General features: G+C 43.4%; 2 protein-coding genes across 2 annotated transcripts; one reads left to right on the forward strand and one right to left on the reverse strand.

Annotated features, from left to right (window-relative positions):
• The first annotated feature begins 13,888 nt into the window (after positions 1 to 13,888).
• On the forward strand, positions 13,889 to 39,560 carry LOC147609435 (uncharacterized). The gene is made up of 3 exons (XM_086787541.1): positions 13,889 to 14,445; positions 37,876 to 37,916; positions 38,014 to 39,560. Exons 1-3 carry the CDS (start codon positions 14,328 to 14,330, stop codon positions 38,995 to 38,997), a joined length of 1,143 nt encoding a protein of 380 aa, XP_086643667.1. The 5' UTR covers positions 13,889 to 14,327; the 3' UTR covers positions 38,998 to 39,560.
• Positions 39,561 to 58,331: 18,771 nt separating this feature from the next.
• Positions 58,332 to 59,453, reverse strand: LOC147609436 (uncharacterized). Its single transcript, XM_086787889.1, has 2 exons — positions 59,299 to 59,453; positions 58,332 to 59,109 (listed from the first exon to the last, which is right to left on the reverse strand). The coding sequence occupies exons 1-2, from the start codon at positions 59,412 to 59,414 to the stop codon at positions 58,590 to 58,592; spliced, it is 636 nt and encodes a 211-aa protein (XP_086644015.1). The 5' UTR covers positions 59,415 to 59,453; the 3' UTR covers positions 58,332 to 58,589.
• Between the last annotated feature and the right edge of the window lie 12,636 nt (positions 59,454 to 72,089).

Genomic DNA, 72,089 nt, shown 5'->3' on the forward strand with positions numbered 1-72,089 from the left:
ATGAGAAAGCATTCTTCTCCCCCTTGTGCCTTGATTAATTGTGACATTACTTAAGCATTCTATTAATCCTTACTAAATTAGTTTAGCTTTGTAAACATAGAGTTTGTCTCTTATTATGATCCACCCTAAGTAGCATATATTTCAATTGAAATTGGTAGCTTAAAGTATGTAAAATCAACCAAAATCAATCAAAAAACACTTAATCACTTGTATAAACGCCAATAATTAGAACTAGAAACCTTAATCACCACAAATTAAGTCCAAGAAACCATAAAAAACTCTAAAAACCAGGCCAAAGCACCTCTTGGGTTAGGAGACATGAGCCCATAGTCCCATAAAAAAAGATGAGTATAGCAGGTGTGAGTCGTGATTTTGCAAACGTGAGTCATGAGACATGAACCTATAGACATGAGCCATGAGTCTAGAGATATGTGAACCTAATATTGTACCAACCTATTAAAACTACCTTGAAGAGGACACACCTACTCATGTAACAACCTATTAAAACTGCTGTGTGAAGAGGACACACCTACTCATGTCCTATAAAGATTTTCCTTTCATAAAATCTATATCGATAACAAATTCCAAGGAAAATTCTTATCTTTTATAATATTAGAGCATTAAGTATAAGTATTACTCACCAACCTTGTCATAAGCTCCGACTCCCACATGCACTACTTGGAACCAGTGCCCAAGTAGGCTTATTTCATAAAAAAGCCTATTTTTTTAAAAAAAATTGTTAGCCCAACTAGATGTGAGTCCATAGTCCTAGACCCAAGACAAAACTTAACATATAGGCAGACTAGCCCTTAGAAAACCCCATATATAAAATTTACGACTAAGCGGACTTCTCTGGGTGTAGCCGTGTATTCCTGCCACATTTGGTGATGCATCATTAGTAAGGAGATAGTGCATATGCCACTCGCGTTGTTAGACTCCTATGTGGATGGGTCAACAAATTGCCACCCTCCTTTGGTGTGCCGTGGGTGGCTAATCTTCCATTCGACAAATCGGTGATCTATGTGTGGATTTATTGGACGCATTTTAGCCATGCCAAAGAGTGTATCCAGATGGTTATGGAAGTCACCTTGGAATGTGAGATCCCGCACAATGGGTGAGTACGTGAATTGTTGCTCTCATGGACAGGCAAGGACACCCCTAGGTCCTTCCCATCATCTTCATTGGATTCTTCATGTGAGTAGTTAGTGATGGTGCTACCTCATTAAGATTTGGCCCCTCATGGAATGATTCGAGAATGGGAGGCTAGTGGATGAGCTAACGAGGTGGTTGAGTTGGGGGAGAAGCTTTAGGCTTTGGGGATGAACTGTGGGGATGAAGTAAGGGATCCCGTAAAGGATGGCGTAGATAGATTTATGGGAAGGTTATAGAAGGGTTATGGGTGGGGGTAGAGCGAGGCTTGTTGGAGCGCGTTGTGGTGGGGTGGCTTTGGTGGAAGTGCTCCTAGTAAGAGTTGGGTTTAGTACCTAGGTTGTTGCTTTGTCGCCCAAATTGTTAGAACAGCGACTTCGTCTTTGGAAGATTACAGCTAGCTCAGAGGATTCTTCAAGGTTGTTCTCTTCATCTTTAGGTTTGTGGGCTGTGGAAAAAGGTAAAGTCCTCTTGTGCCTTGTCACATGGATGGCATGAATTTTGGCATTTCAAGTGCGAGGGCTTGCTTGAGGTAAGTGTAGCCTATTTGATATAACCAAAGGGTGTTGCCCTATGCTATGGGTAGTATTGGCTATTGGGCATGTTACAAAGCTCATGGTAAGTAGAATTCACTACTTGACAAACAAGAATCTTAATGGCTATCATGGCCGAGTGAAGTGAATCTTCATGGATGGGGAAGTTGAGGACCAGTGGTGCCATGAGGTCGAGGAAGTAATCTTCCTCATCAGTAAAGAGTGTAGAATTCATGGAACCATGTGGAAAGATTGGACACAATCAAGGGATTCAATGAAGTATAAGAGTGTGGTGTCCAAGAAGGACATGGTTTGTTCAAAGAAGAAAAAGGTAGCAAGGATTAGTTTCCACGATGTATTGATGTAGGCTGAGATGGTGTGGAAGGTGGGGTTGAGATAGGGTCCAATAAAAAGACATTGAATTGAAGCAAGTGAAGTTATAGGCTACAGTTTATGTATAGTTCATGAGCGTAAGGGTATCTATGGGAAACCGGTTTGGCAAGGTTTCAAGGTCAGTGGCCCATGAGAGAAGCATGCCAAGCCTTCTTTCATTGCCCCATCCAATGGGATATGATTCAAGGGGTAAGGGTTTTCAGCTTATGGATTGCAGCATGTGCTTGGATAATCAGGGCTTCTTTGTGATAGAGGATGTTGGAAGCTATCGACCTGGCCGTGCCACATGGATCAGCATAGTCTCATATGTAATCTGTGTGTCTAGGCATGGTGGTGTAAAAAGGGACACTTGGCCTCTCTTATCCCTCCACATTTTATGTGGTTTTCATGGGATATGAGGTGGATAGGAAGGAGAGGCTTAGCCAGTAGTGGCCTCCATCTACATGGGCCCAATTTAGCCAACATCATATCAGAGGTGGATAGGAAGGAGGGGCTTGGCCAGAAGTGAGGCCTCCACCTACATGGGCCCAATTTAGCCAACATGGTATCAGAGCTAGGGGTACATTCCTTGCAGTAGACTTGGCGGTGCTATTTGACTCTTGTGAGCTATTTAACCTTTGAACTTTTGTCATGGTGCAGATAATGGTGACCAAATGCATGCACGAGCAAGTGGATAAGATTTCTTTCCTACTGGTAGGTGAAATCATTAGGCTAGAAAACGGCTATGTGGGTAAATCCTAAGGGTACCAACTGTGACATTACTGGTTGTGCGAGAAGCCTCTAAGCCCAATCTCGTCAGTGTCTCTAGGCCGTAAAAGACTCATAGGATGGAGACAAATATAAATCAACCATAGCCTGTTCATTATGAACAATCAATCAACTATGTAAAAAAGTTTGAGAAAGGTTCATTTTCATAAAGGGAAGCATGGAGTATAAAAAGGGGTTATTCATATTCAAGCAAGTTTCAATAATACCATTATTACTGTTACAGGTGTTTGAGATAAGTTGTTCTTTGGTGTTCCACTGGTGCTTATGGAAGCTGTCGATCTAGCCATGCCATGTGGATTAGCATAGTCCCATATGTAATGTGTGTGTCTAGGCATGGTAGTGTAAAAAGGGACACGTGACCTCTCTTATCCCTCCACATTTTATGTGGTGTGCATAAGATATATGGTGGATGGGAAGGAGGGGATTGGCCATAGCAGTGGCCTCTGCATGCATGCGCCCAATTCAACCAATAGAGAAGGTCTTGGTAGGCTACTTCCCAAGAAACCCCTTTGGTCATGGCTTGGTTGAACTCCTCCTATGAAAAGATGCAAGGGAGAAGAGAGCTTGAACTCTTGCAAGCACACACACACTCACACAAACCCTAGAAGAGAACACACAAGGTGAGAGGCTAAAAATTCTTCTTCTTCTTCACACAACAAAAGAGGTCTACAAAGAAGATAAAGTGACTAACACACATAATAGAGTATATACAAGTGGTCCATAATGTGAACATGCTAAGTGGAGTGGGTAGGTGTGGACTAGTTGGTGTAGTCCAGCTGTAGAATCTCTGGCAAAGATATGTCGATGATAGCTACCAAACCCATCAGTGATGTAAATGTCAAATGATCATGCAGGTACCTCGTGAGTGTCAGCTCATGTTGAGCTTAACATCTTAACACCCCCCCTCAGCTCATGAACTCCAAGCATATCTTGAAATTTGCAGAGCTTCTCAGCTCCCAAGGCCTTTATGAAGATGTCAGCGACCTGATCCCGTGTGCTGACGTAGGCCAAGCTGATATCGCCTACCAAGATTCTCTCCCTGATGAAGTGGTAATGTACCTCAATGTGTTTTTGTCCGTGCATGGAAAATTGGGTTCCTGGCCAACTCTATACTGCTAAGATTATCACAATATATGACAATCTTTCTCTCCACATGCAACCCCAAATCAGCACAATGCATAACCAAGCTACCTTACACGCTGCCACCACATCTCCTCTGTACTCGACAAGGCAACTGTGGGCTGCTTCTTTCTGCTCCATGTCACAGCAGCACTCCCCAATGAAAACATAAATCCATTGGTAGATCTCTTGTATGAGATGCTACCTGCCCAATCTACATTTGTGTACCCATATAGCCCCAATGGTACACCTGCTGCACATAAAACAATGTATAATCAACAGTGGTCCTCAAATACTGAAGTGTGCATCGCACACTGTCAAGATGTGGTTGCGCGGAACCTGCATAATTTGGCCCTCTAAGCCAACTGTTGTATAACTCAAGTCTGGCATGCTGATCGTGATATAGATGAAACTCCCCACAATCTTCTTGTACATAGTGGGATCCTCCAACACATAACGTGCATCTGTACTAAGCTTGCCATTTTGATCTCATGGCACCGAGATTGACTTACAATCAACCATCCCATACTTGGACAACATGTCCAATACATATTGTCTTTGTGACAGAAATACCAATAAGTGTGCGAATGACCTCAATTCCCAAAAAGTAGTGCAGATCTCCCAAATCCTTCATCTCAAACTTCCTTTTAAGAAGTCTTTTCACATACTCAATCTCTTCCAAGTTGTCACCCCCAACAATAAGATCATCTACATAGATGGTGATGATCACAATATCCTTGTCACTCTTGCGCACATACAAAGAGTTATCTGCATTTGCCATACGAAAACCAATAGTGACAAGATACTCAGGAATCTTGTCATGCCATGCTTGTGGAGCTTCCTTTAGCCCATACAAGGCCTTACGAAGCATACATACATACTCTGGGTGACCTGTATCCTCAAAACCTGGTGGTTGATCCATATACACTTCTTCTTGCAAGTCACCATGCAAGAACACATTTTTTTACATCCATTTGATGTAAAAACCAGTCTTTAGCTGTAGCTACCACAATCACAACTGGTGGCTGATCCATATACACTTCTTCTTGCAAGTCACCATGCAAGAACACATTTTTTTACATCCATTTGATGTAAAAACCAATCTTTAGCTGTAGCCACCTCTCACAGTTACCATCTTTGCAATTGGAATAAATGTCTCCTCATAATCAATCCCATGTGTCTACACATATCCTTTGGCTACCAATCTAGCCAAAGGATATGTGTCTACACATATCCTTTGGCTACCAATCTAGCCTTGTACCTCCTTATACTACCATCATTGTTATGTTTCACCTTATACACTCACTTACAGCCAATAGATTTCTTGCCTTCAGAAAATGGCACCAAATCCCAAGTCTCATTTCCATACAATGCATCCATCTCCTCATCATAGCTTTCTTCCAACACACATTTCCAATTGCCTCATCATCAAAACATGTGGGTTCTACACTGCACAACTTTTTCCATATAAGCATAGTGATGTGCCACATAACCATCATAAGTCAACTTCTGTAGAGGGTTTTTGACTCTTCCAAATCTTCATAACTTTGCATTCATGGCTTCCATAGCCTTCTTCACACCATGTGTCATTGCTGGAATCCCAAGCTCCTCATTAAGGCTTATCTCCGAGCCACTAGACTCTCCATCAACAAGAGAATGCCCTGTAGAAATATCAGGCATATCAAGGGGCTCAACCACTTTCTCTTTGCCTTTATGTGATTTACCAACTACATTTCTAAGACTGGTATTATGACACAGCTTGCCACTCCATGGTCTATCAACAGAACCACTGGGTGAGGACTCTACTAGTCCACTCAATGACTGTGATTATTAACTTGCATTCTGTGCAACCACGTTTCCACTTACATCAACAGAACCACTGGGTGAGGACTCTACTAGTCCACTCAATGACTGTGATTATTAACTTGCATTCTGTGCAACCACGTTTCCACTTACATCAGCCCCAATAGCATCTTTTTCTCAGCAGCACACCAGCTACTCATCTCATCAAATACAACATCCTTGCTTACCCTCAATTCACGTGTAGCAGGATTATAGCATCTATATCCCTTTTGCTCAAGGGATTACCCAATAAACACACATATTCTGTCTTTGGATCTAGCTTGGTACGTAACTCATCTAGCACATGCACATATGCAATATATCCAAAAATTTTCAAGTGAGACAAATCAGGTTTCCTGCCAGTAAACTTCTCCTCTGGTGTTACATCATGTATGGCTGCAGCAGTAGGAGTCATGTTCATGATATAAACTGCTGTAGACACAGCCTCAACCCAATAGCTATGCGACATATTCTTCTCTGTTATCAATGCTTGTGCTATCTCTGCAATGTGCCTGTTTTTTCGCTCAGCAACTCCATTTTGCTGCGGAGTGTATCTACATGTAAAATTGTATTTAAATGCCATTCTTTTGCAAAAGAATTCAGAGAACTCATTGGAGAAGTATTCTCCCCCTCCATCTGACCTTAGGCACTTCACATGCTTTCCTGTCTATTTTCCAGCCATCATTCTGAAATTCTGAAAATGAGTGAACACTTCACTCTTCTTCTTCATGAAATACACCCACACTTTCCTCGTGTGGTCTCATCAATGAATGTTACGCTAGTACCTACAGCCACCCATAGACATAGTCTTTGCCAGACCCTATACATCTAAATGCACAACATTTAGTACATTCCTGCTCACATTTTTGTCATGTGGAAATACATGCTTTGTTTGCTTTCCAAATTGACATGCTTCACAAACTTTCTGCATACCTTCAACCTTAAACTTAGGCAACTCTGTCACAATTTCTTTAGTCTGCATAGACTTCATTCTTTCCACATTTACATGCCCAATTCTCTTATGCCAAATGTCTATATCTGCAACAACTCCTGAACCATTTACAAACATTGCAGCACTCACTTCAGGCATATTTACATTCAATGTAAACATTGTGCCCACTCTATTGCCTTTTGCAACCAACTTGCACTTATATTTAAAGTCTTCTACATAATGGCCATCAAGGTTAAATCGGACCTCCAAACCCTACTCAATCATCTGGCCAACAGAAACCAGATTCTTTGTAATGTTCGAAACATGAAAACATCTTGTCTGCAACACAAATTTACCAAAACAACACTCTTGTTTGACTTGCACAAACTACTGTATTCTCTGTATAGCGGTACTGTAGCGGTACTATACTGCACCCAAACTGTCACAACCAGTGACCTCAATTGGCATACGTACACCGAATGGCAACTTTAAGACCTCTTTGTAGTACACACAATGTCTGCACAACCAATCGCCCTTCCTGCAGTTTAAAAAACAGAGTTCTGCATAGAATTGAAACTTACCCGTAGTGTCCATTCCTGCGAACTGAAAAATAGAGGTCTAGACACGCATGAAACGCGTTTTCGACCCAAAAAATATTGTCCAACAGACAATAGAGTTGCTCTTTAGCTCTGATCCCGCGAAAGAAAGCTCCTCAATCGAAGTTTGTTTGCCGGTGCCTCCCGAAGAGCTCTCGACAAGGGTGTAGTAGCCAACACAAAGGGGGAAGAGTAGATGAAGCTCTTACCCTCGTACCGCTTCTTGTGCTTCTCTTGCTTGCTGCTCACCCCTTAGCATGAACCAGGCTCCAATACCATGAAAAGATGCAAGGGAGAAGAGAGCTTGAGCTCTTGCCCTCGTACCGCTTCTTGTGCTTCTCTTGCTTGCTGCTCACCCCTTAGCATGAACCAGGCTCTAATACCATGAAAAGATGCAGGGGAGAAGAGAGCTTGAGCTCTTGCAAGCACACACACACACACACTCACACACAAACCCTAGAAGAGAACACACAAGGTGAGAGGGCGAAAATTCTTCTTCTTCTTCACACAACAAAAGAGGTCTACAAAGAAGATAAAGTGACTAACACACATAATATAGTATATACAAGCAGTCCATAATGTGAATACGCTAAGTGGAGTGCGTAGGTATGGACTAGTTAGCTGTAGAATCTCTGGCAAAGATATGTCGGTGCCAGCTACCAAACCCACTAGTGATGTAAATGTCAAACGGTCATGCAGGCGCCTCGTGAGTGTCAGATCATGTTAAGCTTGACATCTCAACATCATGGAATTCAGTGAGGGATTTTGTTATCTCATCGATTGTGGCAAGGGCAGCATGACACTCCTTTGCAAATTGGTTAGCCCATTCACCACTTGGGCTTTGGCTTTAGCTTGGTTGAGCTTATCTAGGAGTTGGTCTCTTTGGGCTTCATGTGCCTGGGCTACTATGATCTTGGTGGTCTCTAGTGCTTGGTATTAAAGTCAGAGGGCATCCATGTCTAAGGACTAGCTCCTCTTGGGTGGCTTTGGAGGTCAGGCACAAGCTCATTTTCAAGCCTGTGGATTTCACGTTTTTCCCTCTTGACCTTGGCTTCTAGTTTAACATTCTTTTCATGTGTAGCTTGAAGTAATAATTAGGAGTGGTAAATCTTTCGATGCTCTTCCTTGTTGATATATTCATCTCGACACTTGAGCTTTTGTTGGTTACCAGAGGATGTGGTGCTTTTGGAAGTATCGACCACATGGCCGATAAGCTCAACCCACCGGGGTGAGTGTTGATTTTTGAAGTGCTTAGAAGTCATGGGTTAAGTCCAATGGAATGAGATGCTCCGTGAGAGACCAATCTATAGAATCCTTAAGTGTTTACAAAGGTGATTATAGGATGGTCCCAAGGGCACAAGGCCAACTGAAGCAAATGTGATAAAGATTGGGATAATGTAGGAGTGGGTGACAGATTTAGAGAGGGTGGGGGAGTCTGCTCATGGGGTCACTCTGTGACTCTCTTAATGGGCATCTTTAATTTGAGCTCCATGCACCTCACCTAGATGTGGGTTCGGAGAAGCCCTGTGGCTTAAACATATCACTTGTGGAGCCAAGAGGGGCCTCCTCTTGAAAGGATTAGGGCATAGGGATTCTGGCTATGGGAGGTTGCGGTTAGGTTGGTGCCAATGGCACGTGGGTGGTTGAAGGTTCCTCCATGGTTAACCTTGGAGGATGTCTCCCTTTTGTGCATGTTCGGGGAAGGTTGGGGCTTGGGGTTGTCGATGAGATGGCATTATGTTGTTGTAAGTCGGGCACAAGGGGTGGAACCAATGGCATGATGACAAAGGATTTTTGTGAGCATGTGGAGGCAATCTACCCATATTATGGTAGGACTCAATGTGGTGAGAGGGAGATAGGGCCCCATGGTTATTGTTGTAGAAGGCCATGAGGCCTTCTACCTTGTCAAGGTAAAGGGCTACTTTGGGGAAGTGGAAAACGGCATGACACTCTATTAATGGTAGGCAACCCTAAAGATGTTTCAAAGAGGAGTTTTGACTTGGGTAGAAAGGTGACCCTAAAGATGTTTCTGAGGGGGGTTTTGACTTGAGTGGGAAGGTGACCCAAAAGATGTTTTCGAGGGGGGCTTTGACTTGGGTGTGAATGAGGGTTCCTTGGGCCATGTAGAGAATGTCGGGATCTATGGAGAAAGAATCACCCCTAATGGTGAGTGACATTTTGGTGAATGGATCGAGGAGATCTAATGGCCGTTTTCTAGGATCCCTATGTAGGGTGTTGATGTGGATGTTGCTCCATCATCCATGGAGTGTGCATGAATGTTCTTTGTCCAAGGAATTGAATACTTAGTTTGAGTAAGTGATAATGTGGATGTGGCTCCGTTAGCCATGGTGTGTGCAAGAATTTTCCTTGTCCAAGGGATTGAATACTTAGTTTGAATAAGTGCACGGTCATTGTGTGCTGGGTTTGTGTGATCAAGCTTTGTTGAGTTGATTAGGTTTGAAATGGTGTTTCGACTTGCAACATGGAAGCTCTTAGACTTTCTGGGTGTGCTAGTGGACTTTTTAGGAGGGTACCTCCAAGAAAAAACCTACATGTGTACTAGCTCTACCCTCCATGGGGGAGCGCTCTTCCCACTCAATGGTGGGGAGCTATAATAAGCAATAAAAGGAGGGTACCTCCAAGAAAAAACCTACATGTGTACTAGCTCTACCCTCCATGGGGGAGCGCTCTACCCACTCAATGGTGGGGAGCTATAATAAGCAATAAAAGGAGGGTTGGGAAACGTTTTACCTCACTTATCAGCTCTGAAGGGTTAAGTTACACTTGCTGAAATGCCTCCTGAGTTCCAAATGTGGGTGCACTATCTCGTTATCTATCATGTCCTCACTCTGCTGTCACACTGTAATGCTTCCTTTGCTAAGGAGCTATCTTTGCCTAGATGGAGGCAAGAAAAGAAAAGCCTTCATAGTGGTTCTTTCTCACGATAGGTGGAAATAGAAGAAGCTCATGAGAGGTAGAATCTTACACTAAAACCTATTAAAGCAAGCAAACAATCAAGCATGCAAGAATACAACACAATACAAGCAAAGAAAGAGGGTTGAGGAGAGGGAAAGCTAACAGGGTTGGCCTCACAAGTATGCAAGGAAATGAATGTATATTACTTCATGTCAAAAATAACATATATATAATTGTTTAGCTTTCACACTCAGTAGCCCACACATAACTTAAGAATGGTCCAAGGCCATTAGTTCTAGTCTTAAGCAAGCCTTAAGCAAGTATACACGAAGTTTGTGACTTCCCTATTTCGCATTAAGCTAAGGATAAGGCTACTTCATAAAGTCCAGAGTCTTCTTACAATGAATGCACTTCTTACAAGTAGGTGTGAAGCGCCTTTCAATAGGACGAATAGGTCAAACCATGTTAACTTGCAAATTGGTTAACAAGTGCTCTCACTGTCTATTTTGCCTAGATTATAATGCCATCAACCTCATTAGCGATATGTAGTCATCACATAATCACATTGTAATCACATTGTGTGCCGAGATATTATCTTGTTTTTACAAGTGATTTCGGGTTTTTTCTCAAGCTCTTTCAATCTTGGATTTTTTTTTTGCAAGCTTGCATTATGGATTTGCAATATTCTCTTTACTTAGCTAGGAGCCTTTGCTATTTGTGGGCAAACTAAGCTCTCTATAGTTGCTAATCGTGATTAATTTTTGAGTATCACTTGGGTATGCATAATCAATACATTTGAATACCCTATGCAAGGCCCAATCCTCAAATACTATATCTATATTTATCTATTTTAGTACTAAATTACCCCATGATGAATATTATATATCACCTTAGCCACTAAGGTTTTTATAAATTTTAACCTTGTCCCTTGCTCAACCTTGCATCTATGACTATTGATTGTGATATTAGTTTACTAATTTGTATGGTTTATATTTAACTTTAGTTATTTTCCTATTCGTTGATGCACAATTTGGCATCTTAATGTGCCCACAACTTTAGACTATCTGGTTTATTATTAGTGTTTATGTTTAAAAAAAACCTAATATTTCATATTCTTGAATATACTAAGACATTTGGACTCATAGTGAATATAGTATAATCATTTTCACAAATTTTTCTCATATAAGGATGGGTAGCTCATGGTCATCGAGCGCTCTATAAAGGTGCTATAAAGGCGTAAACCTTGATAACAAGGGGGGATGCGTATTGACACTTGCCTACTACCCCATAAACATTTCCAAGTACTAACTACTTTGTTTTTGGGATGGTGAAAGGCATGAATCCTTGCCCTTTTACTTTGAAGGTTGAACGGTGGCATGTGTTCTTCTACTCCAACATAACTTTGTTTTTGGGATGGTGAAAGGCATGAATCCTTGCCCTTTTACTTTGAAGGTTGAACGGTGGCATGTGTTCTTCTACTCCAACATAACTTTCAAGTACTATCCAAACGCACCTTTCAAATGCTACTCCAATGCAAGCTCCAACATAGTTGACCATATTGTGAAAGGCATGAATCCTTGCCCTTTTACTTTGAAGGTTGAACGGTGGCATGTGTTCTTCTACTCCAACATAACTTTGTTTTTGGGATGGTGAAAGGCATGAATCCTTGCCCTTTTACTTTGAAGGTTGAACGGTGGCATGTGTTCTTCTACTCCAACATAACTTTCAAGTACTATCCAAACACACCTTTCAAATGCTACTCCAATGCAAGCTCCAACATAGTTGACCATATTATGTTAGAAGTATTTTTATTTCTTGAGCTAATTGCCACAAATGCTCAAGTGACCTTGTAAATTAGTCAATAGTGAACCTTTGTTAAAGATTAAAAAACAATTAATATAAATGTATTCCAAAGGCAAGGTCTATTCAAACGGGATGGTAAATCGAAAACACACCCACACACACTCCCTCAACACACTCTTTGCTTCCCCCCCCTCCCTCTCTCTCATACACATAAAAACCACACACACATATCTTTATATACAAAGGTCCTATAAGATCACACACACCCCCTATAAATACACGACTCTCTCTCTCTCTCTCTCTCTCATATAAAATTCCCTCACACACATGCTCGCCCCACATTTTTTTTGAAACCCACAAAATTTATAGAACTCTCACCAACTCTTTTTTTCTAATTATTTTTTCTAAATTCATAAAGAGTTTTATATTTCAATATATCCCAATGTTATCCTTAATTAAATTGTTCTTCTTTTCCAATCATTTCATAAGAATTTATGTTTTAATGTTTTATAATTTTCTTGTGGCTCTATGCTTCTATTGGCCCAATTGTTCTACATTCCTAAATTTATCTTGATTCAATTTGTTGTCATTTGTAAAGTTGTCAATACCGTAATTTAGTGGCCCTTATAGCCTTTTGTAAAGTGGTTATATTTGGTTGATTCAATGCTTGATTTCAATTATAGCCATAAATTCAATCATATCGTATTTTATTGGTCCTTATAGCCATTTTGTAAAGTGGACATATTTGTTGGTTGATTTAATGCTTGATCTAATTAATCCTCCTAATGGTTAATTTGCAATCATTATACCTAACCATTTCACTCGAAATGCTAAGCTTTAGTGACATCAATATCAATTGTAGAGTCTTATTGACACTTGTCTTCCACTACTAATACAATTCTTTGTTTAGTGTTGGATGGTGGCACGTACAGAGAATCCCGTATAAAGAATCCACTTCTAAAGTTTGTGCAATTTCCTTAGAGTCAACACACTCAATATATCTTCTTTATCCATATGCACTATCCCAAAATTTGGTATCTTAATTCATAGCCTTTCTTCCCTTCCTTCTATAGTTTTGTTTTTGGCACTACGCACATTATGTACCCCCCAAAAGTCTTTCTTGGGTAATAGCCAAGAAAGTGGGTAAATGTGGCCCCTCAGTCGGTTGTTTGGTCCCTTCTTATATTACCTAATATGGTTATAAAAAGTCGTTTACAATGGGTCCTTATTTGGTTCTCTACACACAAGTCAGGCCCAAATGGCACCCTTTTGCTAGGTGAGAGAACAAAAGGAGAAATTGATTAACGAAAATTGGATCTGGAGTGTTGGCATGTCTGTTTCTCTCTCTCTCTCTCTCTCTCTCTCTCTCTCTCTCACACACACACACACACACAGGGTCTTTCATTTGTGCATTTGTCTCATAGGTCATTTTGGCCTTCTGTAGACGTTAATCACTTTCATTCTCTCTCTCTCTCTCTCTCTCTCTCTCACACACACACACACCACAAAACTCGCTCACTCTCTCTCTCTCACACACAAAGAGTATTCTTTTTTTTTTTGGGAACAAAAATAGTTATATATTTATAAACAACTGGCCTTTTGCAAAAAGATCTTTTTACAACATCACCAGGCTCTTGAGCGTGTTGGGAAAAAATGCGGTGGTGATGCAAAATTTTTTTTAATAAAAAGCAATATATTTCCGTATAAAGAAAAAGAAAAGGAGAGTATAATTAAATCGCAGGAATATGCTTGGCTCCGAAGGATTGATGACGTGGAGACCGTTAAGGCTGCTGCGTAGCCCTAGTTGGGAAAATAAAGCAAGGAATAAATTCATGCCAGAGGCGCCTTTTCTTTCATCTTCCGCGAGATCATCGCAGGCACTCAGAAAGCTCCCGCTGCACTGGAGCTCCGCTTCCAGTCCCCAGCTGCTCTATTTTCTTCCGAGGAGCGTTTCCTCCTGAGAGATATTCCTGCACAGACCAGCAAAAAGCTTGGTGAAAGATTAGGGTTTTTCCTGCAGCAGTTCCCGGGCCAATTTTGTGGTTAACACAGCCTAGCACGACGGGGTCGGTCTGCTGTGTGGCCTCAAGGCCACGGGGGTCTGCAAGAAACAGTGATGGCTGGTCTATTGGGCCAACTGAACCTTACTGGAGAGTTAATGGAGGGTTCTCTCTCTCACCGCCTGCTAGATGGGAGCAAAAACAGCTGCACAGATCTTCGTTTTCTTCCAGCAGGAGCGGCAACAGTGGCTCTTTCTTGGAGCAGCACCATAGCGACATGCCTGCTGACAGCGTCCCTTCGCACTTGAACAGTCCTTCTGAGAGTTTTCCGGTTCCACAGTGGACCCCACTTTCTCAAGGTGCCAGCATCAACGATTTCGTTGCCGCAGGGTCAGGTAGCATGGCAATCTATCCCATTTTGTTATCAATCCATCATAGATTTCCTAGTTAATGTCATTAAACTATCCTCGCAAGCGATCACATCAGTTCTCTATGCTTTCGTGAGTGGCATGTCATGTATGTTAGCCCTTACTTGATATCGTGGCACGCCATTTTTCCCTGACATAATTATGCATGATGGCATGCCATTTTATTTGATTTAGCTGCCTACCATGGTAAAGGCCATGGCATGCCATAGTTGCCACATCATTACGTACAATGGAACATCATTTAATTTGATGTCATTAGCAAGCTATGCCCTTTTATGTCACTCAACTATCTTGAGTTTCCTCTTTAGAGTGTTGTTACGCTATATTTGCAAGCTACATCCTTGATATCTTTAAGCTCTCCTGGAGAATACGATCCCAAGGTATCTCATACGATGCTAGTATGCCATTTGAAGTGATAGAGCATGCTGTTTTTATGTAATGTCATCATAGACCATAGCAAGGAATTTGCTACTTTTTGTTATTTACTATGGCAAGCGTTTCTGATTGATGTCACAATGTGGCCTTTTTCTTATCTGGGCATTCATCTTCTCCTCCTCACTCTGTAGAAATTTAGAGGACTTGGCCTGCACTGCTATGGTTAATTGGAGAACTGATGAATATTTGGGTTGATTGTGAACTCTCTTGGAGATGGGTAGATGTTTTTGTAAGGTTGATTTTGAAGCTCACTCCACTAACTTGAAGGCACTTCAAACATGCACAAATACGTTTTCTACTTTCTCTATGGGTGGGTTGTCACATGCATTGGTTGGATGGCATACAAGGTTTACCTTGTGCTTTTACAAGCTTTTAAGCCTACAATTACGTACAACTATGCCTCCACTTAGAAGCCTCTTCCCACGTTAGGGATATCTTTGCACTAGGCGTTCCATGTCTGGCCTCCAACGCTAGTTTGCACATGTCTTGGGACGTACCATACTTCCCCCCTTCAGGACCATTGATGTCCTCAGGAGGGGCTTTGAGATTTCATTTTCATGTAGCCTCCCTCTGAGATCTTGCCCTCCACTTAATCAAGTACTCGTCATAAGCATAACATCTTAATGCTTAGGACGATGATCTAGAACCGTTTTAGGTTCTCAGGGAATATACGTGGTTCGCTCTTTCTGAACTAATTCCTGGATAAGGACAATCATATCGGAATCACCTAATTGTGCTAGTTTACTGACATGAAAGACATGATGAATTGTTCTCTCTCGAGGAAGTTCTAGGTGAATCGTCCTTTCGATGCTAAACGAACAACAATACTTGGAAGTAGCTTGTAATGTTTCCCCGTACGCATAATACTGGAACCTTTAGGTATCCGCAAGTATCAAGGACCTTGGGAGATCTTTTTGGTTAGTGTAAGTTTGACCTTGATCCTGAGCCGTCATTACACTCTCCTTGGCAAGGTTCAGCATCTCTTGTATATCCTGCAAGAATTCTCTCGCTTGTCGATCTTGGATTTTACCCACCTATAGCAATCGATGATTGAGGTTGAAAACCGTAGAGAAGCATAAAAGAACCGAAGCTTGTTGTCAAATGCTTATTATTGTTCTACGTGAATTCAACTTTTGGAAGGTATCCACTCCGATTGCCGTTTTGAAACAAAAGACCGTACCATACCCTCTAGCGCCCTGTGTAAGGTGATCAGTTTTATTCACTTGACACTGCTTACACGTCTTTACATAATCCTCCACGGAGGACCGCATCTGTGGCCAATAGAATTATTTCTCGACTAACGCAAGAGTTCAATGAATGCCTGGGTGCTTGCACTTGGAACATCATGATAGTTGAAGAGAATTCTTCTTCGTAGACTATCGACGCCTGGCACACAGAGTGTCATGTCTACACATGGACATGGCAACTTTCCAAGGTTAATCTGTGATTAGGTAACATTAGGTTTGGCTAGTAGTTGATAGAATGCACAGCGAAAGATGGAAAGTGGAAACACAGGGGGGGGAGAGAGAGAGAGAGAGAGAGAGAGAGAGAGAGAGAGGAAACACAGGTATAGACCTGCTCTCAATATCACCAACCAAGAATACAAGTCCCGAGCAAGAGGGGAAGAGGATTTTGTATGTGAGGGACTACAGCAAACAATGCTAAGCAATGAAAAAGAGTTGAGGGTGCCATGTGCACACACATGTACATACTAATCTCAGGGCTAAACTTGGAGGCAACATGATAAAGACTCACTAGAACCAGATTTTGGAGCAAGTGTTACTAGTTTTGGCAGGGATTTGACTAATGGAGGACAACGAGGCTTGTCGGCCAGCACTAGTAGGAGTGTGTCCAGTCGGTTGCAGCAAAGTTCATAATATTTGTCCAGGAAGCTGGCCGACCAGCAGTTGGTCAGTTTATTATGTCATATCCAGCCTATAAATAGTATTGGGTGCTCATCGTTTTTCTCATTCAGGCCAGCAATGGGCTGAGTCATAGAATTAGGCCTAGAATAGGGTTTATACCTTTTCATGGAAGGTAGCCAAGGGATGCAAGGATTTATGTACCTTTTTGTACCATATGATATACTGAATTTCCATCTCTCTCTCTCTCTCTCTCTCTCTCTCTCTCTCTCTCTCTCTCTCTCTACTCTCCCTTCTGTTTGCGTTTTTGCATCAGCATGTTCTAGATGGTGTTTAGGGTTGAAAGAAGCATCTCAGAGCTTCCGCATGTAACAGAGGGTATGCCCGGCTATATATATATATGCCCAGGTGTAGGCAGTCGACCAGCTCACGACTAAGGAAAAAAGTGCCCAAGACTCCATAAAGTGGGGATAAAATATGGGAAAAATATGAGAGGGGTGACCAGCCCCTCTAGCTAACACGGTCAGTCCTAGAGGCTGAAATAGGACACCAAACAGGAAGCCAACAACAAGGAGATGATGTCTAACAGCCCCCCTGAGCATCGGATGCTAAGTGAACTCTAAGAAGCCAGAGACGCCGTTCTCGATCATAGACAATAGACTGCATTAACAGGCACCATGCCATAAGCAATCTCCTCAGCAACTTAGCTCTAAAAGCAACAGAACAAGCTGCCAAGTACACCGCTCCTCTGGAAGAAAACAACCAAGTAGGTTGTGACATGCTGCTCCAAATAATGGTTCCAAACCCAAGTGTAAGAACACCCCTTGAAGTCATATGTGGTGTATCTAGCTTGGAGAAGGTATGAAAAAACCTCAAAACCAACCAAGATTAGATCTTGTAGATAATCAATCTTGGGAGAAGCAGGCTGCTCCTTATTGGAACCCTTCGAGTCTATCTGCTCAAACTTTGTAACGAGAGTTGCGAAATGTTGAAAAGAAGCATTCTTTGGAAAGGTCGGCATTGCAAGATGTAAAGACTCTGGCTAAAGAGGTGATAGTCCAAGTGGTAAAGTGTTTGCCTAGGACCGAAAGGTCTTGGGTTCAAACCTTGCTTTGACCCCTCGGCGGCACCTCTCATCCGCGCTCTCCATAAGCTTCCCTTTCGGCGTCGATCGTGTTCTGGCCGCCTTTCCCAGGAGGACTCCAGTGTAGCCCCTCTGCTCTCTGTGGTCGAGTGTGCTCGTCGCCCTCTTCAGAGGGCCGCGTAGATTATCTTGTAGCTCACGACACCAGCGTGTCTGGGACGTTGAGCGAGTTGTAATGTTAACTATTAGTAGGATCTCTCTCCCGGAAAAAAAAAAAGATGTAAAGACTCTGAAGAAAAGATGGGGTCCATCTGCTCAAAACTCCGTACCATGAGTTGCCCAATGTTGTACATAAGCACACTCCATTGAGGTGGGCATAGCAAGATGAAAGGACTCCACATCTCCCTTTGGAAAAAGATGTCGTTAGACTGCTACAAGCCCAACCCAAATCCAAAAAACTCTGAAAGTACCATTGTGTCTCAAGCACGGTTAGCAAACCGCAAATCCAAAGCATCCCACTGTGTCCAAAGGTGAGGAAGGGCAGCAGGAATATAAATTGCAGTCGTAATAAAGTGTCATGTGCACATTGTGTATCTACCGTGTGCTACATGCACACAAGACTAGCTTCGAGGTTTGGGGAAGCTTGGAGCTAGGCAGGCTGATTGGCGAGCTGAGTTAGGGATAGACTAACGGGCTGGCACCCAAGTATGGACGGGTGGGCGCCCAAGTGTGGACACCCGATGACCGGCCAAGAGCCCATAAAAGGGTGGCCAAGGTTAGTCATTAGTTATATAGAGTCTCGCGTGACTTTGTGAGAGCTCTATGGTCAGGAGCCTGGATCTAGTGCAGACGTGCACCTGCTGTATGCAGCCGAGGCCGGCACTAGTCTCGAGGTCCGCAAGGGTAGCTTCGTGGCGGTATGGGACGTCACGAGGTAGGGATTGGTCGGTACGTCCATCTAGTTAGCTCAGCTCGTGGCTCGAAGGGGACAGCCAAGTCTTGTGGGCTTGCCCACGGCTGTCGTGGTTGGGAGGTGAGTCAGGCGTGCACTCCCTTCTACTCTTCAAGTCCACATAGATTGGTCTAGTCATATTTTTTCTTTTCAACATAAGAACACCCAGTATAGTATCTTAGGTGATTGTATACATCCCTCTCAGGGACCTCTTTTAAATACAGTTGATTTTGAAAATATAATGGATTCTTCTTTGTATACCGCTTTCCATTGTGTATTGATTCCACTTTCTTCATTTCTCATACCTTCTATGGATGTCAATGAATTAAGTGTATTTGAAAGCAAAGAATTACAGAAGATACTTGACTCGTTTCAAGATGTATTTTCTAAGGAACTGTCATCGGACGAACCGTTATCCTCTCCCTAGATCAGATGACCTGATTGACCGGTTAGCAGGAGCGAAATATTTCACGAAGATAGATTTACGTACTGACTACCACCAGATACGTATTCATGAAAGGCATGTCGAAAGAACTGCCTTTCGGACTAGGTATGGCCATTACGAGTTTCTCGTATTACCTTTTGGGTTAACTAATTCTCCAGTCACTTTCCAGCAAATGATGAACGACCTTTTTCGTGAACATTTGGGAAAATTTGTGGTTGTGTTCCTAGATGATCTTTTGATATATAGTCGTACTCTTGAGGATCATGTTAGACACCTCACGATTGTCTTATCTATTTTAAGACAGAATCGACTACATGCTAAGTTCAGTAAATGTGAGTTTTTTATGTGACAGACATCATTTACTTGGGACACAAGATCACTAGAGATGGATTGAGCATTGACTATGACCGAGTTCAGAAGGTTCTGGACTGGCGTATACCACGAACAGTGAAACAACTTCGTTCTTCTCTCGGTTTTGTTGTTTTTCTTCGGAAATCAGTGCGGGAGTACTCTCAGCTCACACTATCGATGACCGACTTGTTGACAGGTCGTGGACGTAAGTCAAATCAGCCTATCACTTGGAATAACGATCTGGATATGGCCTTCAGACTTTTGAAAGATAAAGTCAAGGAAGCACCTATCTTAGCATTACCGGATCCTAGTCGGCTTTATGTTCTTGAAACTGATGCCAGTGACTATGCTATCGGGGCTGCTTTATTTCAAGATGGTAGACCTGCTGCTTTTGAAAGTAAAAAGCTAGACGACACTCAATCTCGTTGGCCAACCCTTGAGAAGGAGCTTTATGCTGTGATTCACGCTCTCAAGGTTTGGAGACATTATTTACAGTGATGCGGATGATTTGAGAGGAAGGAAAGCTCGTTGGGCTGAGTTAATGCAAGATTTTGATATTGAGATTCGTTATCGAAAAGGATCCATGAATAGTGTTGCAGATGCGCTTAGTTGAATTAGAGAGGTGAATACTTTGTCGTTCACCGAGATTTCTACTGACTTATTTCAGTCATTGAGAGGGCTTTGCAAGATTGATAGTTATTTCAGTCCATTTTAGCAGAAGATCCAGGACGGGAGCTCATTGATTGACCAAGACTTGAAGACTTGATGACTGAACAGCCTACCATTCAGGTTGCAGGAGGCCAATGGATGATTCGGAATGGTTTACTTGTAACGCGTGGAAGCTTTGAGAGTCTTCTTTCACCCTAAACACTCCTGGCAACATGTTGATGTAAAAACGCAGATATAGAGAGAGAGTAGAGAGAGAGAGATGCTGGAAAATTCAGTATATTCATATAGTACGAAAAGGTACTTGTCTATAGCCATAGGCTGCCTTGAAGAAAAGGTGATAACACCCAAAATTCTGTCTTCCTATGGGACTCCTAATGACCCAATCCCTAGGGGATTGAATGAAAAGAATGATGAGCCTTGAGTGCCTTTTATAGGCCCTTGGGAAAAGAGAAGTGCTGGCCAACCAGCAGTCGGCCAGCCGACTGGCTAATAAATCCCAACATGCTATTATTTGCAGCCGCCTTGCCATGTCTGGATGCCCCTTCAGTCGCCTTGGTTTCTGGTATAGCCGACCCCTCCTGGAAGCAGCCGACAGTATCCTTTTCATGCAGCCGACAGCATCCTGGTATTCTCCAAGTTTCCTCTAGCCAATCTGCACTATGTGCTCCATAACCTTGGCTCTAATGGTCTTTTTCTGGTTGCCTTCCTCTGGACTAGCCCCGAGAAGGTACATGGCATTGATCATGCACATGACATTACTATTCCGTAATGACAAAATTTGTGTATCACAGATCCCGGACATTAGGTCCAAGATTCTTAAGGAGTGTCACGACGCCCCTTCTGCTGGACACCTTGGGGTACACAGGACACTATCGTTAGTGAAACACACTTTTTATTGGCCAAAGATGAAAGGGTATGTAGAAGATTATGTTCTCAAGTGTCAAATTTGTCAAGCAAATAAAGCTGAACGCTTTAGACAGGTCGGGTTGTTGCATCCTTTGCAAATCCCAAGTAATAAATGGGAAAGTATTTCCATGGATTTTATTACCGGATTGCCACTAAGAATACATGAAGGACACGATTCTATTTGGGTTGTGGTAGATCGCTTGACAAAAATGGCTAGATTTTTACTGACTCGGAAGATTATTACAGCTTCGCAATTAGCACGACAGTTTATCGAGCAATTGTTTAGACTCTACGGGTCACCGCAGGACATAGTCAATGATAGGGACTCTAAGTTTACGAGCAATTGTTTAGACTCTACGGGTTACCGCAGGACATAGTCAATGATAGGGACTCTAAGTTTACGAGTGATTTTTGGAAACTTGTTTTTGAGAAGTTGAAAACAACTTTGAATTTGAGTTCCTCATTATCATCCTCAATCTGATGGCCAGACTGAAAGAGTGAATCAGATTTTGGAGGATATGCTTCGAGCATATGTATCCAAAAGACAGAGTTCATGGGAGGATTATCTTCCTATGTTAAAATTTGTATATAACAGTACTAAGCATACAAGTACAGGCTCTACTCCTTTCATGCTTATGTATGGTTTCAACCTAGATCACCTGTTACAATGGGATTCTCAGGACTTCAGCATGATGCAGCACGTAATTTTTTGCAAGATATGCAAGAAATGTTACAAGTTGCGAAGGAATCTTTTTAGAAGTGCTCAAGACCGAGACAGATTTTATTCTAATAGACATCGTTCACCCAGAGAGTTCTCTGAAGGAACAATGGTGTATTTGCGAGTTTCGAAAGATTCGGAGACTTCTCGGATAGGTCGATCTCCGAAATTATCTCCTAGATAGCGTGGACCATTTTGTATTACACGACGAATTGGTTCAGTTGCATATAAATTGGATTTGTTTTCTCATGTGAAAGTTCATCTTGTATTTCATGTCAGTAGACTTAAGGAAGTACTGGGTGGAACAGACCAGTTAGTTACTCCTCAAGAAATCATAGATGTCGAAGACATGACATTGTTCCACACGAACCTGAAAAGATTCTTGGATTTCATGAAAGAAGATTGCGTAATACGCTTATCACGGAATACAAGATTAAGTGGAAGGATCGTGTTGAGGAGGATGCTACATGGGAGACATTGACTACTCTTCAGAGAGATTACCCTAGCTTTTTAGTGAGCTCAGGAGTGAGCTCTTAGAGGAAGGGGAGTATGTCATGTGCACAGTGTGTATCTACCGTGTGCTACACGCACACAAGACTAGCTTCGAGGTTTGGGGAAGCTTGGAGCTAGGCAGGCTGATTGGCGAGTTGAGTTAGGGATAGACTAATGGGCGGGCATCCAAGTATGGACGGGCGGGCGCCTGATGACTGGCCAAGAGCCTATAAAAGGGTGGCCAAGGTTAGTCATTAGTTATATAGAGTCTCGTGTGACTTTGTGAGAGCTCTATGGTCAGGAGTCTGGATCTAGTGCAGACGTGCACCTGCTTCATGCAGCCGAGGCCGGCAGCAGTCTCGAGGCCCGCAAGGGTAGCTTCGTGGCGGTATGGGACGTCACGAGGTAGAGATTGGTCGGTACGTCCATCTAGTTAGCTCAGCTCGTGGCTCGGAGGGGACAACCAAGTCTTGTGGGCTTGCCCACGGCTGTTGTGGTTGGGAGGTGAGTGAGGCTTGCATCCCCTTCTTGTTTGTTTGGTTTGTTTGCAGGTTTCGAGTCTCGTACCAGGAACGTTCTACGAGGAGATCCTATGGGGTTTTGATATAAAGTCCTCAAGAGAGCAACATTGAGAGAAGAAGGCTCTTCCATAAGCAGAAGACTGTTCCAAGAATCAGCAACAAACAAGTGATCCATGTGAAAGGATCACACCTCACAGGAAAACCTCCTTTCTTTGCAAACACTGCAAAGAACACAGGCTCGGACAAAATAAACTTTGCTCAGTGATCTCTGAAAAGATCACTATTCTCCTTCAAAACTCTTGCCACAAAAGAAAGTCTCCATAGAAACAAAACAGCTCCCGAAACTGATCCTCAAGTGAAGTAGCTGGAGATGGGTCCCCTCTGAGTGTAGAAAACTCCTTTGGGAAGCTAAATACAGCCAAAACACTGCTGTCCAGCAAAAAACAGCACTCCACTGCCAACAGAAGGCAAGGAACATGAAGAAATCGGGTAACTGTGAAGGCCAGGAACAAAACACAGGTATAGATGCTCCAAAATCACTGAAATCAGTAATTTAGTATCCTCAAGTACTAAACTGCCTCCAAAGCCACAATCCAAACAACCCCCTTTGCAAGTGATTTGTGTCCACTGGAGAAGAAAACGCAGCACCAACAGAGGGCTGTAAACCTGAAAATTCAGCCCAACCACTGTTGACACCTCCTATGATTAAAAAACGCTGAAGAGAAGGTACCTTCGGGTCCAACGGAAGAAGCCCAAGTGAAGGTAGAGCTACCAACAAGATCAATTCAGAAAAACATAGCAACCATGGCTGCAAATTTGAAAACGCAGAGGTATTCGAGGCAGTAGATAGGGCATAGAAGGTACCTTCGGGTCCAACGGAAGAAGCCCAAGTGAAGGTAGAGCTACCAACAAGATCAATTCAGAAAAACATAGCAACCATGGCTGCAAATTTGAAAACGCAGAGGTATTCGAGGCAGTAGATAGGGCATAGTATGGAAATGTAGAAGCCTCAGATCAAAACTGTTGCAAAAAACAGGTAAAATCAGGGTGACGATGACACACGATAACCAAAAAAGGAAAAGGCGGTGCACCGCCTAGGGCCTAGTGGAAGGCCCTTTGAAGAGGCCAAAAGGGGAGCCCAAAGAGCCCCAAGAACAGGGCGAGGTAGTAGGCCAAAAACACAGCCTGTTGGGACACTTATTTGCCGCCCAGTCCCTGTAAACAGCCGCCTGGGAACCCTGGTAGATGCCGCCTAGAGAGCAGGTCTGCCGCCCTGGGAAAAACACCATTGTCAGTCCGCCTGGAGGCTGCCATTGGCAATTGATGCCTTGATGTTGAGGGTCTACAGCCCACTGAATTGGGGATGAATCTGCCCTCGTTTGACCTGAAACACAGTCTTCTTCGCGTGTAAATGCAGATCTGTCCACCTGTTGAAAACGCAAGAAACGCAAGAGGGAGCATCCAACACTGTTCTTCACTGGCGTTGTGATACCATGATAAAATGCATAGCGGAAGATGGAAAGTGGAAACACAAGAGAGAGAGTGAGAGAGAGAGATGGAGAGAAAACACAAGTATAGACTTGCTCTCAATATCACCAACCAAGAATACAAGTCCCGAGCAAGAGGGGAAGAAGACTTTGTATGTGAGGGGCTGCAGCAAACAATGCTAAGCAATGAAAAAGAGTGAGGGTATGCCCGGCTATATATATGCCCAGATGTAGGCAGTCGACCAGCTCACGACTAGGGAAAAAGTGCCCAAGACTCCATATATGAAGTGGGGATAAAATACGGGAAAAATATGAGGGGTGACCAGCCCCTCTAGCTAACATGGTCAGCCCTAGAGGCTAAAATAGGACACCAGACAGGAAGCTAGCAGCAAGGAGATAATGTCTAACAGTAGTAGCCCTATTGACAATTGTCGACTAGCATGATTCTCTCACATGTGTGAATGGCATCTTAGTATGGGCTGTTTATTCAAGTCGTGAGCATGCCGAAAGGGAGATAAATAGGCCGACCAGCATTTGCAAGGGTTTGTCCAATGGTTATTCATCTACCCACCTTTTGGGGGAGGTCAAGGGTTAGTGCTATTAGGGTCTTTCTATTTCCTCTTTTGGAAGGCCTAAGGAAAGAAGACATAGAGCGTCCGTGCATGTAACAATCACACCCTCCATCTTGAGGAGATCATGCTGTCTAAGTCCCCAAAGAGAATCCTCGGCACAAACTGTGTTCCAAGTGGGGAATTTCAATAGTAGAGATACGAGGATTACTGTGAACAAAGATGGACTTGCTCTTGTTGTTCTTGTTTAGACAAGCCTTGGCCTAATGCTACGGTTGGATGCTCTCGAAGCACGCTCCCATCCTCTTTGCTTTCGACTTTTGGACTGCCTCGCGTTCTTGTTGAACCGTCTTTGTACTTTGTTGAGGTGGAACCGTTGATCGTTGGGGTTCGGATGAGCTTTAGTGCCACCATGGGATCGCTTTTTGTTGCTGAATGTTTGTTGGAGTGCGCTTGTGACCATGGATATTGTCAAAGTTTTGGACAAATTTAATAGCATCCTTCAGAGTCCTGGAGACCTCTAATTGGTAATGTGGATGTAACCCATGTGTGAACATTGCAATGGTGTGGAAAGGTTCTATTTTACACTCTGCCATGTAAGTACGAAAGTAGTTCAAATATCGCTCGGACGGTTTTCCCAACATGCTCAAATCTTGCTGTTTCCAATAGGCCGCTATCTGGTCTATTGTATCAAATTGCTTACGAAAAGCTTTCACAAACCCTTACCATGTAGTGGGCTTGGGTCAAAAATCACACCATAGATGTAAGCCTTGTTCTTTAAAAACATTTGGGCTTGAGAAATCCATCGATTTCATTGGTCGCACCAATTGAGTCAAAGTAAGTTGTCCATTGATCCAACCCGTTTCTGACTAAAGCTTTCACACTCTGTTTTCTCTTCGGAAAAAAGGCACAACTTGAAACTTTAATTGGTTTTGAGGGCCAACGATCCGACTCATCGTTTCAAGGGCGGTGGGACGATTGGGCACGGTGGTGATGGTAGCTTGCAAAGTATTAAGACTTTGCTCCATCCACATACCTGGTGCCCGATCGTTAAAGGAATCTGTGTGAGATCATTACCTTGAGCATTAAAGGAATTTGGTGCCCGACCGTTAAAGGAATCTGTGTGAGATCATTACCTTGAGCATTAACTTGTTTGCTTCCAGCGGTGGTAGTGGCTGGTTAGTCCTCTATGGTAAGGAAGTGAAAGGGTAAAGAGAAGATATAAGGGTGGATGAGAGGGTTGAGACGAGGTATACCGTATGCAGCTTTGGGAGTCCCTTGGCGTAGAGACGCTGCACGTCAAACATGCAGAGCTTGCAAGTATGAGCAAAGTAAGGCTGAATTTATAGTGTATGGAGTTTAGAAAGCGTGTTCGTGCTTTCTCTAAAACCTAAGACTTAAAATAAAAGCGCACCACTTTTAGCACAAGAGAAAGCTAACCATGCTTTTTGTTTTAAAAAACTCCACACCACCTGCCAAATATTCATGCCCTCTCTTGCTTTTTATATGCGCCCAACTACCCGCATTCTGCCCACTGCCTTGAACTGGTCTGCTCTCATTGTCCGCGTGCTACCTAGTCGGCTGCCCTATTGGCGCACAACCCTCTGCTCTTCTAAAACCGGACGGGAGCTCGGATCCAATGGACGATCACTTCAGATGCCAACCAAAGATATGAAAAAACAGCGGAAATTGATAGAACGTGCAGCGGAAGAAGGGAAAGTGGAAACATAGGAGAGAGAGAGAGAAAGATGGAGAGGAAACACAGGTGAGAACCTGCTCTCAATATCATCATCCAAAGGAATACATGTCCAGAGTAAGAGGGGAGAAAACCCCGTATGTGAGGGACTGCATCAAAAAATGCTAAGCAAGCAGTGAAAAGAATGAGGGAGGCAAGCCAGCTATATATATGCCCATGTGAAGGCAGCCGACTAGCATCCACATGACTGGGTAAATTTCCACGACTAGGATAAATATCCAAGGCACCATAAAATGGGGAATAATATGGGAAAACATATGTGAGGGGTGATTGTGTGGCTCTCCACTTGTCATTGTAGCCTTCTCTTGCCATTTTAGCTCATGGGAGGCCCAAATCTATAAATTGGAGCTCTCTCTCTTCATTAATAGAGGCTCTCTTGCTGCACACTAGCCTCTACCACCGTTAACAGGCTGCCCTAATGATGGCTACTCTCTCTCTCTCTCTCTCTCTCTTGAAGGCTGCCCATGAAGAATACCGGCTGTTGGGGACTGTTTTGGAGGCTTCCATCGCCGGGAAGAATCAGTACCTACACGGAGGTATATGGATTATATTGTTGGCTCGACATTTCTACAGCCTGTGTTCCGGCTTGGTAGCCTCGTGTTGGGTTGTGTTATGGCATTTGTATATGGATAATCCGGCATCTCCCGTGGGGAGAGTAAGGCCCTCAAAGCTTGTACATGATATTATTCTCCTTGGGTAATAAAATATTCCAAGGGGGGGGTTGGCCCATTCCGGCCTCTATGCGGTGTCACACGTGCAAGCTTCATTTTCAGCATTTGTGGATGTGTTGTCTAGTTTTTATATTTTATGCAAAGTGATGATGGATATGTGTTAAGGTTGTGGCCATGTTTAAATGTTTTAATATGCATTGATGGTATCAACAAGTGTGTCAAAGGTCCTAGTCCCCCAGGCACCCGCCGCGAGTTACATTGGTATCAGAGCATAGGCTTTCTTGGAAGCGGAGGCTTCCTTCTATCAATAAGGAAGAGAAAAATATCTCAAGTGGGCACCACACTTACCATCATTGCTGTTAAGCATGGCGAGCCACTTCATAGCTTATGAAGCAAGAGCATGAGCAGTAGACAGCTTGTTGATCTAAGGATTTATGAATTCACAAAATTTTATCTTGGAAGTGTGGAGTTGGCTTTATGTGCACATGTTTAGCACTCTTTCCATATGGATATTGTGAATTATATTATCAAGCTTACAAGCAAGCTATATGGAGATATATCTCAGGATATCTTAAGGATATGGTGACGAGATATTTCTTTTGGCTTCATGACCAACCTGGCAAAGAAAAGCTAAGTATACTTTGAGTTTGCAAAGTTGGTGCTTTTGCTATTTACTATGAAGTGTTTTTGATGTTCACTAATCTGTATAGCCATGCAAGGAGAAAGGTGGTGTTGTTTGCCTTGAGATGGTTTCAGGGAAACATTGTTTATGGCTCCCTTTATTGGGATGGATTATATCTATGGAGATTTCTTTCTTGGACAAGATTATGGACGAATCTGTCCCAGTTTATAGAGAAGAAATATTTGGATATCTCATAGATATAATGCTTTTATGGATAAAAGTCCACCTCTACTCCAAGGTGTGTGGTTAGCACGGAGTATGTGGTAAGAGTTATGGTATACAAGGATTATGGTATACAGGTCTATGGATTCCTGGACTTCTTTTTTAGGGATTTGGATCCATCCTCAGGTTTATGGATTATTCTTTTTGGCTCTCTTTATTTGGGATGCATTGGACTTATGAAACTCATGGTTCACATACCTTGTGTAGTGTTCTCTTGTCTTAAGTGCTCTCTTGAAGATTGTTTCTACCATGTGTGGGTGGAACAATAGAGAGCAGATGGAAGGGAACATGGGCACTTCAGAGGGTAGTGTTGAGCACAACATGCCGTGTGTAGTGTTCTCTTGTCCTACGTGCTCTCTTGAAGATTGTTTCTACCATATTTGGGTGGAACAATAGAGAGTAGATGGAATGGAACATGGGCACTTGAGAGGGTAGTGTGAGTTGGCCGAAATGCCTGCAAACTATTGGTGGCAGAAATGCCTATAAACTATGTGTAGCAGAAATCATTTATTTGATTTCTAGCCATTGTACTTGTTGTACCAGCCTTTGTACCTACTGCACCAGCCTTTGTACTTGCTGTACCAGCCATTGTACTGGCTGTACCAGTCCTTGTACTTGCTATACCACCCATTGTACCGATTGTACCAGCTTTTGTACTTGCTGTACCAGCCACTGTACTTGCTGTACTAGTCGTTGTACATGTTGCACCAGCATTTGTACTTGCTGCATCCACTAGCCACCGTACATCGGTTGTACCAACCACTGTATCTGCTGTACCAACCACTGTACCGGTTGTACCAGCTCTATTGCATGAAGACCCTTGTTTTTTGGGGAAGAATCAGTACCCACATGGAGGTATATGGATTATATTGTTGGCTCGGCATTTCTACAGCCTGTGTTCCGGCTTGGTAGCCTCGTGTTGGGTTGTGTTATGGCATTTGTATATGGATAATCCGGCATCTCCTGTGGGGAGAGTAAGGCCCTCAAAGCTTGTACATGGTATTATTCTCCTTGGGTAATAAAATACTCCAAGGGGGGGGTTTGGCCCATTCCGGCCTCTATGCGGTGTCACACGTGCAAGCTCCATTTTCAGCATTTGTGGATGTTTTGTCCAGCTGTTATGTTTTATGCAAAGTGATGATGGATATGTGTTAAGGTTGTGGCCATGTTTAAATGTTTTAATATGCATTGATGGTATCAACAAGTGTGTCAAAGGCCCTAGTCCCCCGGTCACCCGCTGCGAGTTACAGACACTCCCTCTTTGATGTGCGATTCATGCACAAAAGATAACGACTGTGTCAGGGCTTACTTTCTCCCTCTCCTGGATGACCCATGGCTTCCTCTCCATGCCTGTGTCCACAGCACCCACAGTTTCTTTTCGTGTCAGACCTAGGCTGTGATACCAATATAAGGTCCTCCTTGATCCACTATCTGACAAGAAACCATGTAGGAGCAAGGCTTAAGGCTCACATCCCAGCCATAGAGTCCTCTGGACTCTTCCCCGAGCTGGAGGCCATGGCTACATCCTTATTACACTTGATTTGAATATAGCCACCATTGGCTGATCTGTCAGTGGTGTGTCCATGTCTCTGATCTTTACCCTCTAAACCTTTACTTCGTCTGATTTTATTTTTTGAAAGTGGTGAATTACTCATGAAAACGGGATCTTGGAGTAGAAGTTGATCAGGCATTTGGCATAGAGGTGGCTCTGGAGTGTCCCACCCCTGGCTTAGACAGCTGACTTTCATCCTGATCAACTGCTACACCACCTTGCCCTTATGCCAAATACATGCTCAATCATTATAGGTATCATCAATTGAGCTGTCAGTGGTGTGTCCCATCTCTTTAAGTTCAGGAGTCTTGTTTGAATAAAGTCACACCACAATGAAGTCAGTAGTTTAATATCAGACATGAAAATTGGCAGATATATGTAGAAGAACAACACTAGACCTGAAATCGCTGCAGCGCGTGTAGCCCGCTGCCCCCTGCGCCTCCCCCTTCGCAGTCGCCGCCGCCTCCTCCCCCTCCTCCTTCACCCGCCTGTCCCCGCAGCCCTTCCTCCCCTCCGCCTTCATCCCGCCTACCCCCCTCTGCCCCCCGCCTGAGCCAGACCCTTCCGCCCCCGGCCTCCCTCTTCCGCGCCGCCCTCCACTTCCCCCCCCTTTCTCGCCTTCTCTGCGCAGCCCCCCCCTCGCCATCTTTCTTCCTCCGCCTCTCTCCCTCCCCCCCGCCCCCCTTTTTCCACCTCCTTTCCCCCCCCTCCTTGCGTCGTCGGCTTCTCCGCCCCCCGTCCCTGCCTCTCCCTATCTCCCTGCCTCAGCCCCCCCATCCCCCCCCCCTTTTTTTGTTTTTTTCGGCGTCTTCAGCGGAGTGGCGTGGTCTTTCTTGGGTTCGTCTCGTCGATTCAGCCAGTACCTGGTCTTTTTCCCCTAGGAGGACTCCATGGCAGCCTCTCCGTCAGCCCCGACCGATACAGGTCTTCGACTAGACTTCTTAGATGCAGAGCAGCAGCTTCTCGCGTCCTCCGTTTCTTCTTTGGAGGCCTCCTCCTTGGTTTGCAAGGTGGTGGGTAGCCGCCCAATGCGGAGAGAGTTACGCGACCTACTTCAGGGTAGCCTCATCGGCGAGACTGCCAGAATCGTCAGCGTGGATTTTTTAGGCCGCGGCTACTACCAGGTGGAGTTCGAGTCCCCACCAGCAGCTCAGAGGGTGCTGGCTCGGAGCCCCATTGCCCTACGCTCTTCTCGGGCGTTCTTGGCGCGATGGACACACGGTTTCGACCCATCGTCTGATCCACTGGCAGGCGCGACTGGATTCCCCATCACCGTCTGCTTTCCAGGTCTCCGAAGGGAATACTTGCCCCTCCTGCCGGCCATAGGCAAGGCTTTCGGGCAGGTGGTGGAGGTGCCACAGACCGCGGCTTCAGTGGTTGCTCGGGCAGCAGGACTCCCGGCCATTCGTGTTGTTGTTTCGTCACCGGAGTCCCTCCCGAAGACGATCCTCCTCCCTTGTCTTTCTGGAGGACATCTGATTCAGCGCGTGGAGTATTCGGGCCTCCCCGGTCAGTGCTTCATATGTCGGGAGATGGGCCATCTCGCACGCTCCTGTCCCCGCAAGGGGGCTAATCCTTCACGCTTTGCTGCCTCTGGACCCCCTGCGGGAGACCCGAGAGGTGGCCATCCACCTCCGAGACCGGACATCTCTGGCTCGTCACAGCAGGCACCACCATCGGACGAGCAGGCTCCGGCGGAGGACGCCGCACAGACTCAGGAGGCTGGAGGCTGGCAGGAGGTTCGCCGGTAGAAACGCCCGGCTCGCAGGGACCGTCGCAGACGCCAGCAGGCAGCGCAGGCTGGCGGACAGGATGGTGGACGGGCGACTCCGGCTGGCCCACAGGCACCTACCCGCATTTATGCTCCAGTCAGGGATAGGCGGCCGGTAGGTCCCACCCCGATGGACGAGGATTCAGTCTCAGTGCCCGTTGCTGAGGCCGATGGAGGAGTCTCCCACGTGGAGACCCCACTCCCGCCTCCCCCCGCGGGGGGCCCCGCCCCCTCCTTGGAGCAGTTCCCTGAGGATCCCCGGCCGCACTCTGCGACCCCCGGCTCCCCTCCCCCCCACCCGGAGAGCACTCTTCCCTCCTCCCCCCCTCCCCCCTCCCCCCCCCGCCCCCCCCCTCCCTCCTCCCCCGGCGGCCCCCCCTGACTCCTATCCTCTGGCAGATGCCTTTCCATCCTCCCCTCGCTCTCCCCCCTCCTCGCCGCGCGCCCCCATCCCTCCTTCAGCCTCTCCAGGATACTTCACCAGACCACCCACTGCCCCGGGGCAGCGCAGCTGGGTAGGCCAGAGTTCAGTCCAGCGGCTGTTTCACCGCCACTCCGGGCCGGTGGAGATGGCGATCCTCGCTTCACCCGCCACAGAGTTCGCCCCAGCCTCCCCTGGGGGGCCCCCGCGAGTGATGGGGCTACCAGTGGATTACAGTTTTTTCAGGTGCCTCCAGCTGGATGCTGGCCCATTCGAGACTCTGGTCGCGCCCCTGCGAGTTTGCGTGGTGTGCCATCCCTCGCGTTCTCCTTCAGTGGTGAGCAGCATGGTGGCCTTCTCCTTTCCTCTCAGCGTTGCCCCAGACACAGCCTGGGATTGCAGCTCTGTAGAGGAAGTTCTGCGTGACCAGATACTGGAGTTTTCTCACCACTTCAGCGACCTGGGGCTCACGGATCTACTGCAGACCCGACTTCACTCAGCCCGCATGAGCCTGTTTGGTATAGGAGATTGGCGGGTGGATCCGGTCCACACATCAGTTGAGGCGGTGCTACTGATTCTCCTCCATGCCGCCCCGAGGGTGCAGCCTTCCTTTAGGTACTTATATGCAGAGGATTGGTCTCACGCCTATGCTCTGGATAGGGCGAAGGCGGAGTGGGGCTGGACTCAGACACAGGTCACCCTCTTTCTGGAGAGACTCCGCACCCGGACAGACAGTGATTATTCTCCCTCCAAGCCGGCGCCCAAGACTCCTAGAGTGGAGGGCAGATCATCCGGGCCGGCTGAGAGGGGTGAGCCAGTGGCGGCTTCTTCACTTGCCTCAGCTCATCCATGAGGATCCTCTCATGGAACATCCAGGGTCTCGGTGGACATCGCTGCCACATTGGTCGGGGCAGACTTCGTCAGGAGATCCAGAGGGCTCTCGTTGGAGGACCCATAGATATTCTTTTCATCCAGGAGCACCACCTTTCTGCCGGGCGTACCCGCATCTGCGGGAAGATCTTGCCAGGCAGGAGTCACACTTTTTGGTCCCCGGCATATGGCCCCCAGGGGAACCAGGGCGGAGTATGCATCTCAGTCAGCGAGCAGCTTCTTTCTGAGGTTGTGGACTCTGGCACTCTGGTTCAGGGTCGAGCGCAGTGGGTCATCCTTCGGGTTGGGGAAGACCGCATTGGCTTCCTCAACTTCTACGCCCCTAACGGGGCGTCCGGGAGAGCCGAGTTCTGGAGCACCATCAGGCAGTCCCTCCCCTTGGCAGACCACTGGTGCCTAGGAGGGGATTGCAACATGCTGGAGGACGCAGAGGATAGGATGGGGGGCAGCCAGGAGACCATTCATGGGCCAGAGCTAGCTGCCTGGGAGGAGCTAGTGCTACAGGTGAGAGGCCAGGATCCGTGGACTCTCCCGGAGTTTGGCAGGTTGCAGGGGAGTCTATCTTTCTCGCGCTCGGATAGACGAGCCACAGGCGTTAACCTTTCCCGCATCGACAGATTCTACATTGATGAGTGGGCCTGTGATAGAGGCGGCACTGTGGGCATACTTGCTGGCTCCTCCTTTTCAGACCACTTCCCAGTGCTTCTCCAGATTGAGGACCCTACGAGAGGAGAGCGGGGCCAGAGCGTCCGGATTCCTGATTGTCTCATAGAGGAGCCTGAGATCGCGCTCAGAGTTGAGCAGGTCTGGCAGGAGCTACAGTTCAGGAGAGGCTCGGCAGCCTGTGATCTTGCCAGTGGCTTGCAGGAGATTAGTCGGATGCTCAGACTGGCTGCCTTGGACCGTCTGGAGGCCTTCAGGGAGCAGGAGAGGAGCCTACGGAGGAGTTTAGCGTCCCTCCAGAGACTCCAGGAGAGAGATCCTCTGAGCCCTTGGATCTCTGAGCAGATGGAGACAGCTCGCACTGAGATCAGATCCATCGAGGAGAGGCGGGTGGAGTTCCGATTCCATGCTCGGTCTTCTTTTTGGACTCAGGCTGGAGATAGAGTGACTCGGGATTTCTTTGAGGCGACTGGGCCTCGCTTCAGACGAGAGGGTCTCAGGCGGCTTCGTCAGGCTGATGGCCAGGTTGTGGTGGATCCCCCCAGGGTGCGGGCGATAGCCACAGATTTTTACAGGGTTCTTCTCTCTGCTGAGCCGGCAGACGACAGGGTGAGAGAGGCTAGGGAGGCAGTCTGGAGCTTCACGAGACCGGTTGTGCCGGCCCATCTGCAGCACTCCCTTCTCTCCCCCTTCTCGGATACGGAACTGGAGGAGGCTCTTCAGGCATTACCGCGGGGCAAATGCCCAGGAGAGGACGGTCTTTCAGTGGCTTTCTTCCAGAGGTACTGGGGCCTCCTTCATAGGGGCTTCAGATTGGCATTCCAGGAGATTATGGAGACGGGAGTCATGCCGGACAGCATTGCAGAGGGGTTGATTCACTTGATCCCCAAAGAGGGCGGAGACAGACTGGAGATTAGACAGTGGAGACCGATCACCTTGCTAGGCACGGCCTACAAGGTCCTAGCTAAGGCGATCAGCAGGCGGCTTCAGCCTCACCTTCCGGACATCATCCACTCCACGCAGACAGGCTTCATCCAGGATCGGAGCATTCTGGATAACATTTTCTCTTTCTGGGAGGCTACGGCCTTGGCTAGATTGCGGCAGGAGGATTTGGCGGTGCTCCTTCTCGACTTCGAGAAGGCATATGATCGGGTGGACTGGGCCTTCTTGGAAGGCACTATGGAGAGGATGGGCTTCCCCCCTCAGTGGATCCGTGGGGTATCTGCACTCTACACTTCGGCTCATAGCCAGGTGCTGATACAGGGTGTGTGCGGAGAGAGGTTCCAGCTTTCGCGCTCGGTGCGGCAGGGGTGCCCCTTGGCGCCCTTTCTTTTTCTTTTTGTGGCGGAGGCCATGAGCACCTTCTTGACGGCACAGGATACAGGTTTGAGGGGCCTCCAGCTTCCCATCCGCACCTCGGAGGAGCTCCTAGACTCGGAGTTTGCGGATGACACTGCTGTCTATCTTCAGGGAGGTGAGGAGAACCTCCGCCGCTTCGCCTCAGCCATGGACAGGTTTTGCAGAGCCTCGGGCGCTTTGATCAACTGGCACAAGTCGTGTGGGCTGTGGGTCAGTTCTATGCCCCCCCCGACTTGGAGGCCAGTTGATGGTTTTCAGTGGCTGCCCCCCGGCACTATAGTGCGTTATTTGGGCTGCTATGTGGGCATTGATATATCTCCGGAGCAGCAGATAGCCCCCCTTCTTCTGAGCATTCGGAAGAAGCTTCTGTATTGGAGTACTGCTCGTTTATCTCTGGCTGGCCGCGTAGTGGTGGCCAACCAGGTTCTGCTCGCTACCATGTGGTACATCACTTCCTGCTGGGCCTTCTCTCGGGCGTGCATTGGCCAGGTGCAGAGGCTCATCAGGAACTTTCTTTGGTCCGGAGGCGATGGGCGACCCGCTAGGGCAAAGGTGGCATGGGCTGTGATCACTCAGCCGAGGGAGAGAGGCGGCTTGGGCATTGTAGATCCTATTTGCCAAAGCCGAGCTTTGCTTGGCAAGCTGGTAGTTCGTGGTCTCCTGCCAGGTGTTGAGCGGTGGAAGGAGCTTCTTGTTTCCAGGATGCTCAGCCGCACTCCGTCTCTTAGCGGCCCCTGGAACCCCAGCATCAGGTGGATCTTTACGGAGCAGCGCTCCAGAGGAGTGGGCCTTGGCTTCGAGGAGCGTTTTGCAGCCAGCCTTCTGAGGGCCTGGGCGCATCTGAGGCCGGCACTCTTCCAGACTCCCCCGGGCACCGATGAGGAGCGCCTGAGGCAGCCATTGATCTGGAACCCCTTGATTCGTCTCCCCAGTGGACATATGGTTGGCTCGCGGTCTCACGTGTCGTGGGGCCCGTTGAGCTCCGGCCCAGCCCAGTCCCTCGACGACTGGATATGTTTTCAGCAGCTGCCTCCAGAGGCTCAGGAGAGGAGACTCAGTGGGATGAGGGGCAGAGAGTTGATGAGACAGGATATTGAGGCGGCCATCCCCCGGGAGTGGCGGACCCCAGTACAGGACCCTTCACCTCCACAGTGGATGGGTGTCTTTACTCGGCATGAGATCCTCCTAGCGGTCTGCGGCACAGCGGAGAGAGTCGCCCCACTCACTTTCGAGGTGGGAGAGGGTGGCCAGCTTCAGAGGTCACGACTAGATTTGGATGGGTTCCAGGGTTGTATCCTTCAGAGGGTTCGGGTGGTCGGCTTTCATCAGAGACAGTGGTATGTAGACCCCTCACCGGCCTCGATAGGGGAGGATTGTTCTTGGAGACTCTGGGCTTGGGACAGCAAGCCTCTTATTCGCCTTCAGTGGGACCCAGGGGAGTGGTTTTGGCGAGATCCCTACTCGGCCCCTACCAGCCCTGCCATTCCCTTTTTTCAGTACACAGCGAGGCTGGGGCGGCGGATTCAGAGACACAGGATAGAGAGCACCCCGGCAGCGGCCGAGCATTGGCGGCGACAGGGGCTCTCCCCTGCCTTTCTTAGGGACTTCTGGCAGCGCCTTTGGGCCAGCTTCCGTCCCCGGAAGGTGACGCTTTTTCTCTGGCTCACAGCGCATAGAGGATTGGCTGTGGGGGCTTGGCTTGCTTTTGGTAGACACCCAGCGTCCTGCCCTCGGTGCGATCATGCACAGGAGTCACAGCGGCACTGCTTATGGGATTGCCCACAGGCACAGCAGGTCTGGCAGCGCGCTCTCAGGATGGTTTTTGCAGGTTCTCCAGGGGAGATGTTGGTGACATGGGGTGCGGTAGCTTGGGCCACGGATAGCGGCCCTGCACTTGGATATGAGGACGCTCCTGGCAGTGTGACCATCCAGGTCTCTGACAGGGCGATGGCGATGGTTCCGACACCAGACTTCTCCTCGGCAGCCTCTCAGGAGGGGGTCGGGCAGAGATGGGAGTTGATCAGCAGCATGACGGCCTGGCACATATGGAGAGCCCGATGTAGGGAGGCCATTGACCACCAGACGACTCCACCGGCGGAGGTCATACAGGCCCTCTGGGTGGACATCATCCACACCTTGAGAGGACACTGGGGGAAACTCCAGGGAGACTCGGATCGCATGAGAGGGCGCCGCAAGGCTTTCCTCCGCACTTGGCAGCCTGGCCCTTTCCTCACCGCGAGGGACGAGGATGTCATTTGGCACTATCGGCCGCCAGTTTGGCTTTTCTCACCTCCTTCATGTATTACTAGGTAGCCCCCCCCAGAGAGCGGCCAGCCACGGGGGGGAGCTCAGGTGTTCATTGTGTTTTATCCCTCCTTGCGAGGTGAGCTTTGTAGCCATATGGCGTTTTCTCATTAACTAATAGAAGGATCTTTTTTCCGGAAAAAAAAAAAAAAAGAATAAAGTCACACCCTCGCCTTGTGTGACTTTATTCAAAGTGATTTGTCGTAGCAAGGTGCTATTTGAAATTTGTGATTTACTCTTATAATTCTTGGGGTTTGAAGTCAAGTCGATCAGGCCTTAGATGTAGAGGTGGCTCTGAGGTGGGAGTGTGGTTTGTTGGTGGACAACTAGCTTCCCCTTTATGAGTTTCATTACTTGCAAGGCCTCTCTCATAGCAGTTCCTTTATGAGTCTCAGCTTGTGATAAAATCTCGGAGCTTATGCCGAAAGGTTGTATCCAATCATGCTGGATGCTCTTTTTCATGACTAGCACAGTAACCAATTTCTATTGATCAGCATTGAATTTGACAAGTATCCAAAGCACACAACTCATATTTAAATTTTGAATGGTGTTTTGCCACTTGGTTAACTCTTTTGCATGTGATTGATCAAATTACCCTCCTGCTATGTGCTCAGAGTCGTTGTCGAGAACCTCAGCATCGACCTCTGCCAGAGAGGTTTGTTCATAAGCCGAGCATAAAGCATTTTGCATCGTTTAAATATAGGATTCGCAGTGTACAATGCTGCCTGATGGTTGGTTTCATGATGTTGCAGGCATGTGCCCTGACAGGACTCCCCAACAGCTCAGCTTCCAGCTCCTTTAGACTTTGTAGGGATGCAGCACCAGTGGCAGCAAAGCATCCATGTTCATCTCTCTACCGGAGTTTAAGTGGTAGTTGTTACTTATCCAAACTTGGGTCTAGGCGTCTTTTTGGCAGGCAGAACTCGGATAGCCGGACATGCCTTAGAATTGCAGGAAGGTGCAATCAAACACACCTAGAAGAGGGGCAAAGTTCTCAGGGATCTGGAAGACAACAAGAAGTTGATGTTAAGCAACCAATGACTCTCTCGCAATTTGCAGCGTCCTCCAAGAGGGAGGTTTTTGGGTGGTCAGATGTGAACAGTTTATCTCAAATAAGCTGGAATATAGATGAAGATGGTTTGGATGAAAGTATACCCTTGCCCATTGAAAGAATCAGAGTGGCTCCCTCTCAGGCTACTGATGGCGGTGCTACCAATAGTGTTATTGCTCCGCAGAAGTGTGGCCTGTGTTCTCGGTGTCTGCTGCTCAGGTCTCCGTGGAGCTCACAAAGATGGCTAGGGAGCAGTGACTTGCCGGCTGTAGGAGTCCTTGTGTGTGGCCATGTGTTTCATGTTGACTGCCTGGATAAATCTGTTCCTGACATGCTGAAGCATGACCCTCCTTGTCCTCGATGTGAACACACTGAAAATGCAGCTTTGAAGGCACTTGTGTTCAAGTTTGATGATGAGAAAGACACAATCAAACCTTTCAAGAACAAGTTTGCAAGGATCAGACCTCAGTTTCAAATCAAGTCACTTTTCAAAAAGAAATCATCCCCCGCTTTAGTGAAGGCTGATGGAAATTTGCAGACTCTACCAACATCGGTTTTTGGCAGAGAGAAAAGCGTTCTTCTAAGATCACTCTCGAAACTGCAGTTCCCTCTACGAGTGAAGTCAATCAAGGATTCAGGCACCCAAAATCTGGGGCCAGCTCAGGTTTCCCCGGACCAAGTATGAGCCCTAGATGATAGTCCAGCTTCTTGCAGTACTATATTTCCATTTCATATCCAACCACTTCACCACTTCAAAGGCTATCCTGCTGTGGAAGCTTCATGATGCGAGTGACCTGTCCTCTTTGGAAGCCTTGTCTTATTGGCCTGTCTTGCTGCCCCTTTTTCACAGGAGATCCCGCCTCAACTGCCTTTTGTTGATTGTAATCAGAAACAATGAAATGAGAGACTCTGCGTATTTCTGTCTCCCGGTTGGTCTCACTAGAGAACGTTCGACTTCCACTGTTCTTGCAAGCACAACACTCACATTTCTAACATGTAAATTTACAAGGTCATGTGGCCTTAGCAAAGGGCCCGGGCTTTGTTTTACAAGAACTATATACTGTATCTCAGTGGCCATAGTGCATGAACTAATTCATTATAGGTCCAGAGCTACAAGAAAGGTTTCCGCAATCAGGGTTCATGGATAGCGTTCATCTAGGCTTCTTAGTCTGGATTTCAAAACCATATTATACTTTCTGGTGTTTCTATGTATGCGAAAGGAAATATTCAAAAGCATTTGTTTGTAATTGGCCATGGGCGTATTGAATGGTGTTTTGTTTGTACCTATTTGTGCATATCCAAAGCTGTTTACACTTACTATTTAGATCCACATTCTTGCCTCTCTCTACGTACCTATGTGATGAATTGCGGTGTTGCCCCACGTGTTGTCTGTATGTAAACGCTACACAAAGTGGGTTAGAGTCCAACTCTTGGCAAGAAGCTGAATAATCACTAGGGAAGACCACACTTACCTTGAACGGAAAAATGAGCTGTAGAGACAGAAGGTGAGTGGGAATACTTTGGACTGAAGGCACCAGCTAGAATGCTTCATTGGCTTTTAATGACAGGAGATCTGATCAAAATTATCAGGTAAAGCACCAAGTCCAATTCTGTTTATAATGTGACGAAGTAAGTGAAGAAGATGACTTGCAAGGCAAGTAAAACTAACAACACAGGACTTTGAACCTCCTTTGACTGGCTGTATAAGAAGTCACGTTTGTTGACTTTGAACCCATGTATTAGTCACTTGGGCTATATAGGCCTCCCAAAGAAGAGGTAGTGCGTTTGAATCCACCTCAATAGATATCTAAGGTGCTATGATGAATATGTTTGGTATGATGAATACGATGAACACCCCCCTTTGCAGGGTTTGATCCAAAAATCAAATAAATACTCATATTGTTTAATTTGATTGGCTTTTGCCTTGGGTTTCCTCCACCTTACTTTTAATATTGGTTATTGGTATGGTTTGTATGGATGGGAGTCTTGACCCCTATGCTCGGGAGTGATCTGATGTATTGGATCTATGGTTAGGTGGTGAGCTTGACCTTGTAGAATCTAATTTGAATTAATGTGCGTTTTAACATGTGTTTAGGAGTTCTTGGAGCAGGTTTTGGTATGTGACAAACCCTTGATGCTTGATTATACGCCAATGTTACAAACCTAACCTTTTTTTCTCCCTTGAGTAGATCTTCCTATAGTAGCAACTTGAGTGCCCACCCGAAGGAGCCGGCTCAGTCTCCCACCCTACAAATCAAATATTTTAAACAATGTCTAATGGCATATTTGCCTCTTTGTGTTGTATGCCGTGCTAATGCACACAAATGCATGCATGTATGTACACACATACATGTGCACGTGCACATGTGTGTGTGCTACATGGCCATGTGGTTAATGCTAGGTATTTAGATAAATTGCCGTACATATGAGGCTAACTTAAGGTACCATCCTCTCTCTTTGTCCTCGATGATGTGTGTGTGACTGTTTCTTAAGCTTTCCTTTCCTTGCTATCCATTGCTTTGTATTTACAAAGCTTGCACACGTATTCACTTTCTTGTGTTGTATGTGCTACACGGCCATGTGATTAATGCTAGGTATTTATAAGATAAATTGCTTTACATATTAGGCTAAGTTAAGGTACCATCCTCTCGCTTTTCCCTCGATGATGTGTGCATGAACGTTTCTTAAACCTATCAAGCTTTCCTTTCCTTGCTATCCATAGCTTTTTATTTACAAAGCTTCTCAAGCCTCCCCAAACACTTCTTTGTTCACAAAGCTCTTAAGCCTTCTTAACCCCTCAAAAAGCTCTTCCATAGCCTCTACATACATTTACTATTAATTTTGGGCTTTGTTGACTTGTTTGTCTTGCTACTTACATCCCAAGCCTCTCATTCTCACACCTATGAAAGATGTCCATGGCTTTCTTACATCGATTCATATGGGCAAGAAATAATGAGAGGGAGTATTTGATATAGGCAGTGTTTGGGAGAGGTGTGCCTCAAGTTAACCTTTGGCCAATTGAAATTTCAACATGGCCATTGAGATTTTTGGTAAAAGGAATTGAACCATCATAAAAATGCAATAACAGTATAAACTTTGCAAAAGTACGACAATTTTCTTCAAATTCTTGGCTTGGTGAAAAATGAAGAGGAAGTGTATGTTTTTTAAAATTTTTAAAAATTACTAAGCTAGTGAGGTTCAAATGTAATTAAAGCCACAATGATAGAACTAATAACTTAATTAAAACTTGATTAAGCAAGCAATTAAGTAATGATCATGAGAGCAAGAGATAGCTACACAAAAACCACTTACATTAGAGTTGATCCAAATACATCATTATATAGCTCTCATGGAGCTCCATCCCACAAGATATGCGTGCCCTTGTGCCATTCATGTGTCCATAAATGCTCATACTCCTTATGGGTGCTACCTTGCACTTTCCATGTGACACCTTTTTGACCATTGACTTCACCAAGTGACCATACAAATCAACCTTTGAGCTAGGATTTTCTACTTTTTTTCTAATGTGTATGCTCTTCCCCTTGCTCTACACTTGATTGCTATTTCGATGAAGATCTATCACCTAACATGCTACTCTGGACCTACACTCCTAGTCATGTGCTAGAGTGGTGGTCTGTCTCAACTTGCCATGTGGGCTACAATGTTGGCTTTAATTTGACACTTTACACGTGGCAGGATGGGGTTACAACCAGGGGTGAGAAGCTATGTCCTTTTTCTGTTTACTCCTTTAAGCAGCCTTGATGAGTTTATTGACTTGTTCTTCATTGTATACGAGCTTGGTCTTCTTGTTTATGAATGACTCAGTGGGCTAACTTTCTAGATTTTCCTTGGAGCTCTTTCTTTGCTTTCACATACGCGCACACACACCCATTCCACATGTGCTTATTTGGCCACGCTATCTCAAAGGTGACATCCTTTTCCGACTCATGGTCGAGGCATGGTGCCCAAACCCACTCCTTTTTTATGTGGATTTTTTTCAATCGGATCAATTTCCGTAAAGAACATACAAAATGTGTAAATGAAGTCATAATATTTTCATTGAAGATGCTCTCAAAAGACGAGCCCATGTGAATATCCCTTAGTGTGGAACGCTTCACACCATCAAAACCTTATATTGTAGGGTTTTCTTTTCAACCACAAAAAAGGATTGTACCTGATGGCGGTTGTTCTCTCTCTCTCTCTCTCTCTCTCTCTCGCAATTGTGGCTGCCTGTTGTTATTGATACACTTGTTGTGGCCACACGAAGGGAAGGATTATCTACTTAGTGGGTACTGCTGTTGTTGCTGCTTTAAAGTTGAGGTGAGATGACTCTCTCTCCTCTGCACGTCTCTTTTCTCTTAATGGTGTACAAGTTTGTTGCTTCAACAGAACTTGTTTGCTGTCTACTGAAGTCCATCCACTAGAAGCACTGCCTGTTGCTGCCTAGGAGGATGCCAACACCAAGCTCGAAACAATAGTGTTAGCACTGTACTCTATTTCCTTGACTGTTATGATTTTCCAAACTTCTTCTTGCTGAGCTTGTGCACTATCTCTCTTTCTCTCCAGATATTAATCCTAAATACCTTTAAAACCATAATTCTCTCTCTCTCTCTCTCTCTCTCTCTCTCTCTCTCTCCTTATATTAATCCTAAATACCTTTAAAACCATAATTTTGTGAGGACTTCCCGATTCAACCTAGGTGGCTTTAATAATTTGCTAGACACATAAGAGCCAGGTTTGCTCTCATACCATGCTAAAAATTATAAAGCTAAGGAGCTTCAAGTGTAATTAAAGCCATAATGATAGAATTAATGACTTAATTAAGCAAGCAATTAAGTCATAATCATGAAAACAAGAGATATAGACACAAAAAACCACTTACATTAAAGTCAATCCAAATGTACAGGGAGCTCCATCCCACAAGATATGTGTGTCCTTGTGCTATCCACTTGTCCATAAATGCTCATCTCCATGTGTTGCCATAAAACTTTCCATGTGACTTTTTTTGACTATTGACTTCCTCTTTTACAAGTGATTATACAAATGCAATTAAAGCCATAATGATAGGACTAAGGACATAGTTAAACTTAATTAAGCAAACAATTAAGTCATAATCATGAGTGCAAGAAATAGACACACAAAAAACCACTTCCATTAAAGTCGATCCAAATACATCATTACATGGCTCTCATGGAGCTCGATCCCACAAGATATGTGCACCCTTTTGCCATCCATGTGTCCATAAATGTTGACGCTCCATGTATTGCCTTACACTTTTCATATGACACTTTTTTGACCATTGACTTCACCTTTTACAAAAGTGACCATACAAATACAATTAAAGCCATCATGATAGAAGTAATGGGTTAAGTCATAATCATGAGTGTAAGAGATAGACACACAAAAAACTACTTACATTAAAGTCGATCCAAAGACATCATATGATATAGCTCTTATGGACCTCCATCCCACAAGCTATGTACACCCTTGTGCCATCCATGCGTCCATAAATGCTCACGCTCCATGTGTTGCCTTACACATTCCATGTGACACCTTTTTGACCATTGACTTCACCTTTGGTATAGTATGATTTCTATAGGTCAAAAGATAAGGCTACCAATCTCACAAAACCATGTATGTACTCATGAAGAGTTTCCATATCTATCAAAACAATCATTGAGTCGGTGCAAACACTCTCTCTAGAACTTTGTTCTCTCTTTCTCACAAAACCATGTATGTACTCATGAAGAGTTTCCATATCTATCAAAACAATCATTGAGTCGGTGCAAACACTCTCTCTAGAACTTTGTTCTCTCTTTCTCTCTCTGTACTTACACTGTCTCTAGAACTTTGCTCTCTCTCTCTCTCTCTCTCTCTCTCTCTCTCTCTAAAAAACCTCTACACCCTCTTATGGAGAAGGTTCCATGTCCCATTAGTATGAGCCTACAAAAGCATGTACTCATGAAGAGTTTCCACATCTATCAAAACCATCATTGAGTTAAGGAAACACTCTCTCTCTATGCGCACACACACCATGGACATCTTACATCCATCGTAGCTTAGGCTCATCCTAAACCTAATGTTATCAGAGCCACACTCACTACTATGACCACGACAACCTCGCTTGTCGTTTACCTTCCCTACATCTTTGTCAGCACTGCCTTCGAGTAGCCATCTCCTTCGTCGCTCCACTGCCTTTGACTTTTGCACCATTTTATCCTTATGTGCCTCTTCTTCGCTTCCTCTTCACCTTTTGCAGATGCCCTCTGTAATGACTCCCACCTCCACCGTGGCCTCTCTGCATCCTGTCTTTGCTCTGCTTGCCTCTGCACTTCACGCATCATCCACCTACTGGATCCAAGTGCCATGTCCGTTTTACTATGCCTACCGCCACTGCCACACTGATGCGAATAGAGCTAGCAAGCTAGCCGCCTCGTCACCTGTACTCCAGCCACTCCAGCCGCCTATGTGCATGTTTCTTGCCAATTTCCCTCTCAATAGAATGGAAAGACATCGGTTTGAGGTAATAGACTAGTCAAGCAATGCCTTGGGAGACATGTAGCCACCCGTTAGAGCTTCTGTATTCAAATACTAACTCTAGAGTGGTCATGGGGACACTCAGAACACCGCTCAGCTTTAGAACTTCACACACTCTCACTTTGCTCTCACTCCGCTACGTAACTCTCTCACTCTCTTTCACGTGCATAACATGTTTATTAAAACAGTGACATATCACTCTTATATTCAACACATTGTAGAGAGTAACATAGAGATATAGTGAATGGCAACATTGCTCTTTGTTTACTATATTACTTCTAGAACCATTATAGGATCTCAACAGAGCAACTTCTCGACACAAGGTTACAACTTCCTAAGAACTATGACTATGTTAGGCTTCACATTACTGGCTATCAACTACTAGCTACTGTAAGCTAATTGTAGCATGCAACCTCTGCAACCTTCAAACTCGTGCATTCTTTGTACCTTGCAGTAGTGACCAACCATCCTTTTAAGCTTAGTCTCTTGATCCTAGCAACAACGACTATTCTGGTTGGTTACAGCACATCACCTTCACACATGCAATATTGAGGTGGTGCTCATGACATGGAAGGTGGTCTGGCTGACTGAGCCGCTAGGCACAACACCTGGCATGCCCGGTGCTAGAGCTTCTGCTCTTGAACCTGTTCCCTTGACAATTTTACCTTTGAACTTTATGAACATCTTAGGAGGAGTGCAATTTGGAATGTACACATTATCAGAGTACGAGGCATACTTATGCATCCTCTTCAATTTTGTTGCCTGCTCTTTTGAGCACCCAAGACCTTTGTTGTCAGTCTGCGGAGTTTGCAGGTTGAAAACGCTTACCATCGTCAGAGTGGGGTCTGCCTTAAGAATTTTCTTTTCTACCATTAGGATTCGACCTGTGTAGCTTCTTTGTATTCTGTCAGATGTTTTGGAAGTGGGCTTTGTGTCTTTTCCGCATCTAGATCTCCGGTGCTCCACGTCCAAACATCGGCGTTGGTTGGTGGTTGCATCCTTAGTGGGAGCATCTTCCTTCCCTCTGGAGTTTGAGAGAACAAGTACTAAGAGCATGGATGTTCTGGAGGGAGGGGTTTCTTGGTCAGTAGTAGGGACCTTATTCTATCTCCATTCTGAAAGTATGGTGGCAGCTCCTTGTTAGCCTTCAACAGTTATGAGAAGATTACATGTGAGGCTTTAAAGAATGGATTATCCACTGTGTTGGCCCACAAGGCTGTTGAGCTATTGGCTAGTTTATTTTTCAGGCGATCATTTTTTTGGTTTAGAGCTTGGTTGGCATCCTGCAGCTTCCGGACCTCAACCAGTAGCTTTTTGCGCTCTTTCCTTGGCACACTGGTCGACAACATCTTTGTGTTTTATGTGGCTAATTCCGCATCAGCCTTCACCTTTGCGAGTTCTGTTTGTAGTCTGGTAGCCTCTTCTTTCTCTTCACGCGCAGCTCTAGTTTCCACTGGAGTCTTGTTTTTTGGGTCTGTTGTACCCTTTCCACCACTGCACGTGCCTCCTCTATTTACTTTTAGAGCGCTATCTTGTACTCTTCCTGGTCTAAGGGCCTTTCTCTTCTGACTTGATCTTCATTTTCCAGATAGTGATGCATCTCTATTTCTAGCGTGTATAGCTCATTGATTGTGTCCATTTCAAACTTTGTGCTCCTCTCGAGCTTTTCCTTGTATTCTTTTGCCTATGTCTTGGCCTTGTCTTTGTCTTCAAAGGCTTCTCTCAAAATTCGTGCATATTCCTGGGAGGGTGTGGCATCCTGCTGTAATTCCTTATTACTTTCTGCTAGCTTCTTAGCCTCCTCCTCCTAGTGAAATGCCTTTTAAGCAGTGGCCTTTAGGGCTTGCACCAGGGTCTGGTCCTTATCTTGTGCTTGTTTCTCCTTTCTGGAAGTACTTGGTTTGGGGGACTCCTAGCTTGCATGTTGCCTGTTATTGTTGTTGTTGTTGTTGTTACTATACTGTGGCTGCTGCTCCTTGTCTGCATCATCTTTGTCTAGGTCATGTATGACCTTTTGAGCCTTACAAGCCATTTGTTCCTGAATTTTGAGTAGGGCTTCCAGGGCTTGGTCCTAGAACTTGTTGAGTATGGCCTTTGCTGTTTTAATGATTGTCGCTTTAGCATCAAGCGGAAGGCACAAAATCTCTTCTTCCTGGGTCTTTAGGGCTTGGACCACTGTTTGGGAAACCACCAATGCTGTTGTGCTCTCCAACACTTCTTCTTTTAGCCCTTGGATGGTGTCGCCCTAGACCTTGGCTGGATTTTGAGCTTCCGCTAACTTTGCTCTAAGCATGTTGACCTGAACTTGGAGCATGTTTTTCTCGCTCGTGAGGGTTCTAATCTTCCCTTCACTCAGCTCCTTCTCACTAATTCTACTCTGAGCCTGTCGACTTGAGCTTGGAGCATGTTTTTCTTGCTCTGGTGAGGGTTCTAATCTTCCCCCCCTTCACTTAGCTCCTTCTGTTGGACTAAGTCCTTCTCCGCTAGAGTGAGCTTGTTTTTCATCTCCACATTATGCTGAGCCATTATTTGTGCTTTGCTCTGCAAGTCCCTGGCTTTAGCTGTTGCCTGCAGCATTTTTAAGCAGCTCGTGTTGTTGCTAATTCAGGGCGCACATCTGATTGATGGTGCTCTGGGCCTTTGACTCATCTTCCTCCACGGAAGCGAGGCCATGAGAGAGAATGTTCTGGGGGGGGCCACCGTCATCAACCCTTTGTTACTGTGTAGTTGTTGGGTGGGGAGTTGTGCCTCCATTTCTTCGGGTAGCTTGGGGCTGTGGCTTGGTCCTTCTTGCGTCTTTTGTGCCAAATTTGCCACTCAAGGCTGAAGTTTCAGTGGTATGAATAGCTTAGCCCGTGCAGACATCTTGCCCTTTTGAGCTTCTTCTTCTCTCTTTTTTTACTGGTCCCCTTCTTTCCTCTTTTTCTCTTCCTCCTACTTCCTTCTCTTTTCTTCTTCCTCCTTTTTCCTTTTCTCTTTTTCTAGCTTTTTCTTCTTTTCTGCTTCTATAGTGGCTTCCTGCTTTTGTCTCTCTTCTAGTTGTATTTTGCTTTCTTCTTTTGCTTTCTGCTTCTTTACCTTGTCTAGGTTAGTCAACAACTCTTCGTCTACTCTAAGCTTTCTCTTCTTGCTAGCCTTTTGGGCAATTTTCTGCCACTCTTCTTCATCATCTACATCATCTTAGAAAGAACTGAAGGTCACTATGGTGGGCTTCTTTTGCTTTCTTCTTTTGCTTTCTACTTCTTTACCTTGTCTGGGTTAGTCAACAACTCTTCGTCTACTCTAAGCTTTCTCTTCTTGCTGGCCTTTTGGGCAATTTTTTTCCACTCTTCTTCATCATCTACATCATCTTAGAAAGAACTGAAGGTCACTATGGTGGGCTTCGAGGATCCTCCAGCTTCGCGGTGTGGTCATTCCACGTAGGATTCTCCAGACCTAAGACCCACTTCTCGATGTGATTTGACTCATGATTCGTATCATCCCCACCGTCTTGGTGTAAAGGCATTAAAGTTTGCTCGCCACCACCCCATCTTATTGTTGGATGTGGAGTTTTAATGATGTTGTCATTGCTATCCTCCATGCAGTTCCTTATGCTGACATCATGGAAATTTGCATTGTTGCCGTGGATGTGACTGATGTACACTTAGTCGCTTGCTTCTTTGTTGACCTAACCTTGATTGGTTGCGGAATTGTGTTCTTTTGTGGACTCGCCACCCTTGCAAAATTCTTTCGCACGGCTCTGTTGCTTCTTGGATTTTCCACGTCATTGTTCACTAGTGAGATCATGTCACAAGATGCTCCGGACTGGCTCCTTGTCCTCTGCTTCTTCTTCTTCTGGTGTAACTACCACCAGTTGGCCCATGTATTTTCTCATCCTGAAGCCATTCACTATTTTGTGAAAAGGTATACCATCCAAGCTTTTTAATGTAAATGCATTCTGTGATTGATCGGGTTTTTCACCCCATGAATGGTCCTATCCATCGGATTTTGAATTTTTTGGGGTGCAATCCCAACTTGGAGTTGTAGACCAATACCATTTCTCCTTGCTTGAAAATTTTATGCTTGAAATGCCTGTCAATCTAGGCTTTTATTCTCTCCATTGCACCTATCTCCACTTGTAGAGAGCTAAGTTGTCTTTCTTCTTCTAAGGCTAGGAGCTCCTGGTTTCTGTGCTCCCAGGATTCTTTAATTGGTAGCTTTTCTTGGATTTCCACTCTCAAACTGGGCACCACAAATTCCATGGGCATTATTGCCTCCAGCCCATAGACTAGTTTGAATGGTGTTTGCCCCGTTGAGACTTTGTAAGATGTGTGCCCATAGGGCTGCATCTAGCTTCTGATCCCAATCATTTTTGTTGGCATTTATAATCTTCTTTAGAATTTTGGTCAGAACCTTGTTGGTAGATTCTGCCTGGCCATTGCACTATGGCTAATAGGTTGAGGACTTCTTGTGATTGATCAGGTACCTTTCCATCAACCCTTTCATTGCCTTGTTTATGAAATGGATGCCCTAGTCATTGACTATTTCCACTAGAAATCCATGCCTAGCAATAATGTCCTTGAAGAGGAACTTCACCACCTCTTTTGTGGAATTTCTCTTTAGAGCTTTAGCTTCTGGCCATTTGGTGGAATAATTAGTTGTGCCACAATGATGTATTCACACCTGCTGCCTTTTGTGGTGGGTGACTTGATTGCTCCAACAAAATCCAATCCCCACTTCATGAATGGAAACAACGGCAGTATGGGCGAGATGGGTGATCAATCAGAATCGCAAGGTTGACACCGCCTGGCAGACATCACATTGCTTTGCTTCGCTGTTGGCATCCGTCATGTGACTGCTGGCCACCATAGGCTTGCCTGCAAAATTTTTTGGGTTGTGATTTCTCTGCCATGTGTTCTCTGGTAATGCCACAGTGTTCTTCTCTTAATACTGCTTACTGCTCATGGTCAGGGACACCTGCGTAGGATCTAGTCTATGCCTCTTTTGTAGAGCGTCTGGTAATCATAGTGAAGTTTCTACTCCTCAAGGAAATCCTTTTCTTTATGTCAGGAGTGTAATCTTTCGGGAATGTTCCATTCTTTAGAAACTGCATCATATCATAAGACCAATTTTCTTCCACTTCTACAGTTGTTGCACCCACTGTGAATAGGTTGGTATTTGGGAGTTGGTCATTCACTCCATCTAGAGCAGGTTCTCCAGAGTCCAGTTTGGACAGAAAATACGCCACCGGATTCTCTTTTTTGGGCGTGTGCTAGATGGTGAACTCAAACTCTTGGAGTAGAAGCATCCACCTTGCCATCTTTTCCACCATAAAGGCTTTGTTCACCAGATAGATGAGGGCTTGATGGTCCACGTGGAAAACAAATTTGTTTCCCAAGAGGTAGTGTCGGAACTTGTTCATAACATAAATAATTGAGAGAGCTTCCCACTCTATTGTGCTATAGTTCCTTTCCTCCCTTGTTGTGAGGGCTTTGCTAGCATAATGAATGGGTTGCATATACTCCTCTTGTCTCTCCTACATCAGTGTAATGCCCACTGCTTTGTCAGAAGCATCTACATATACATGGAATATTTCATTTCGGTCTAGGGCTCATGCCTTATCTCCAGACACACTGAAGTCATCTACAAACATGAAGTCTATCAGGTAATTATAGAAGATCTCTTGCACCATTCTTTGAAAATTAGCCGATGCATTTTTCAAGCCGAACTTCATGACAGTCACCCCCATGAAGACACCCCACTCTCAGTGATGAAAGCTATTTTCTCCCTATCTTCTGATGCCATTTTTACTTGGTTGTACCCACTGAATCCATCTAGAAATGAGTACATTTCCTTTCTAGCTACCTCTTCCAACAAAGAGTCTGTAAATGGGAGTGGAAAGGGATCCGAGGTAGTTGCGACATTTAGCTTGCGGCGGTAGCTTTTGGGAACTACCATAATTGGGGATATCCAAGTAGCTTTCTCTACTGGCACAATGAAACCTAGTCTTAGTAGTTTTTAAATTTCTTCTTTTACTTGTTTGGCATAGTTTGGGTTCATTCTATACCTCTGTTGTTTGATTGGTACGGCTCCTTCTCTTAAATTGATGCTGTGCTAGAAGAATTTAGGGTCAATGCCCTCAATGCCCTCATATACGACCAAGCAAAGAAAGCTTGGTATTCTTTCAGTAAGGACACCAACTCTTGCTTGAATTCCTCTTCCAGTTCTAAACTAATCTTCATAGGCTTTTCTTCTTTTTCATCTCCTAGATTTACCTCTTGTAGTTTGTCCGGGCTTACTTTTGCGGCATTTTCCTTTTGGTTCTCTTTTGCTTCTACACCCAATCAAGATTTTCTTGAATTTCTTCCTCTTGTTCTAGCTTTTGGGCCTGTTCAATCTCTTTCGAGACTCTCTTACCTGGTTTTGCTCAATTTTGTTCTCCTTAAGCCCTCTGGTTTTGCAGAATCTGATTCTTTTTTTTTTCATTTCTTTGGCTTCTTCCACGTTTTCATCTTTTGCTTCCGCATAGTGCCCCATCACTTCATCCACATGTAACATGTACACGGGATGTTCACGGAGTATTCTGTCTTCTTCATCATCATCAAAGCCTTATGACATATTGAATGGCTTCACACATGAATTGGCCTTTGATCAGGTGTTATTGATCCCCTTACATTGGAAAGATCAACATGGACTTTCTGCTTTCCCTTTCTAATAGAGATTCTGTTTCGGCGGCCCGAGTCTTACTTTAATTTGCCATGTCTCAACCAGGGCCTTCCCAATAACTCTTGGTAAGACCCGGTGTGGTTTTCAGTGGTTATATGACCATCAAGTTGACCTTGAAGTCTACTTGTTTGATTTTCATTTAGACATTTTTGATGATTCCTTTAGGAACCACTATTCTATTATCTGCCATTCTTATGTTAAATGGAATGGGCATCCATTTGAGACCTAATCCCACTGCAATTTCCTTAGTAATGACATTTATTCCGGATCCACCATCCAGTACTGCATCATTGATGAGCATGTTGCTCAGTTGGATTGTGACTTTGGCCGCTTCATCATCTCTCGATGCTGGGGGTTCTTCAGCTTGCATTTTGGGCTTTCTTCTTCTTCTAAGTGCTTTAGTTCCTTAGTCCTTCAATGCCTGCCACCATCAAGATCTTAGTCTTGAATCTTGGACATAAGTCCAGCACTTGTCTTAGCAAAACCTACCTATCCAATAGCATTGATACTACATTGGTTTGCAGTCAATCAGCAACCTTCTTGCTGTCTTCCAAGAAAATTTCATTGTTGTGCGCTATACGCATACACACTTGTGCAGATTTTCGCTTGCTTCTGGGTGATCTGTGACAATTTTGCATGAGATACCCTCCTTCTGCTGGCCTTTCCTTCTTTCTATTTCCTTAGTGGTTTGGATCCTCACTTTCTCCTACTGCTCCCATTCCACAACTGCCTTCTTGTGGGCTTTGGGTGAGTCCTAGTTATCTAGCAGAGTTATTACTACACCAGATTCATTTGGTTTTGCTCTTGTGACTGCCAAGATGTCTTGAACCTCCATATCTATGTCATCCGCCTACATCATGTTGGTAGTTGGTGGATTTTCTCTGAGTTGCATGAATTCCGCCTATCTTTCTTCATCATGTTTTTTCTTCATGGCACATTTCACCTTGTTGTGCACAGGCTGTTAACAATAGTAGCATGTCAAGGTTGTAGAACCACCGGCATGTCCTTGGCTTCTTCTTTGTGACTTATTTTCATGGCCCTTGCTCCCATACCTTCCCATTCTTGGGGGTCTTCTTTCCGCTCCTTCCATGTTGTTCACCATGGGAGCTCTATTTTTCATCATGTACCTGTAGTTCCATGTACTATGATTGTACATGCTACAAATGGTACACGTTGGTGGCACTTTGCATTCCTCCTTGAGGTGGCCTTCTTGTTTGCATTGAGAGCAGAACACATTTTTGCGGAATTCAGAGCTTTTGCTCTTTTTCATCTCTTGCATCAGCTGCTTCGCCTACAACACAAGCTCTCCGGGGCTCATTTTTGCCTTCACCACCACGATTTTCTTCTTTTTGTCCTTCCTTTTATTCACTACCACTGGAGTGTCCTCTAAGGTGTCACTTGAATCATCCTCCTTAGTTGTGACACTTTTCTTGGGATTCCTCTTTTGTTTTCTTTCTTGGCTTCTTTTTTCTCCCATTTTGGCTAGCTCGACCAGTTCCTTGAACTCCTCTCCAGTTTTCACCTGCTTTGTGCTGACTACTGCATGGGTGTAAGGCTTAAGCCCTTGGAAAAACTATTCTATAACTATTTGCATTGGTTGGGTTTGTTCCGTCACTCTATCTCAAGCTTAGAATTTTTGTTGCATAGCCCTCTACATCCATGTCTTCTTGTCAAAGTTCTCTCATTTGATAATAGAGTTGCGTTGCAGACTTTATGGAATCTACCTAGAAAAGAAGTCATGACCTCTTTATAAGTCTGGAAATGGTTGTCTTGGTATCTTGATACCCACTCTGTGGCTCTGTCTTTGAAGGTGTTCATGAAAGCATCTCTACGGATTTCACTTAGCTCTGGTTCTTCCACATCCCGAGGCCTGGTTACTTTCCAGTATTGCTTAAACCTCCTTACATGCAGATCTGCATCTTCCCCTTTCTCTTCTTAGAACACCGGGAAATTTTTGGCTAATAATGCCATGGCTCCATTGAACCTTTTTCGGGGGTTTTGTTGTTGTGGTTGTTCTTCTTGGTTTTGTTGCTCCACCCTTCTTGGGCTTCTTAGACCTAGAATGTACACACCTTCTACTCTTGGCACTCCTTTTCTTGGTCCAAATTGTGCTTGAAATTTGACGCTCCCTCGTGCTTGTGTGGGGTTGTAGAACTTTCTGCACTATCATCCTAGTTGAAATGGTGTGAGACACTCCCAACTGCGAGCTTCCTAGAGGGTTTCTTGGCAGGCATCACTTCTCTCCATCCTCAGGTTCACAATCATGGAGAAGGCATGCCCGACACTCCATTTTTTTGGTTGGGTTGTGTTGGTAGAAAGTTCTTTGCACACTGGCTTGCCTGGAAAAGCCCCTCCATGCTATGGCTTCTCCCCACAGACTTGTTTTAGGGATCTATTTCTAGCAAGATCAATTTGAGCGGAACCAGAGTTGCCTTTTCCTAAAGATGCAGAATGCTACTTAACGAAGATTTTTTTGGCTTTGCCGCAATTTCTTAAAAGGAGAGATTTCTGGCCTAGTTTTTGCGGTAGTGGTTTCCCTCAACCGGAAGTATTCTAGGGGAGTCGTGATAGAGTTCCCTTAGTAGGAAGTTTCCTAGCAGAGTTGCAGTAGAGTTCCCCAATAGGATCGCCACGTCTTTCTCGCCGATTTCTCTCTTAACGGAATAGCAAGACAACGGTCTAAGGTAACAAGCCGGTCAAGCAATGCTGTGGGAGACATATAGCCACCTGCCAGAGCTTCTGGATTTGAACACCAACTCTAGAGTCGTCATGGGGACACTCAAAACACTGCTCAACTTTAGAACTTCACAAACTCTCACTCTGCTCTCACTCCGCTATGTAACTCTCTCACTTTCTTTCATGTGTATAGCATGTTTATTAAAATAACGACACAACACTCTTATTCAACACATTGCAGAGAGTAACACAGAGATATGATGAATGACAACATTTCTCTTTGTTTACTATATTAATTTTTGAACCATTACAGGATCTCAATAGATAAATTTCTTAACACAAAACTATAACTTCCTAAGAACTATGATGATGTTAGGCTTCACATTATTGGTTATCAACTACTAGATGTGAGCTAATTGTAGCATGCAACCTCTGCAACCTTCAAACTCATGCATTCTCTATACCTTGCAATAGTAGTGAGACTAGCCATCCTTTCAAGCTTAGTCTTTTTGATCTTGGAAATGGCTACTCTAGTGGTTATAGCCCACCACCTTCACGTGGTGCTCATGACATGGAAGGTGGTCTGACTGAGCGCCCTATCACCATTGGGCACAACAGTGTGTAGAGCTGTCATCGATGTGGCTTCAATGCAATTGTAACTGCTTCTATATCGACTCCATACGTATAACAAGTCCACATGAGGTGAAAATCATCTAACTAAATATTTTGCACTTAAAACATTGGGGCTTTCCACAGATACAGATCAAGTGACACATGTCCAAATACCACTTCAGAATTTACAACATGTCCAAATACCACTTCAGAATTTACAACATTTGGGGATTTTCAAGTAAAACATCATGGAGACCAATAGAGCTAGCATGACAAAAGCATTTCTCTGTTCGAGTCTCAGAATGAGCTTGCTCATTTCTGACCCCGGCTTGAAAAAATAAAAATGAAAAAAATAGAGCTAGTATGGCAATTGAAAAGTTCAATGGAAGCAACTTCCCAACATGGCAAATAAAGGTGTGTCTCTCCTGATGATGAGAGATGGCGTCTGGAATACAGACACCATGGTTCTCATTAGGTTTGGTTGTCCTATATAGCTTGATTCATCATGTGGATTTCATGAAAAGCTCACAGGAGATGTGGGATAAGTTGGAAAACTTGTTTGGTAATAAAATCATTAACTCCAAGGTCTTCCTTAAACAAAAAACTTTCTACTTAAAAACGAATGAAAAAGAAACATTAGGAGAATGTTTGAGCAATCTAGGCTTCATCTAATACAACAACTCTCTAGCTTGAAGATGAAGATGACAAGAAACATGTGCCATTATCAAGTATAGAATAGTTTTGAAAATTCTATGAAACCTTGGATGTACTAAGGGTGGAGTTACTAAGGATGAAGACGACAAGAAACATGTGCTTTTCTCAAGTATAGAATAGGTTTTAGAATTCTATGAAACCTTGATTGTACTAAGGGTGGAGTTGTTGTGGATGAAGATGACAAGAAACCTGCGTTTCTATCTAGTATCTCATAGACAAAGACCATAGTAAAGAGCAATATGAGATTTCCTTTTAGTCAAACGCGGCCATGTCCACAAAGGGGAATTTAGGGAAAAGAACTATAAGATGTAACTTTTACAAAAATCTTGGACACATCAAGAAGATGACCAAAGATCAAGAGAAGGTGCATGCACTCTTGGTTGGAGGTAGAAGATGATGAAGAAGTCCAAGAAGTAGGAGTATCCTCATCAATGCAACATACAGATGGATAATCTTTCACTAAGGGAGGAAGATTATAATTTGGCTTTAAAAAAAAGAACACTATGTGTGGGTCAAGGGTTCTCTAGTTGGGTGGTCCCCTAAAATTGATTGTAATAAATGTTGTGTATGTGAGTATTTTCTTTTATGTGTGTGTAATAAGCCTTAATTCATATAAAAGGCTCCATTTTTCTATATACCCCTATTTAGATCAAGCGGGGGTTATATTGATAGACTGATGTATGCTATCATTTGTGGTCAAGCTCTTATATCATACTTGCCATGAGAGTTCAGGTGTTGGTGCCATTGCGTCTCTGTTAAGCACATGGTGTGGTCTAGAGTCCAAACCAAGATGAATATTAAAGGTTTTTCAAGCATCTCCATCTTTACTCTAAAGGGGGGTTTGCCAGGATTTTGAGGCTAATGTGTGTGAACCACCTCTAAGGTGTGAATACCCTCTTATGAGAAGATAGGATAAGTGTTCCACATGTCATTAGTATAGTGTGTGTGTGTGAGTCAAAATATAAGGACATACTAGACTACAAAAGCATGTACTCTCGCAAAGAGTTTCCACATCTATTAAAACCATCATTGAGTTGTACAAGCACTCTCTCTCTAGAACTCTATTCTCTCTCTCTCTCTCTCTCTCTCTCTCTCTCTCTCTCTCTATGTGCACACACACCATGAACATCTTATATCCGACCTTAGCTTAGGCTCATCATGTGGTGCGAACCCTAATACCAATCCTAGAGCATAAATCCTTCACTTGATCAGAGGTTGAAATTATTCACTTAAAATTTTCCCATCATTTGTAATTTTAGATTTTTTTTTTCTTCTTTGGCACTTGGATATTCTAGTTTTGTGAGAAAAAGTTTCCCAAAATTTTAGAAAAAGGGCAAGGAGCCTTGATGGAATTTGGGTGGAAGCTCATGAAAGAAAAGTTTGATGAACAAAGATTAGGCATTTTCTTGGAAAAGACAAAAACATTGATGAGCATTGATGTAGGGATTTTTAAGGCTTACAAATAAGAGAGATCATATTTAGATGATTCTTCAGCTATTTTTCCCTTTCTTCCAAATTTTTGAGGCAAAATTTCTACCCCTCTCTTGGTCGAGCACTGCTCTTGGATGACATTATCCTTAACTGAGCTAACTTTTTGGTTTCCTTCTTCCTTTTGAACTTTAACTATGTTCTTTTCTTCTTCCTTCTAAGCTTCAATGGTATGCTTTGTTGTATCAGTGCGCCATCTCCATCGACTCGATGTTAGATTGAAGAAGTACGTCACCTATGGGTTGACATTGAGGCTCCATTGAGGGGGGTATTAGAAAAGCATTTTCTTAATACTTCACTCTCGTGTTACTGTGGTAATGGATTGGAGACATCTAAATGGTTATATAGGCTAAATGGACTAATGAAGCATCCACAATTCACAAGGCTTTGACACCCTCAGCAAGAGGTGAAAACTTAGTACACAAGTAGATCCACTCAATACAAGGTTTGGCCCTAGGTTTAGGTATACTATGAAACTTTAAGGTAGGAGTGGGTTTTGATTACTTAGAGATAACACAAAAAAAGAGTGAAGCATAAATGATTGCAGTATAAATTAAACAAATGATGCAATGAAACCTATTATTACAAACAACTAAGAGAAAAACTAAATCTAATATTACACATTTAGGTGACATCAAAATAAAGTTGATACTTGAATATGATCCATAAGTTTCCAAAACCTTGCATAAATATCAAGGAATAAAGACCATATTAGGGAGTTTGGAAAAATCCCAATTTCCATTTTTTAAGATTTAAAAAATGAGGACATGGTGAATCCTTTTAAGCTTGTATCAAAACCAGCTCATCTGACATATCATTGGAAAGCTCTTGCAGAGTAGTCCTGAATCCACATTCTCTAACAACTTTGGATTTGGTATATAAAAGATACACTAAAAAGTATATTGAAAAAAAAATTCCCAAAGTAATGAGATTTTTCCAAACTTCCTAATATAGTCTTAATAGAGAAAAACAACATCAACCTCTTTTTTTAAATATTGCTGGTTGATTTTTCATATACATCATGAATATAAATGTCTATTTGTAATCACTAGTAGCAACCAAGAAGGTATAAGACGATTCCTAGATTAACAGAAATAGAATCATGCAACCAATTTCTAAAAAATGATAAAATTTTAAATGGTTTTTATTTGCAAGACATTTTCAAAGAAATGTACAGCACTATGATCATAGGCACAATGCTGTCTTTCACTTAATACAGACATTACCCTCTTTAAAAAAGTGCATGAACTTAAGTGACAAAAAAATGATCATGGGCACAATGATGTCTTTCACTTAATACATACATTACCCTCTTTAAAAAAGTGCATGAAGTTAAGTGACAAAAAAGGTTTTTACATTATTATTTTTTGATAGTATTAAACTGTACATGAAATGGCCAAAATACTACATGAAATGGCCAAAATACTCCTCTAGAGAAGATATTGCAAAACAAAAGAGGTCTTGTGACCAGGGGCCAGTTATAAAATGGCCTAATTTCTCCTCTATATTGCACAAACAATAGAGATATTGTGTAATAATTTCTATCTAGCCAGCTTTTCTCTTCCTTTGGTCACCTTTGCTAATTGGCCACTTAATCTCTGTGATTAGAGGTTGGATTAGTGGAGTCGTGTTATACAAGTCGGCCACTAGCTTATAACGAGGCCTCACTCGCTCCTCAAAATCCGAATCCGAATCTTGATTATTTACGCCCTTGTGATCATATTTGCTAACCTCCTCCTCATTATTTGGAGGATTAATCTCCTTTATCAGTAGATTAACAGGCTTAATCCTCTCCATTGACGCGGCCATTTCCACAGAGCAGCTTGCAGAGGGCGTGGAAGAAGGTATTAATCCCGGATTAGAGTTGCTTACGGGAGTGCTCGGAAATGATCCACCGCTTGATATTGTGCATGAAGCCATATTGTAATTATCATGAAAATAATCTTCATGATTATTGCTAATGATGCCTTCGTTAATCAACCTTAATCGCTTAAGCCTAGCCAGCTGCTCAATTGCTAGCTTTTCTTCTTCATTAATTAAGGCCCACGATCCAAAATCAGGATAGCTAATCAATCCAAAACACACAGATTAAACTAGAGGCTGGGCACTTAATGAAGATTAAGACAGTCTAATTAATCCGGGTGGGTATGCCTACAAACTGCAAAGATATATTAAAAGAGCGCAATAAACTAGTAAAACCATGAGATTAAAATCTCTTAATGTTTCTGTAATTGGAAAGGATTAAGGCACTCACCGGGAAGACGTCGAAGAGGCAGGAGACGGAAACAACGAAGAAGTCGAAGAAGAGTCAAGAGCTGCGGGGGTGACTGAGTCCAGCCCTAATCCCCCGATAATCGTCGCATTAATCATGATTAAACACTGCCGATAATCCTTTGAGGACCTGGATCAACCACTCTTAGGGCCTTTGAAATCTAAAATAATCTATGATTATAGAAATTCATGCGTGTATTTATATACTGTCAAGGGTGGCGTAGAATACGTCACTCGTAGATCTATGATAATAATTCAATAATTATATGGTATCGTATAGAAGGCGTCGTATGTATACATACGCCCTAAGTCGGTTCATTTGCTGAAGGGTTGTATACGTCGTATATACGTAGGCGTATGTATACACGCTTCCACTTAAGTCGGTTCAATTCTTTGGTTTGGCGTGTTACCTCCGCATCCCCTTGACTTTGCTTACCCCTTGTGTCCTTCTCACCCTCCATTAATTTATTACTCCCTTTACAAAATTGATTCCTCCTCACTAAAGCATGTTTCTTGGTCTCTTCTCATCTCTCTCGATTAACATAAATATACATATAAATATAGAAATAAAGCAGATGACGCACTCACTTTCGCTTGCTCGATGACGCTCACAGTCTTCTGGCTTATTATTAACCCTGCACTGAACCACTCTCCTCATCATGTAGAAGGTTTCTCCTTCATCCTTGTGCATAAATCCCCTTTTTATAGCCATAAGCAAGGGTAAAACTAAACCTGAGCATAAGTGTATGTGTGTGTGTGCACACATGCATGTAGACATATGTGTGTACACATGCACCTATATGCATGTGTGTGTGTGTGTGTGCATGCTAGGTGTGTCTGTATGCATGTGAATATGTGTGCACAACCATTTACATAAATACAAGTGTACATGTCGTTGTGTGTGTGTAATGAGTAGGCATGCATTCATGCATGCGCACAAGTGTGTGTGTTACATCTATGTGTGATACATCTATCTACTCTTTTTAAACAAGTACTTTATGTTTTCTACTCATATAAGATTCATGATTCACTATAACTTGTTTACAAAAACAAAAATATAATACTAATTGCATTAAGTTCGAGTATAATAAGATTAACAAAAGTAAATCTTAGGGGGACTTAATAAAATTTACGAAAAAAGTTATCTAGCATCACAAGGGTGGATGACAAAGAGTCATCAGGTGGGCAAGGATGGGTATTGAACCTAACACCTACGTTAATCATGCCACTTTCCTTAACCAAAATTCCTATCACATCTTGCTGACAGGTTTATAATATATGTTACATGGATGTCTGCCAAAAAGGGAGTGGATATCCACACATAAGGCTCCATCCTCTACAAATGTTTATAAAAAGAAATAATACCTATTACACTATGTTTTAGTAAAATAAGATTAACAAAAATAAGCGTGTTACATATAGTAAAACATCATAATTTTGTATAGCTTTCCTAGTAAAAAGAAAGATAATCTAAAAAAGACAATGTCATTAAAAAGATGAAATACATCAACATGATTTCAACTTAAGATTCTATCAAGAAGGTTACATTTCAATTTATTGTGATGCTAGTTATAAAGTGGTAAAAGGGGTCAAGAACAACGGAAGCGAGAAAGCATCCTAATGCATGATGTAGTGTCTTAAAGTCAAGCTAGTTGCAATCCTATCTTTAACACTTGTTTGTCAAAGGGCAAGATTCAATAATACCATACTCATGGTAAGACACATTGACTATTTGAGAAAGCATCCTAATGCATGATGTAGTGTCTTAAAGTCAAGCTAGTTGCAATCCTATCTTTAACACTTGTAGGGCAAGATTCAATAATACCATACTCATGGTAAGACACATTGACTATTTGAGATACTTCATACTTATTATTTCTTGAAAATGTATTTAGTGCACAATGCATTTGGATCACACTTTTCTTTTGAACTATCAAGTGAGCACTATGAAATAAGACTTTAATTTCTAATATAATAACAAAAGCAATAGAAATAATGTGGATGTTATACACATATGCCAAATCGTGATTGTTGTTGAAATATACAAGTGAATGGGTGTGTGTGCGGGAACAAGCCCTTAGCAAGAGGCTGTAAAAGAGAGTCTATAAATGAGTGGGTAGTAGTGAAAAGATGAGTGGAATCTACTGGGAGAGAATAAAGGTAGCATGAGAAGATCTAGGATGTGTGGAGATATTCTGGGGAAAGTGAAGAGGTGGAGAGAATCAAGCAAAAGAGGTGGAGTGAATCAAGGATGAGGTGTTCCCCCAGATGTAGGGGAGGTGGCACAAATCAAGGAACAAAACAAGGAGCAGATCATGGATGTAAACACTATAAATTGAGGCATTGTCCTAATGAGTATTTGCTAGTTTTTGAGTATCCATGCCTACATTAAGCTATCAGTTAATTGCCCACTAATCTCGTCTTAATTATCATCTAATCACTTGCTAATGATATTGATTCTTGAATTTGATCCACCATAGCTCATCAGTTTGCTTGCATTTTAACTTGGTATCAGAGCCAAGCTTAGGATTAATCCAATTTTAGAGCCTAATCTTGCTAATTAGCCTATTAATCATAGTTAGGAGATAATCATTTTTAAAAGCCTTTTTCAACTATTCTCTACACCTGCAGCTAGTGGAGGGAATTGATCTCCCTCCATCCTCAACATTAGGGAAAATGCTTCTCGCCACACCTAGCCATGCTCCCACCATTGTAGCTCAGTGAAGCAGCTCGACGAATTGCCGCCTAGACCTGTAGATTTTCATGATTTTGTTGGCGCCCCATTTCTGAAGAGGAAAACTGATATCTACGCTTATACCAATGGAATTAGTCTAATTACTCTTGGCCCTAAGTGTTTTCAAGGGTGCTCTACATGTTGGTGATCTCAGATTTGTGAAATTCTTCAAGGAGAAGTGGCATCAAGCTCTGCATCAAATCTGCAAGTGACTTTGGTAAAACAGAGATTAAACATTCAATGTTTGGTCAAATCTTTTGTTTCTTGGCTTGATCCTCTACTAGAATAAGTGATTAATCAGCTTTAATCACTGTATCTTGGTAAAATTGAGGGTTCAAATTTACCATTGGGTATCTGATATAGATCCCTATCACTTTAGATTTTGCAATTCAAAGATGGTTTGATACTCCAACCATTCAGTACAGGTCAGCTATACTTGGCTTTATGTAATTTTTGGTAAATTTATGCTGATAAATTTGTTGTAATTATCATTTAACACTAGATTTGAGTTGTAAAAGGGCAGACACTACCCTTGAATCTTGAATTGGATCAAGAGGTAAGATCCCCTTCACATCATCATGAGCACGACACAAGAAATAGCTAAATTTAATGGGGAGCAGTTTCATACATGGCAAACAAAGACCATGTATTTGCTCATGAGGAAAAATCTATGGGGGCTAGTTGAGGGAAGAGATGAATGCCAAGAGGTGATTGGGGAGAATGAGTGGAAGAGCAGGAATGAGAAATCATTAGGACTCACTCAGTTTAAATGATGAAATCATTCACCACATCACAGGGATACAAACGGGCAAAAGATGCATGGGATGAACTCAATAAATTATTTGGCACTCAAGCAAAAAATTTAAAGATAAATCTGTTAATGCAATTCTACAAACTTGACATGAAAGAAAGTGAACCTCTAACCACACACTTGAACAAATATAAAAGCATTAAGCAACAGCTGGCAGCCATTGGTAAGAAGGTAGAGGATGATGATGCACTAGGAGTGCTTCTGAAGAGTGTGGACAAAGGAGAATATGAAAACATCATGGCAACCTTAAAGAATGTACCATAATTTAAGCTACATGAGATAGAAGGAGCTCTACTAGAGCAAGAGACCAAGGTCAAGGAGAAGAAAGGCGTGGACCCAACAACTGGAGAGGAAAAATCATTCTACACCCGAGGAGGATTCTCACGAGGACGAGGATGAGGAAGAGGCAGGGGAGGAGAAAGGACCTTCACTTGCCACAACTGTGGGAAGCCATGATACATGGCAAGAGACTGCTATACAGCAAACCCAGCGACGACGAAGAAGGATCGACATTGGCAAACTTCATGGAGACTCCTAAGGAAGTGGAGTCAGATCATCTTTTCTGAGAGAGAAAGAGAGAGAAACCCCACAACCCAATGTAACTTGACCCAACAAAGTAAAACCAAGTTTGAGCCACTGATGATGTAGGCCATGTGGTAGATGTATGTGTGAGCACTTTAGTCAAGATCAAAGGCACTTATAGTAGCCTTGGACACATAGAGAGAGAGTGTCAGGACTATGAGTTAGGGACTTGAGGCACTGGTCGTGGGCTACCAAGTAAGAGGGAAACTTGGTATAGGGTCTAGATGTGCTAGGATTATTCTTCACTTGAGGGGAGGTGTTAAATATACAAGTGAATGGGTGTGTGTGCAGGAACAAGCCCTTATAGCAAGAGGCTGTAAAAGAGAGTTTGTAAATGAGTGGGTAGCAGTGAAAAGATGAGTGGAATCTACTAGGAGAGAATAAAGGGTAGTATGAGAAGATCTAGGATGTGTGGAGATATTGTGGGAAAAGTGAAGATGGGAGAGAATCAGGCAAAAGTGGTGGAGTGAATCAAGGATGAGGTGTCCCCCCCAGATGTAGGGGAGGTGGCACAAATCAAGGAATAAATCAAGGAGCAGATCATGGATGTAAACACTATAAATTGAGGCATTGGCCTAATGAGTATTTGCTGGTTTTTGAGTATCCATACCTACATTAAGCTATTAGTTAACCACTAATCTCATCTTAATCATTGTCTAATCACTTGCTAATGATGTTGATTCTTGCATTTGATCCACCATAGCTCATCACTTTGCTTGCATTTTAACTATCGTAAAGCCTTGATTTATGGGGTGAACCAACAGATATTCCTAAATTTATTTGCATTCACATTGTTACACACTAGATTTGACACAAGCATTAACCTTGTTTAAGAACATAAAACTTTATGGACTGATGCCATGCTATCTAGAAATGAAGCATTGGATAATTTATTACATGCAAATCCTTGATCTCTCATGCACATTCACATTTTAAATACACATTTTTTGTAAGGCTTAAGAAAATTAAATTACTCCTTTTCATACCAAAGATATTGATTTTTACTATATTTTCCCAATAATCCTTATGCTTTTCTAGCCTTAGGTAGCTCCATGAAAATAAAATCCCTTTAGTTGAACTCTCGTGGGGGATATCTTGCATGTTCTTTTAATAAACCCCTCATGAATGCAACTTTAACTCTCAAATAATATCTTGTTTGGCTTCTCCTATTGATGATGCATGCTAAAGGGTTGGAATATTTCACAATTAGCTCCATGAAAATAGGATCCCTTTAGTTGAACTCTCATGGGGGCTATCTTGCACGTTCTTTTAATAAACCCCTTATGAATGCAGCTTTAACTCTCAAATGATATCTTGTTTGGCTTCTCCTATTGATGATGCATGTTAAAGGGTTGGAATATTTCATTGTCAGCTTCTTCTGGCAAGATTAGGCTCTATGGCAACAAGAGCAATGAAAATACATGTTTACATGGCATGTGCGTGGGTCCTTGTTGACACTCGTATGGTTTTAAAGCTACTAAAGTGGCATTTAAATTAAAAAACTAATGCTAAAACATTGCTATAAAGCAAGTAGTACTTGAAAACAAAGAAGCCATGGCAAAACTAAAAGGAGTCTAGAAGAGGCATTGCACCACCTCTATGTACAACAAATGTTGCCTCTTTCAATTCTTTATAATAATTGATGTATCATTTCTGAGCTAGCGAGATTACATGATAGAGACCAAAGGTTGAAAAGCATTGAATAAATTTTCATGAAACCAACATTTTTCTAGATATCCAAAAATGATAGGTCTAATATTAAATTTAGCTCTTGAAATCACATCATCACTCAGTTCATCATCTTACACTCACTTATTCAAACAAGAGCATCATTTGGCTTTGTATTCTTGTTTATTTCAAAATATGTAATAACTATCATGTGTAGATTTAAACTTTCTTGTTCTTCTTCTAATACTTAAAAGTATAGCTCCTAACACTAGATTCACATAGTCACATCGATATTAATTAATTTATAAGGACTAGTTATACATGTTTTAAAATATATGACTCAAAAAACCAAGTTCTTTTACCTAGAACTATTAAATCTAAGAAATTTAGCTTTAGAGTGAGCCATGTATTGGGCCCTATTGCCAACAAGTGAGGAGTTGGTTAATACCTTTCTGTGACTTAAATGAGCCACAAGAATAAAGGCAAGCCATCAATTTAAAAGGAAAATATTTTTACCACTTTACAACTAAAGTAACAAAGGAGGTAGCTAAAAAGCATGTTTTATACCTATGTACACTTACATATACTTACAAGAGATAACTATAATTATACTTGCATAACAACCCGTGTCCCTATTTTAGCATAAAAACCCGCTTCCCTATTCGCCATCCCGATTTTAGCATAACTGGGTGTAAGAGATAACATAACTGGGTGTAATAGATAACATAATTCTACTTGAATAACAAACCCCATCCCAATTTCAGCATAACTAGGTGTAAGAGGTGCATGTAGAGGTGGTGGTGCATAATAGGTGGTTGTGAAACAATCTATCTCCTATTGGATATAAAAAGTAATTAGGTACATCAATATCATATCATCACATGAAGAATCAAAATGTGGAGGATATGGTGAGAAATACCCACCTAGAGGTGGTGCATGAGCATCATATCATAAAGGATCAAAATGTGGAGGATATGGTGGGTAATACCCACCTAGATGTGGGGTGCAGTGCATTAAAAGTTGTGAGGACCAGGGATTGTTAAATCAACATGATGCATCCCAATTGTGGTTGTTGGCATAGGTGCCCTAGCTAGCATAACTTAAGGGTGAATTTTTGAAGAAGAGGTAGTCATTTGTCAAGGTTGGAATGAAGTTCATTCTCCTCCAATCGGAGCATGTCAATTCTTATATCTAGGCGCAACCTACAACCAAGGTTGGTTACATGAGTGTTGTTTATGTATGCATTAGCTAAGGCTAAGCTTGAGTGGTATCATGACTTGGTGTGTGCCCGTCTTGGAATTGGGATGCCACAATTTGGACCACAACTATTTTGGATAGTATAAAAGCTTGTGTGAAAATGTAATAAATTGAGAAAAAAATCAAGCGAGAAGCTTGTGAGAAGAAAAATGAATTCAAAAATGACTTAAATTCCTATCCAATTTTTAATCCCCCTCAATCATAAAAATCATCTTTTAATGGAGATATAATAAAATATAATATGTTGAAATATTATATTAAATTCTCTTAAAAAATTAATTGCATTAAGTAATTATGGCACTTTATCCACATGCAAATATTAACATCATTTATCTTTTCTTCCTAATATATATTTTCTCTACACATGCATCGCATGTGTCTTAGAGTTGATCGGATTCACTCACAATCAAACTCACACAACCTTTACATGCATCACACATATCTTAGAGTTGATTGGATTCACTCACTATCAAACTGCCACATTGGATTCACTCACAATGTCTTCATACGTGTCACACATATTCACATAGGTGATCAAACACACACCACATGTCTCACACGTGTCACAGCTGGTTGGATTCACTCACAACCAACTTGGGTCACCCTCTAAATAATTAATCAAATTTGCTCTTAATTCTTTTACCACACTTGGGTCACCCTCTCAAGAATTAACTAGAAGAGTTGATTGGATTCACTCACAAAACGCACACTTTCCTTACATGCTCACATGTGCTATAGCTGGTTGGATTCACTCACAACCAACTTGGGTTACCCTCTCAACACTTAATCATTAAGTATTTGTCATAGACATGAAAAAGAGAAATCGTTTCAAGGACTTCTATGTGCAATAAATTCTATTGTCCCATACTACCAGGAATTATCCCACACACATCTCTAGAGATAAGTATGCATCGGAATATTTCACACATGATTAATCTAGTGTCTCATACCACAAAACTAATACATAGTGAAAAATTCATAAAGTATAGTTCAAGATGGAAGGGCCAGTTCCTCCAAGAAGTTCCACTTTTGATGCATAAAAACTCTCTTTAAAATTTACAAAAAGTCTTAAATAAAATTTATTGTAAAGATGATCAAATGAATATGTTACTTCACACACTTCAAATTCAAACAAGACTAATAGGTTTTGAAACAGTTAAAATAAACAAGTCTAAATCTATATAATTAGCTTAATGTCAAATGAGATGATGATGAAAAGATTAATTTGCACTTGAAGTTAAAATAAACTTGAATAATAAATATGAAACTTGGAAATGTAAAATAGAATGCAAAAGTAAGAAGTTCTTACCTTGATGTATTGTTGACTACAAAAATGAAAAAGTTAAGAAAAATAGAGAATTTAAAACAATTTGAAAATAACTAAAAATATAATCATTCAATAAAGATGAGGACTTATCCTGAGTAAGTTGTTAGAAACTCAACATGGCTCGATGGTAGCGTTCATCGGTATAACCTGCACATCATGCTTACACCACACATAACAACATGCCTACCCTCATGCATAAACTCAAGTCTATAAACCAGTTAAGTGAAATAACCATACGGTCCAGAATATTGTTGGCCTTGAGTTAGGTGCATTATCTGAAAATTTATCCCATTCGTGAATCCATGCATATCTATTGGCACATCTAAAGTCATTAAATCCAAACGATTTTGGTCATGATCTTATAATGATAAATCATTTTTTTTCTTTCTCTTCTTATTTCTTCTTCTTCTTTTTTTTTTTTTTTTTTTTGGAGGAAACACAGAGCTATAATACTGGGTATGAAAAAACCCCAAAGTGCCAGAGGTGGCCTACTGAGGGGGCATACAAACTGTGCAGTGGGAGGCGTGAAGCCTGTGAGCAGTCGGTGCTACATCACGGTGGATGATGTGATGTGTGCAATATGAACCACTGTGGGGGAGAGTACTCCCATCTAGCATGTCCTCCAACAATCCTGAAGAAGAGACCCGTGCGCCCCCAACGACGAATGAAGGCCTGGAGTCTGTCCTGAGCTGTCTGTGAAGGCCGACAGGAATCATCATACGTGGAACGCAGTGCACGGATAAGATCGAGCCAAATCAGGACTAGAGTATCACGTGTCGATTGCCGCGTGTGACTAAGGACATGGAGACAACGAGCTCTCCAAATGTTCCACATCGCAATCGCGGCAATCACCATAAAAACATCATCCCTCTGCCAATGCTCCATGTGCAAGGCGTCAGGAGGAATCATACTGAGGTACCCCCTCCGATACCCCGTCGCCGTAAGCATAAGCACAGCATCAGTGCCCTCACCCTCAAAGAACACTTCTTCTTCTTCTTCTTCTTCTTCTTCTTCTTCTTCTTCTCTCTCTTCTTATTTTTCTTCTTCTTCTTTTTCTTCTTCTCCTTCTCTCTCTTCTTTTCCTTCTTCTCTCTCTTCTTCTTCTTCTCTCTCCTCCTCCTCTTCTCCTCCTTCTCTCTTTCCTCTTCTTCTTCTTCTTCACCTTCTGGGGCTCACCACATGCTAGCATGTAACATCCTTATTATCCCACATATTGTTATACTCGGGGGGTGCACTACTAGAAAACCCTAGGTATCACGTGCGTTCAAGAGGTATTTTAAAAACCCCTTAACTAAAAATTTTCCCCCAATAAAACAACCCCTCTTTACTTATGAACTAAATGATTTTTTTCTAAAATTGAATTAAAAACCCCCTCCTGTTAATGTAATTGTGTTAATTTTTATCAATGTATCCAATTAAAAAACCCCTCCTGTTAATATAATTGTGTTAATTTTTATCAATGTATCTAATTAAAAAACCCCTCCTGTTGAACTCACGTGGTACACTAACATTTTTTGAGTTGAACCATTAGGAACTCAATGGAGTCTTCTTGGGCCCTTTAATTTGCCATGAGGTTATGGAAACGTTTAACTTTTTGACAAATAGGAGCTCGCCATGTAAGCAAAAACCATTGGTTTGTAAGAGAGGTGTAAGAGTGGTCAAAGGGTGCACTTTTTCCCCCAAAGGGGGGGGGGGGGGGGGCAATTTTACAATTTTCGGACCTCCATAACTTCTACATACAAGCTCCGATCTGAGCGGAGATTACAGATCCGTGATCTACGCATCAAGAGCTTTCCATAGATATGTTACATGATATGGTTTTATCCGCTAGATTTTAAATTCCATTTTTCCCCCCAAATTCAAATTCGAATAAAGTAGCCGTTTTGAAGCTTCAAATTAGAAAACGTTTCTTCTTAAGAGAAAAGGTTTGACTCCCTTAAACTGCCAAATAAAAGGGCCCAAGAAGACTCCATTGAGTTCCTAATGCCCCCCGAGCCGTTATAATGCATGGTGAGAAGGGTATAAGGGGGAGAATAGAGATATATTTGGTTTCTTCTCTTGAGGTGCACTCCACATTGCTCCCACTGGACCCTAGTGTAGTGTTGTCGTTATCACCGGGTGTTGTGCCGGGCCGGCAATTAGCCTGTTGTTGCCGTTAGGTGTTGTGCGTGGCGGTTCATGGGCCGGTGTTGCTACCGGTGGTGTTGCCGTCCCCTTAGTTTGTTGCTAGGCACTCACCTCACCATCACCCATGCTTTGACATGCAAGGTGCTAAGCTTGTGTTTACTCGGTTGACATGTGGGGGTGTACTAAGGCGTCGCTGCCATGCTTGATCTCTTGGGATTTGTGCTGCACTTCTCTTTTACCTTCACACATACAGGACCCGTGGTCCCGGGCTATTTGAGTGCCCCAACAAATAGACAACTTTTGATGGAGTGTACCCTGGGTTCTCATACCACACTGAAATGGGAAACCGTGGACCTCGGGAAACACACGCAATAGAAAAATTGAGAAATGAGAGAGAACACCAGATTGGGTCCCAACTTCCCCCCCAAACGTGTGTGTTAATCCCGTTTTTTGAATTAACAAATATGCTCCTCCATTTGAGGACATTAATAAGTGTCATGCAAAGGCACTATAAAATTTATACATTTAGAGATATTGGCCACCCAAGGCCTTAGTTAGCAAGTTTTGGGCACCCAAGTGTGAATAAGGACCAATTGTATATAAGGCATTAATGAATGGACACAATCCCCTTTGTGCTATGAGAGTTCTTGCTTTTGTCTTGAGAGAGAGAGTGACAGAGATTACTCTAGCACATGTGTCTTCTCTATACTTGTATGCTTGTATACTTGTGTGGAGAAATGAGAGAGAGTGATTGCCTTGTGTGGTGGTGTGAGCGACTCTACGGTGACATCGTGGAGGTGAAGCTTGGAGGATTGGAGATTCTGGAACTGAACTTGGAGACCTCAAGGGACACGAGCTCGAAGCATTGGTAAGGGCCCTATGATAGTTGTGTTCTATTGCTTCTTCCAAAGGTGAATGCATTCCTTCTTGGAGATGTGGTAGCCCATAACAATTTTGGTGCCGTTGTCGTGGAAACACCTTTGTTTCTTCCATCCTCTTTGAGTTTCAGTCCCCATTACATAAGTATCATCATTGCCTTTGCATTTTGGTAGTGCATTGTGTATGGAATGAATGGATAAGGTTTGAGTGGAAGTGAAAGTTTGTGAGAAATTGGTTGTTTTTGTTGTGTGGGTGTGTATTGGAGTGACCTTAGAGGAAATTTCTAGTGTTTTATCCTTTCAATTTTGATGTTTGTTTTTTAGAAGCATTTGGATAGGTAATTTGTACCCAAACTCCTCTGTATTGACGTGGGAATTTTACACGTGAAACTGTAGGAAAACAGTTCATGACGTGAACTACTTCCTGCTATTTCATGGCGTGAACCGCTCCCAAAATCAAGCAGCAATTAGCAATTCACGGGCTTATCTTGTTAAAAATAGATCATCTTATATCCTGACATCTCTGACACCACAGATTTGACAAAATTGTAATCCTTGAACTAGCAGAAAATGCTTCACGATGTGAAACACTAAATAGTTCATGACGTGAACGATTTACATTTCATGACATGAATGGTTTTAGTGCATCTCACAGCGTGGACCAATTACATCTAACGACGTACGGTTTCCATCTCACGATGAATGTGAACAGTTTCCAACTCAAGACATAAACTATTTCTACAGTTTCACGACTTAACAAGATCTAGTTCATGAACCTGGTATTGTCAGATTAAGGTTAGGGAAGTGCTTGAGACTAGTAAAATTAGAACAAGGTAACATTGATTTCTGAGTCCGAAGTAAATATTGGAGTACGTGAAAGTACAAAAATTAGTTCACGGCATGAACGGTTTACCATTTCACGACATGAATGATTCTTTGACTTTTCACGCCGTGAACTGTTATCTCTATAGTCTCACTGCCTCAGAAAACAAATCAACAGTACCTTACCAAAATTCGATTGGGGTAGCAAATTAGCTTATCAAATCACATTCACATGCACATGAGGTCTGGAAAGCTCATCGAAGATGACCTTACTCCAACGACAGTGCATCAAATCACCCAGATCTTCCTATCAAAAGAGTGTTGGTTCAAGCCACTCAGTGAGCACTCAATTGAGTGGCTTAAGGAATCTAACCACCGTCTCGAGACAAGTAGTGAAGAATCTATGGAAGAAGGGCTACGATTCTCTGGGTTTGGGGAAGAGGAGAAGCCACCCTCCCCTACAAGATCTAGTGGTATCATTGATATAGCCCATGGATTTTTTGGTCTCCAATCAACAACGATGAGGAAGCGCAATCTGCGGGGGGCACGGGTCCGTCAACCAGCACTG

Source organism: Cibotium barometz, chromosome 51, assembly GCF_041138505.1.
Source record: "Cibotium barometz isolate CiBa-2024 chromosome 51, ASM4113850v1, whole genome shotgun sequence".
Lineage (NCBI taxonomy): Eukaryota > Viridiplantae > Streptophyta > Polypodiopsida > Cyatheales > Cibotiaceae > Cibotium > Cibotium barometz.

Coding starts and splice junctions, on each gene's coding strand:
- LOC147609435 (XM_086787541.1), top strand. CDS start 14,328: ATGCCTGCTGACAGCGTCCCTTCGCACTTGAACAGTCCTTCTGAGAGT. Junction 14,446..37,875: donor TTTCGTTGCCGCAGGGTCAG/GTAGCATGGCAA, acceptor CTATGTGCTCAG/AGTCGTTGTCGAGAACCTCA. Junction 37,917..38,013: donor CATCGACCTCTGCCAGAGAG/GTTTGTTCATAA, acceptor ATGATGTTGCAG/GCATGTGCCCTGACAGGACT.
- LOC147609436 (XM_086787889.1), bottom strand. CDS start 59,414: ATGATTAATGCGACGATTATCGGGGGATTAGGGCTGGACTCAGTCACC. Junction 59,110..59,298: donor GCCTCTTCGACGTCTTCCCG/GTGAGTGCCTTA, acceptor TGGATTGATTAG/CTATCCTGATTTTGGATCGT.